Raw genomic sequence first — 72,089 nt, forward strand, 5'->3', positions numbered from 1 at the left:
TTTCTTGCCAACTTGAATGCCTTCTCCAATGAATCAGGTTCCCAAAGATGAACCTCACGTTGAATGTTATCCTTTAAAGTCCCTATGAAGACATCAATCCTTTGCTTCTTTGGAATATCAATTATCCTTATATTCAATTTTTGGAAGTCCTCAATGTGCTCTGCCATTGAACCCTTTTGTTTGAGATTTATCAATTGGCTAAAGAAGGTGTTACTCTTTGTATCCTCATAATGTGCTATCATTTCTTTCGTGAAAATTGACCAAGTGACAAGTGCTTTACGAGAACAAAGCCCTTTATACCATAAAAATTGATTTGGTTCTAAATATAAAGATGCAATATGTACCTTTTGTAACAGTGGTACACCATGTAGATCAAAATATTGCTCCATCTGTAGTATCCAATTTACCAAATCCTTGCCATCAAACTTCCTCATATCACTTTTTATTTTTATTTTAGGAGCTCGATCTTGAAAGATGATTTCAGATCTCTAAGGTTTGAAATTTCAACCTACAGTAGCCCTTTATGTCCTCTTTCCAATGCCACCAGTCTGATCGAAATTGGATTCTCCAAGAAAGAGTTATGCCCAATCTCCCAAGATGACCTTCTTATATACTTTTTGAGTAGAGCAAACTTGTACGAAGTTCCACGTGTTACTGTTTCGACCTTTGGACTTGAAAACAATACACTGAAAATCACATTCTGTCCTCTTTCTATAGCTTCTTAAAAAATTTCAATCTGATGCTCAGAGTGAAAGTTATGATGATTTTCCAGGGGTCACCTGTTTGGAATATAATTTGGGAGCTTGCAGAAACCCTAAATGTCTTCAACTGTATCTCCAAAAATATAGCGAAAAAGGATTTGAAATTTGGGCCCGAGCTTCACCAAGATTTCCTATCAAATGGGGTTTAATTTCCAAGTATGAAATTTTGTAGAAAAACAATTATAGCAAAAATTCCATGATGCCCTGTTTGAGATGGAATTTTGGAGCTTACAAAAACCCAAACTTCCTCAGATGATATATCCACAAATATAGCAAGACAAGATCTGAAATTCAAACTCGAGGTTCAGTCCGATTTCATCTCAAATGGGTTTTGTTTTTAGCTTCTGAAACGTCGCCGAAAAAACATTATAGCGAAACTTCCATGATGGCCTGTTTGGAGCAGCGAAACCCTAGAATCCAAAGCTCTAATACCAAATGTTATGAAACAATCTCACAAAAAGATAGAAAAGATACATCGACGCCTTATAAATAAGTATCTTTAAGGGGGAAACCTCCTTTACATTACACAAATGAACAATTCTTGGATGATACAAATGACAAGACCTCCTTTCTATATATAGGAGTTTAAGGGGCCATAATATAATCAGAGCCGACATAACAATAATAATGTAAGGGTACAACAATAAAAATAGTGGGCTTCTATGGGGTACAATAATAACAATGTGGGGACTACATGGGCACAACAATAGAATAAGGAGGTTGCACTAATAACAATAAGGGGTTACACTAGTAGTATAGGGACCTAACACTTTTGATATAACATTTGCTTCTGAAGATTTTGAAATGTTTTACATTAGCCGGTTTTCCTTTCCATAATTCATATGGGGTCTTATTACAATTATTTCTGAGAAGACTTCTGTTGATAATGAAGACTGCCGTAAAAAATGCTTGAACCCATAATTTTTCATCTAATTTTGAGTCATTCAGCATTGTTCTACCCATTTCCTGTATGATTATGTTCTTTCTTTCAACAACTCTATTTTGCTAAGGTGTTCATGTTGTTGAAAATTGTCTTTTTATTCCATTTTCGTCACAATATCGTTGAAATAATTTGGAAGTGAATTCTCTGCCATTATTTGATCTTAGACACTTTATTTTTAAATCAGTTTCATTTTTGACCAACTCCTTGTAGATCTTAAAGCACTCAAATGCTTCAGATTTTTCTTTAGGAAATTGACGGTTGTCATCTTGGTATAGTCATCTATCATTAACATGAAATATAATTCTCCATCTAAGCCTTTTGTTCCCATAGGACCACATAGATCATAATGTATCAATTCGAATAGATGTGATGCAAAGTGTTCTTTTGTTTTAAATCCACATTTTGTCTACTTGTCGTGCCGACAGGCCTCACATAGTGTATTGGAAGGTTTTGAGATTTTTGGCATTTCTCGTACTGCTTCCTTTTTGCTTATCCTAACAATATTTTCAAAGTTTATGTGACCCATTCGTTTGTGCCATAACCAACAATCATCTTCCTTAGCTAGTAGACATGCTTTAGTTGCTTCATCCAGAACATATATGTCGTTTGGAGCTCAACTTGCTGTAGCCACAATTTTACCATACCTGCTTTTCCTGATTTCACATTTTGTGGAGTTGAATAGCATTGTGTGTACTTGATCACACATTTGTCCAACACTGAGCAGATTGTGATTCATGTTTTCAACCAATATAACATTATTGGCTAGAGCATCTTTGCTTCCGAGACTGACGGTACCTGATCCTATAACATTTGAAGATCCATAATTTCCAAATGACATATTTCCATCCTTCTTCTCTTTCAGAGATACAAATTTCTTTCTATCTCCAGTCATATGCGTTGAGCAACCACTATCAACATACCACACATCTTTGTTGTTTTGAGCCCTGAGAGTGAGAGCACAATTATCAGTGTTCTTCTTCTTCCATGTTCATTCATTCTGTGGCTTCAAAGATTCTTCTGGAGGATTTTCAAGTCTCCAGTCTGTGGCTATGTGTCCAAAGTTTCTACATTTGTAACATTCAATATTACTTCTTAAATGTTCAAATCTATTGATGTTTCATTGAGCCCTGAGAGGTTCATATTTGACAGATCTCCTGGAATTGTATTGGTTCCTAGGGTATGTACGACATTCGACAGCTTTAGGACCAAATTTTCCACATAAATAACAATAGCCATGAAAAATATGTAGGTACCTAGATTTAAATCTTCATTGGGGAATTGTCTTCCAAGGCTGTTCTTGCGAATATTTTCCAATGAAGTCTACATGCCTGTCAGATCTCATAGGTTCATTGTATTTTGTTGTAGAAGGTCCTACTTCTTCTTCTTTGTAACCAAGGCCAGTTTTGTCATTGTAAGATCGTTGATTGTTGATGAGTTCTTCCAACACCCTTGAGTTGTTGGCATAGTTTTGGACATTTTTTCCCTTCTTCACTTCCTTACGCAGTGAGACTACTTCGGCTTCTAATGCTTCCCTTTCTCAATTGCTTTCTTCCAACTTCTTTTGAAGTGACTCTTCAATACATTTGTGTTCTTCAACTTCAATTTTGAGACCTTGAACTTGTTCTTCAAGAGTGTTGGAATGGATCTTCTCAACCTTGAGCTCTTTTATAAGCTTGATTGCCTCCTTAGAAATTTCTTCTATGGTCAACCCTTCTTCTTCATTGTTTGACACCTCTTGTTTATTTTGCTTGGCCATAAACAATACTCTCTCATTGGCTTCTTCTTCACTGTCACCATCTTCATCGGATGATGAGCTATCTTCTTTAGAGAGAAAGTTCCTTTTGAATCCTTTTCTTCACACCTGCAGGTGCAGGTGCAGGTCTTTGCCTTTGAAGGTTGTTTGTCCTTATTGGATTTCTTAGATGCAGCGAACACAATTTCTATATGCGAAGTACCCTCTTCTTCATCAAGTCTCATTTCATATGTTATGAGAACTCCATGTAATTCCTCTTTGCTGAGTTTGTCCAGATTTTCACTGTATTCTAAGACCGATACCTTTGGGTTGAATCTTCCTGGTAACGTTCTAAAAATATTTCGTATAATAGTCTTCTCGTCAACAGGCTCTCCCAATCCTTCCAGAGTGTTGGTTATTTCATCAACGTGTTGGAAGTATGCAACAATGTTGTCATCTTCTTTCATTCCGAGTTGCCGAAATTTTGCTCTGTAGATTTGAAGCTTTGCTTCTTTGACATTTGAGTCACTTGCATATATATTCTCAAGCTTGTCCCATACATTTTTGGAGGTTTTAAAACCCAACACCTTATGATAAGCAGATTCAATAAGTCCACTGATAATAATATTCTTTGCTTTTGCTTCATTTACCAAATTCTTCTTACCTTGTTCATCCGCGGTTGGTGTAAAGCCATTTTGAACAATGTCCCATACTTGTAACCTTGCGCCAAGAGATAGACCTCCATTCTTCCTTTCCACAATGCATAATTATTTTCATTGAATAGAGGTACACCATTCTTGGTATGCTCCATGATCTCCTTCTAGTTGTTAAACTGCTATTGAAGGAACCAAGCTCTGATACCAATTGTTGGAAAATACTTGGGGGGGGGGGTGAATTAATATTCCTTAGAAATTAGCACTTTTAAATATTTTAAAATCATTAGTTAATCTTCAATTATCATTAATGTTTATGCAGTAACAATAGTGAATAAAAGAACACAAGAGGCACAGAAATTTTAGGTGGAAAACCCCCTTCGGGTCAAAAACCACCGAAAACTTTTCTATTAATTCTTTAATCTTCAACTCTAGTTGAAAAGAAAGCTCCAACTTCCTCGAATCTAGAAAAGCATTCTTCTCCAGCTCCCACTGGATGGACGCTCCAACGCCCAAGATTCTTCAGTAGTCAACTAAACGGATGCTCCAACACCCAATGAGCTACAACTCACCCTAGCACCACCCTACCACCCTGAATTTTTCATAGGCTTGAACCTGTTGGTGACTTCATGCACTAGCCTAGCACCACCCTACCAACCTATAGAAGAATAAAAGAAGAATGGACTCCCGTACCAGGGAAAATGGTCCACTTTACAATGATATAGGATGATGTAGAAGAAGAAGACACACTAGACCATAACCCAAACTATGAAACAACCACCTAGTGATGATCCTAGACCTCCCGACACTGACTCTTCAGCTATTGGCAGATAGTCACTAGTACAAATTTTACAAATATGCTTTTACAATGACTCTGTACAATGATACTTTTACAATCTCTGTATGCAGTGCTACCCACTTGAAGACTTCATGTGGTGAACTTCTTGCTGTTGTTCTGCACCTTGATTGCTGCTCTTGTCATGCTACCCTTTCTTATTCTTCATAACATTAGATTATGCATCAAGTCTTCTCTTGATGAATATATAATACCTGCAAAAAGTCTTCAAGGAAATACCCATGACATGATAATAGCAAAACTTACCTCATCCTGCAGAGCATATGTCGGTGCTGAACAAAAACTACAAATTAGAATAAAAAGAACCTAATGCAAATAAGGGATGAACATGCATATATAGAAGATACTTACCTGTAGCTTACCTCTGTCGCATCATTTTGATGCACCTTGCTCTTTGCTGCCCTAGAAGGTCTGGTCCTTTGCACCCCTTGACAACACTTGATCTAGTTTTTCTTGCATTCTAGGAGCACGATATTTAATATGATGCATCTCTGCGATTACAGATCCCCAACATGTGATCTTTGGTCCTGTAGAATCCCTTTGAGTCTTCTTTCCAATGCCATAGGTCTGACCCGATTTGGACTCTTCAAGGCAAAGTTATGCCCAATCTCTTAGAATGACTTAATTATGGACTAGTTCAGTAGAGCGAATTTGTATGTCATGCCACATGTCATTGTTTCCTCCTTCAGCTCTAAAATTGATATACAAAAAACTACAGTCCATGCACTATTCGCTACTTTTTACAGAATTCCAATCCTCTTCTCAGAGAGAGAGTTATGATGATTTTCCCAAGGTCACTTCTTTGAGATGAAATTCACCAGCCTGCAAAAACCTTAACTTCCATAGATCATATCTTCGAAAATATAGTGAACCAAGTTCTGAAATTCGGTCACAACGTTCACTAGGATTGCAAATCAAATGGGTTTTTTTTTTTTCAAAATCTAAGACTTCGCAGAAATGAAGTTATAGCGAAAATGCCACGACCACTACATTTGGAGGATATATGAGATTTCTTTTTATAGAGCTGAGAGGGGCTTCTATAGAGAATGTTGGAAGGATTTTAGGAGATTAAAAAATTATTAATTAATGACTATTCAATGGCCAAAACCAATTATGGGTGCCATGCCACAACCCCATAGGGTTTTATCCCACTAACTGAGGTTACTAACTTCAAACATGAATATCTCTTAAACAGTGAAGAATTACTTGGCGTGCCATATATCAATAGAAACATCTCGACGAGTAGAATCTATCTAGAAGATCCTTGACTCAAAATAGAGTAAGTTGTCAAGTCAAAATTCCCTTGCAAGATCAGGGTAGCCCCTGGTGCTGCTTGGGTTGACATCAATGACAACCTCAGATCATCTTTAGATCAACAGAGCTAGCCTTGGCTTCTCAAGCTTAGCATATGAGAGAATATCATTCTCTGGAGAAGTAAGAAGTGACTTAATGTTCCACTGTTGGAGCTAGTGTCTTGTCGTTATAATTGTGTACTTGAATCTTTCACCTAATAATCAGAAGCTCGATGAGCCAACACATTTTCATGCTTGTATTGTGAATGTAGTAAGACTATTCTTTATACGTTTGCGGTATGTGTTTTGTTCACATATACTAAGGAAATTGAACTATTTTAGTGGCTTTCGCAATTATCTTGTTGAATGTGTATTTTATTTGGTTGAATGATCATTGTGTTTATGTGAACTACTTCACTAGATAACTAATGAATCTTTTCATGCTCTTGTGTGCCTCTCTTAAGATAGTACTATTACTTTCCTTCTAGAGACTCACTCTTACTTCCCTCTCGTGAAAGTGTCCTTTTACACATCACAATTGTTGTTTCATAGTGTCATCTTATTTGTTGATTTCAAAGGTTATGTGCATACTCTTTGTTATGGTTTTTATATGTCGTTGAAGTCCCTAATTTTAAATTGTCAACCAAAGTTCGTAAGCTTTGAGTCACAATGCATTACATTTCATATCTAGACTTACCCTATGCAGAATTAGTACAAATTTAAGTGCAGAATAACCAAACTCTGTTTCTAACAATCACATCAGAATTTGCCGAAGTGAAGAAATCTATTTCGCTACACAATTTAAATTACTAATTAAGAAACCTATCACACTTACACAATCCAAATTACTAAGTTATCCTCAATTATGGTGCAATTAACTTAAAATCTCTCCTAAAAATAAGATTAACAATCATCACAAACCATGTTATTAAATCAATCTAACAATTCATTCTATTCAAAAACCATTATACAAACTAATCCCCAGGGTGTTAAAAATCAAAAGTGAACTAAAAAATGTCTTGGAAAATAATTCATACTATTTCCTATTTAAATATCTATTCAAAACTAACTAAGCATCTGAACACATAACATATGGATTTCTAACTCGAAATTAATCTGAGTAATTATATAACACACAATTTTTTATTTATTTGAGCAAGTAAACAAAATAATTACAAATTCTAAATTGATAAATCTAACTCAAGGCTAACTACAAAATCAAATGAATGACATACCACTCCTCAAATGATCAATACACTACAAATCAAATAATCATCATACTGTAAATCGAATAACCAACATACTGTAAATCGAATAACCAACATATTGTAAATGGTCTGCTATTCTCGAAATGTTAACACACACTGTTTCAAAAATGAATGGCACACTGTTCCTAATCAATCCTCACAAGAATTCAGACTAAACAAAAGCTACAAGAATTTCTTGCCAATAGTATATAGATCCACATATGATCAAATCACTTTCATTCAGAATGAAGGATTCAACCTAAAATTACAAGAATTTGTGTTATCATCCTTTTATTTTTCCCCATCCTGCCACGACTTGCTATAGTTCTGTGAACACTTTCTTAGATTGAGTGGGATGAGTATAAGTTTTGTCTTGGGTGATAGGCCTATATCCATGTCACACTACTTTAAGTTCATAATGTATCAATACCTTCTTATGACATTTTGAAGGAGCTTGAGAAGCTAAAACTGTCTATATCCCTTCCGCAACTGATCAAAGATGTACCTGACTATGCGGAAAGGATTAAAGAGCTTTGCAAACAAAGTTCAAGCATGCTGCGACAAAGGTAGCCAATGCAGATTGTGGGAAGTGCCTCAAACTAAATCTAGGGAAACAATGAGGCATTGGTGGAAGTTGAAGAGGAAATGCCCAAATATGGCGATCCAGGAAGCCTAGTTATTGCTCCATTAACAATTACTAGATATAGTGGTCTGGTTTCCCTATAACTAAAACACTTTTTTCCTCTCATCCCGATTCTTCATCACGATCCAATTTATTCCTATATGATTTTTTCATTCTCTCATTTTTCAAGAGCATTTGTCATGTCATCTTTGGAGATAACTGGGGAAATATTCGTAAAGGATCGATCTAGTGATCAGGATTCAAAGGATCTTGGAAATGAATAAGACTTTTGTTAATTCAAGTTATTCTTCTAAAAATGAAGAAGATGAAAAAAATGAATAGATAATTGGTCCAGATAGAAATGATTTGGAATGATTAGATATCTCGGAATGATCTCCTTATGCTCTGTCTCGCCCATTTGGAACAAACCTTTTCCCGAGGATATTTTTTTATCAGTATCAAACAATTACACAACAGATCAATCTATGGATCCCATACCTCATTCTATCACTCCTACTTTGTCTAGATTTCAGACAGAACTAACAAGTGAATCAAGTTCGTTAGCGATTCACAAATTTGAAGTGGCCAAATATAAAGCATCAACTTCCCTATGATTTCTCGCATGTTTACTAGTACTACCTTGGGTAATTCCTATTTCATTACGGAAAGGTTTAGAGCCTTGGGTTACAAATTGGTGGAATATGGGTAAATCTCATATTTTTTTTTATTATCTCTAGGAACAAAATGCTCTAGGAAGATTTGAGAAAATTGAAGAACTATTCTTGTTAGAAAGAATGGTGGAAGATTCTTCAGGAACACATCCACAAGATCTCTTTATAGACATTCACAAAGAAATGATCCAATTTATTGAAATGTACAATGAAGATTATATCGAGATAATATCACATTTATTAGCAAATCTAATAGGTTTTGCTTTTATAAGTGCTTATCTCATTCTAGGTAAGAATAAACTTGTCATTATCAATTATTGGATCCAAGAATTCTTCTATAGTCTGAGCGGCAGGTAGGCGGGAACAAGTCGGGCTGGAATGATTATATCATAAGCCCTAAGGTTGGCATGGTTAGCTGAGGTAGGGTGGCTTATCGGGTTGAGGTAAGGGAGTTTCTCAGTTTTCTTTTATTTTCTTGGGCATTGGCTGGTTGGTTCTGTTTGTCCATTGAAGGCAATAGGACTAGCTACAATGTGTACTTCGCAGGCTCTCTCTTCAACTGTCCATTTTCAATTAAAAATTATGAAATATATAAAATATTTTTCAAATTTATAATTTTTTATAAATTTACAATGAAAATTTTAAGCTAATATATAGTTGGTTTTGTAGAATTTCTCACTGTAGATCACCTGATAATGCAATATACTAAAGCAAAATACTTGATCTACTTCTACAAACAAACTTGCAGAAGCTTAATCGATTTGAGAAAGATCAAATAGAACACATATAACAGAAAATGAGAAATCAATCACACATGAACACAGAAGAATACTCTGGGGAAAGCCTCAACTAAAAATCCCGATCTCTGCATTATCATACAAGTGGAAATATCTTTGGATTACACAAAGCTTTAGCTCACAAGCTATCCAACTCTCAGTACAATCCCTCAATATAGCTCACAGACTGAATAGACACAACATCTGCCTTCCCCCAGTCCTCCAATCCTCCTATTTCCTTGTGTAGTTTCTCCTAGGGTCCAATGCTGCCACCTGTGTGAATTCCCACCTCACACACTCATCAAAACTCAAAAATAACTATGCAATCCTCAAGGAATGAATTGCTTCTGCATGCAAGAGATATCCTCAATGGAATATTCCTGCAACTAATAGTACATTGTCCCATCATCTGATCTCAACTAGGTCTCCGTCTGAACTGACATGCATGAGTTATTTATGAGAGAATATTCAGTTATCTGAAGTGCAGCAGTTACATGCATGCATGCATTAACTAACTAAACTCACAATCAGTTCCACAAACTGTTGGAACTAATCTAATTGGACTTAAATTAGTTAACTGAGCTAACTAATTACAACTCAAAGTACAACTCATCCTGATCTCCTTAATCAAGGGATAACTTCCTCAATTAAAGGGGAAATTGTTACATGTCTTCACAGTGACTTCATGTTTGATTTTCTCCAACTAATTAACTCAAGATGAAGTAATTAAGTATTTTTCAAACAGCGGCTAAGATTGAATTCGAATTTTAATTCTCAATTTTGGTTCAGGGACTAACTAAAATTGGAATGTATCTCGAAAAACTGTTTATAGCAATGCTATTTTTAACACTTCTATATTTAGCATTTCTTGTTGCTATTTTCAACACTCCCTCTCAACAAGAAAGGGATTGTCAGTCACCCCAATCCTGTCTCTGTGGAACTTGAATTTGCATTTTGACAATGCCTTAGTCAAAATATCTGCATCCTACTCCTCGGTTGAAACATATAGCAACAACATGATCCTCTTCACCACACAGTCTCAAAGATGGTGATACCGGATATCAAAGTGCTTGGACCTGTCATGAAATATTGGATTCTGAGAGAGTTTGATGCAACTCTGATTATCGCAATAGATCACAGTTAGATCCATCCTCTGACCAAACAATCCAACTAGAATCTTCCGCATCCAAATGGCCTCACATGCTGCTTGACTGGCAGCCATGTATTCAGCCTCTGTTGAGCTAAGTGCAACTGACCTCTGTTTCCTGTTGTACCAAGAAACTGCAGCTGAACCAAGGTTGAAAATTCCTCCTGAAGTGCTCTTCCGGTCTAATGGACTCCCTACCCAATCTGCATCTGTGAAGCCTTGAAGCTTCACTCCCTCTGTCCGTCTGTACCACAATCCATACTGAGATGTGCCTCTGAGGTATCTCAGCACATGCTTCACTGCCTTCCAAAACAGCTTGGTAGGCTGAACCATAGCTTGACTCAGCTGGTTCACCGCAAAGCACAAATCTGGTCGTGTGTTTACTAGATACATCAATGAACCCACAAGCTTCCAATAAACATTAGAAGTTATTACCTCACCTAAAGTAGCATCCTCCTTCCTCCAGTTACCAACTAGAGGAGTTTGCATGGGTTTTCACTTCTCCATGTGGAATTGCCTGAGTATCTCATTGGCATACTTGCCTTGAGACACAAACACTTCCCCATCCTTCTGCCACACTTCCATGCCTAGAAAGTAGTGCAGAAGACCCATGTCTTTCATCTTGAACTCTCTTGCAAGGTCCTCCTTGCAAGACTTGATCAACTGATCATCACCTGTCAATATTAGATCATCAACATAAAGAACAATGATCAATGGCTTACCTTCTACCATGATGTGGTAAATGTTCGCATATGCTTCACTCTTCGTGAAGCCCAACCCGGTGAAATAGTTGTCGATCCTAGTGTACCAAGCACGAGGTGCTTGCTTCGGCCTGTACAAAGCCCTCTTGAGTCGGAACACATGCGACTCACGATCGAAGGTCTCAAAACCTTCCAGCTGCTCAATGTACACCTCTTCCTCAATCTTCCCATTGAGGAACACAGTCTTCACATCCATCTAATGGATCTTCCAACCCATCTGAGCTGATAGTGACAACATCAATCTGATAGATGAGTACCTTGCTACAGGAGAAAAGTTCTCATCGTAGTCGACCCCCTCGACCTGTGAGAAACCACGGGCAACAAACCTTGCCTTATGTTTCTCAACACTGCCATCAGCTGCTTTCTTTACCTTGTAAAGCCATCTAGAATTAACCACTGACTTGTCCTCAGGCCTTGGGACAACATCACAAACACAGTTCCGAATGATGGAGTCGTACTCCTCCACCATAGCATCAACCAAAACTGGTTGCTATACTGCTTCCTCGAATGAAGAAAGTTCGGTCTCTACACACTCCCCAACCAAGGCCATGTAACCAGTGTACCACTCAGGTGACCTCCTCTGTCTACGCTGAGAAGATGGTTGTCCCACATTCTCGCTCACATCCAGCATCAATCTGTTAGCTTCCCTTGAGCGTTTCCGCCCGTCTCTGGAAGACTCTGCATGAGTGGATGTCTCCACTCTTGGATCCTCTACATGCGGTTGCTTTGCATCAGTCTGAGGCTCCTCCTCCTTTGGAACCAAAAGTTCCTCCTCTACATGCAACTTGAGATCCCTCTCAAGGGACACTCGCATGGCTTTCTGCTTGTCAAATTTCAGATCTCTGTGTACCACTATCCTCTGACTGGTAGGCAAGAACACCCGATAGTTGTGGGGTGTATCAGTGTACCCCACAAGTATCCCCAACTCAGTTGTTGGATCTAGCTTCTTCCGGGCATCTTTGGTCACATGGCAATAAACCAATGATCTAAAGATCTTGAAGTGACTCACATCTGGTCGCTTCTCGGAAAAGGCCTCCATTGGTATCTTCATCCCCAGTATACGGTGTGGTCTTCTATACTGCAAGTATACTGCTCTATTGCATGCCTCAGCCCACAAATGAAGTGGTAGGCTTTGGTCATGCAACATTGCTCAAGCTGCTCCCACAATCGATCGGTTCTTCTTTTCGGCCACCCCATTCTAATGTGGGTTATGGGGTGCTGTCAACTCCCGTTTAATTCCTTCTGTTGTGCAGAAGTCCTTAAATTGCTAGGAGACATACTCTCTACTATTGTCACTTCACAAGGCTCTTATTTTCTTTCCAGATTCTTTCTCTGCCAAGGATTTAAACTCACAAAACCTCGAGAAGGTCTGATCCTTCTTCTGCATAAAGTAGATCCAACATCTATGAGAAAAATCATCAATAAAAATAACATAGTACCTTTTTTTAGTGGTGGAGGTTGTAGATAATGGTCCACACACATCTGTGTGAACTCACTCCAAGATTGCTCCAGCTCTACTGTCTCGATCCTGAAAGGAAGATTTTGCATACTTATCCAAGGTACAACCTTTGCACGTATCCACTTGCTCCAGTTTTCCCTTGGGTAGTTCGGTAGAAATCTGCTGCATGATCTTCAAGGCCCCATGGTGCAAGTGGCCCAATCTTCTATGCCATAGCTCGCCAACATCTTGGCTCTGCACCAACTTTGCTTTGGAACTCAATGCAACACAATCGTCTACCTCTAGCTTGTAGAGATTCTTTACTCGAATCCCAATTCTCTTGGTCTATCCAGTGCCGATATGCCTCAGGAATACCTTTCCTTTACTAAAGACTACATCATAGCCTTTATCTTCCAGCATAGCAATGGACACAAGATTCTTCTTCAGACCCGACACATACTTTACATCAGTTAGGGTGAGAGGAGCTCCATGCTCCCTCTAAAACACAACTGTACCTTCACCTGAAACACGGTACTTTCCATCATCGCCCATCTCGATGCGCATCTGGAGATCCTTCTCCTCCAAGGTACTGAATAGATTCTTGTCGCCAGACATGTGGAATGAGGCTCCACTGTCCAGGTACCAAACACATCCCACCATGGATGAAACCATGCATGCGATGAGAGAGAAATCCAATTCAAACTGTGAGGCCAGTGCCTCACCATCTGATCCCTTCGAGGATCCCTTCTTGGATTTCTTCTGTGGACAATTTGTAGCATAATGGCCCACCTCATGACAATGAAAGCATCACACTTTTGATTTTTCAAACTTCTTCCCACCATGGGAAGAACTTGATTTGGAATGGGGCACCTTCCCTTTCCCTTTCCTTGCCTAACTCGCTAAGGTTAGTTTTTCTTCATCATCTTGCTTTGATGAAGATCCATCTTTGGTGCTTCTCCTTATCTCCTCCTACATCAGATCTGACCAAAGTCGTTCCCAATCTGGCAGTTTCTCTCTTCCATTTACCGAGTCTTGGTAGCTATGCCAACTCTTAGGAAGACTGAGGAGAGCAAGACTCACCATGTCATCATCGGTTGTCGTGATCCATACACTTCCAAGCTCATCCCTGCAGGTGGTGAGCTTGTTCAGATATGTAGAGATTGTGTCGCCCTTTTCACACTTGATTTTTCGAAGCTTGTCTTTCAGCGCTAACTTCCTCTGATCGATATTGTTCTGATGTAGATCCTTCAATGTTTTCCATATTGAAAACGGTGTCTCCTTCCCATGGAGGCTCGAGACAATGTGGTCTCGAACTCCCTCCAGGAGGATTCTCCTCGCTCTAGCCACACATTTCTTCCATTCCACCAATTCTTGGGCATCAACAGCTACTGGCTTGGGGACTTCTTGATCAATGAATTCCTTCAAACTGTTGTCCTCTAATACCACTTCCATGCAATCCTTCCAGGCTATATAATTCAGGCTGCCATCAAGGGCATACTCGAGTCTCAAACCGTTGAACGCCATTGGTGAAATTTGAGATGTGATAAGAATTCAAATTCTATAATCAGGAACTCCAAACTTTGAACTTCTCCCTTCTTTGTGTATTGTTCTTCGCTTTGATCACCAATGCTCTGATACCATGTAGAATTTCTCACTATAGAGCACCTGATAATGCAATATACTAAAGCAAAATACTTGATCTACTTCTACAAAGAAACTTGCGGAAGCTTAATCGATTTGAGCAAGATCAAATAGAACAAACATAACAGAGAATGAGAAATCAATCACACATGAACACATAAGAATACTTTGGGGAAAGCCTGAGCCAAAAACCCCGATCTTTGTATTATCATACAAGTGGAAATATCTCCGGATTACACAAAGCTTTAGCTCACAAGCTATCTAGCTCTCAGTACAATCCCCCAATACAACTCACAGAGTGAATAGACACAATATATGCCTTCCCTCAGTCCTCCAAGCCTCCTATTTCCTTGCGCAATTTCCCATGGGGTCCAATGCTGCCACTTGTGTGAATTCCCACCTCACACACTCATCAAAACTCAGAAATAACTGCACAATCCTCAAGGAATGAATTCCTTCTACATGCAAGAGATATCCTCAATGGAATATTCTTGCAACTGATAGTACACTATCCCATCATCTGATCTCAACTGGCCCTCTGACTGAACTGACATGCATGAGTTATTTATGAGAGAATATTCAGTTATCTGAAGTGCAACAGTTACATGCATGCATGCATTAACTAACTGAACTCACAATCAGTTCCAAAAATTGTTGGAACTAATCTAACTGGACTTAACTCAGTTAACTGAGCTAACTAATTACAACTCAAAGTACAACTCATCCTGATCTCCTTAATCAAGGGATAACTTCCTCAATCAAAGGGGAAACTGTTGCATGTCTTCACATTGACTTCATGTTTGATTTTCTCCAACTAATTAACTCAAGATGAATTAATTAATTATTTTTCAAACAATTGCTAAGATCAAATTCGAATTTTAATTCTCAATTTTAGTTCTGGGACTAACTAAAATTGAAATGTATCCCGAAATGCTATTTATAGCAATGCTATTTTTAGCACTTCTATATTTAGCATTTCTTGTTGCTATTTTCAACAGGTTTTATATTTTTTTTTCCAATTTTATTAATTTATTAATGTGTGTAATAAAATGAAAATCATAATATAGTTACTCTTCCAAAAACATATCAGATTAATTATTCATTTGCTATAATTTATAAAAAAATGAAAATGATCTTTATGTTAGTAGAACTAATATTTTGCCACAATTTTGGGAATAATTAAAAAAAAGAATCATAATTTGACACACATTCTTAAATGTAGTATTTGGTTATGTATACCAATATTTTTTTTGAAAAGCTAGATGCAAGCAAAGTGTATGTCACAAGAGCATAAAATTTTATCAAATTCGTACATTAATAAAAAGGAGTAATTTAACTCTCATTCATAAGTATCAAGTGTGATCTATGAATGGTATTTTAGCTTTAAGATATTTACTTAAATCTTATTTAAGTGAATTCATCTATGGAGTTTTTCATCTCTTTCATATCTAGGCAAGGGGAAATGCAGTTGACAGAGTCTTGTGCCCAATTCGATCTTCTGCCTTAGAAGCTTAGCCCACTAAAAATGAAACTAGAGCAACTGCAATTGGCAGTTGAAATGTTGAGCTTTAAACTGGATAATTCAGTTCCTTGTGGTGGTTAAAAGAGGAACTGCGGTCAATATTGACGAATATGAAGAATTCAAGGAGCACAGGATGGTGACACCACGTTGGCAAGAAACGACTGTTGACGATGGGGACTCAGGTTTAGATGCTTCCCCTTTCCAGAATGATCAAGACCTCGGAGTTGATGTAATGGTTGCTACAGGGGAGAGCATCGAAGATTAGTCTCACATATTTTAATTTTCATTTTTTTTCAATATATAGCAATAATAAGTGTTTTTTGGAAGTTGTGTAAAAATAGTTTGTTCAAAATAATTGAATGTGAATAAGGTAGAAACCAAATTAATCCTTTTTAAATCTTTTTAAATATTATAGTAAAAGCTATAAATAATGATATGCAGAATTCTGAACTTCAAACCAAAAAATTCTAATACAAATCTATAACCATTTAATTAATAATAATAATAACAAAAATGAAACATAAAAAATTATTAAATTTAACATAATTTATAATTTTACAAACCATAAATAATATTTAGCATACTTTATAAGTATTACTATAGTAACCTTTCAAACTTTAGATACAAATACAACAACTATTCAACTCCATTCCACTCCAATTAAACCCAAATGTTCGATTCCATGCATAAAAACCAAACATGGGATTGATTGCATGCACTAACATGGTAAAATAGGCACCTAGCGAATAATTATATTAATGGAATGCTATTTGCAAGTTTGATTATTCTTATATTCAAAACCCATGTAGAGGCCATCTCTTTGCACATAAGTTTTAATTATTATAATTTTTAGAAGATTTATTGAGGGGAACATACACTAATAGAAGTCTTTATATTTTTATGCAATAAATTGAAATAAAAAAAGCATTGTATATATTACCCTATCTCTTTATTTACATTTCTCTCCGTTCCTTTTATGTATAGTCTTTGTAATTGATCTTTCGATATTTCAAATTCTTTTCATCAAGATATTTACAACTTTAAACAACACTAAGGATATCACTTTATCTAAATTAAAACATACTATCTATCTTTTCCAATTTCTTATTGGAACAGATGTAGGAGATGTCCACACTAGACTAGCTAATTCTCCTTAGCCAGATATATTTTCCATGAATTGTTTTTATTACTCCTTTGCAATGCGTTGGTATTATTATTTTTATTATTTATTTGAAATTGGTTTGCAAACAGTGCCAAAAATCCTTTCCCATGGAAATCAATGACTTTTGCCACTATATATCTCGTGTTTGGATATGGTTGGTTTACAATTTAGATAGTTACTCGTGTTTGGATAGGGTTGGTTTACAATTTAGATAGTTACTTCTAAGACTCTTGAACAAGCAATTAAGGGTCATGATTTATGTGTTCCAAAATTATGAAATATAATTCTAGTGATATTATATATAATATGTTTTACATTTAGCCTTTTCATCAGACTATACTTAATGAAATAATAATTTAGAAAGAACATTCTATTGTTGTTAAAATTCATTTATGTTTTAAGTTTGATGATAATATATGAACGAGCTTCATCATTAATTATGTTTCAATATGGATTGCAATGTTCATGCTTGATGGGTTCTTGGATGGTCGATTGCAATTCTAGTGGTTCATATATAATATAGATATTTTTAATTGATTTTAAAGATAAAAATGTCTTTAATAAAGAGTGATAAATTATTTATGTGATAATATATTATTATTCAAGTTATTTTTTATAATAATTTAATTATGTAATTTGTGATATATTAACATTTAAAAAATTATTAATAAGTGATTATAAATATGATAATATATTTTATGATAAATTTATTTTTTTGTCATTGTTTAAATAAATTTTAAATAATTGAAGAAAGCCACAAAATTATAAAAATAAATAAAAAATTCAAACAAAGTATTTTTTCAATGACATATATCTATATCTATATCTATATATATATATATATAATTGTTTAATCCTTTTTCATCACTGAATAAAGATTCAATTCAGAAAATAAGATTGCATCTTTTTTTTCACAAACAAAAAAAATCTATACATATGTGAATTGAAGGAAGAGGCATTGGTGTATATGAATTTTTAAATGTGGAAACTTGCTTTATGATTTCTTTAATTAACCTTCTTTACCAAGACTTCACCTTGTTTACCATATCTTATCACATTCATTCTTAAATCGAGTTTTGAAATTGTGAAAAATAATGTCATTATATTATAGGTAAGGAAGATGAAAAGTACAAGGGGTTTATTTCAAGTACTATCACAAACCTTTCATAGACTGGTTTAGACATGTTGATGGTCAATGACAACCGTCCGTAATTAATAATCTATATATAACCTTTTTCAGGACAATGGTCCATTCTCTTTTCTCAAACAATATTGAGAAGTGAAGTTGTTTCTTCTCAAATTTTGGAAATGAAATGTAAATTTGACTTATGCATTGCCTTTCGAGTGAACATGTTATTATTTTGTCCTATTTTTGGATCTCGTTGAAGTGAGCTTGAGTCTTTTGGATTCAATAGAATACATAAAGTGATGTGTATGTAGAAAAAGTAATTTTGTTTCATTTGCTAATGAAATAAAATTACGTTTTTTTCTTTTTTTTTTTCTAAGGATAAAAAGTTACAAAGGGGCTTTTAGGCATTGGAAGTTATAAAAGGTGCATGTAGTAAAATTTAGAGATATCTAACATACATAGAGCATTTATTTCATTGGAAAGATATATTTGGAGTAGGGGTCAACAAAGGATTTTGGAAGATATTTAATTTTTAAAATATTTAGTGAAATTGAGAGTGTTCCTTAATAATCCATGAATACACATACTTTGACACAAGTTTACTGTGAAGATCCTATGATATTACTGTAGTCATATTAGCCCCTATTCACAAGTGCAATGTGACATGGGGCCATATCCTATGGACTACAAATTATTTTGTCATGGTTTCTTCCAATTTCATTTCATATAGGTTTAAGGATCAGATCATTTTTCATTGTCCCTATTTTATTTACTATTTCTATGTTTCTATTCTTCCCATCCCATATATGGTTTAAACGATTTATATGGAAGGATTTCCCTTTTCTATAGACAAGAGAAGTATGGATATATATGAGAAGCATGCATGCACTATGGATTAGCCAAACCAAGAATTATTGAATATTTTTGGGCTTCATCTACTTTGAAGGAACCCTTGTATAAGGAACACTTATGATAAAAATTCTATTGGTTGTTTGGGTGAGAATCATTTAGTGCTAGGTAACAAAGTAGTTAAGATTTGGCTCCACTATCAAGAATAGACAACAAATGTTTATGTGAAAATCTAAATTGTTTGGCCTCATGATGATCATTTTAGATCATCAACAAATTTTTTGAATTGGAAATTAAGCTCATTTTACTACCCATCTTTCCTAAATTTGAAGTATTCATGACATTTGTATCAATACTTAGCACATTTCAATATTTAAAAGTATTGCAAATTCTTTGGGAAACTACTTAAAGATATATAAACATAGGATAAAGATATATCATTATACTTATTCTAGAATTTATGTGAGATCTTCCAAATAAGATGATTCCAGAGTATCCAAAATCCAAATTGAGAGTTTGGATTATGAAAATAAAACCTTTAGGTGTCAAATATGCCATTAAGCAAGTTACCTTCATGACTCACACCCCCAAGCTTAAGATCACACAAGAAAGAGAAATAAACATCCTCCAAAATGGTAAAAGATAACCATCATATGACATCACACATTTGAATCATGAATATAATTAAATAATAAAAGATTACTCTATCATGAAAACATGAGTAAGATATCAATGATGGTAAATAAGATCACATTGAAAAGCTACTCCACTAGTTACAATTAGTAATGGATGTTGAAGTTCCCCCATCGCTAGAGATAATTATCAACTAATTTTCTTCAAAATTCTACCTTTAGATATTTATATTTGAGGTTGTCGAAACATTTAAGTATAAAGAGTCTACTATGCTTGAATCCACTACAACAAAATTCAAAAATCATCAGCCACTTGTGGGAATTGAACCTAGGTGGGGAGGATAACAATCATTTCTTCAAAAAATCCAACATAAACAATATATATAAAACAACAAGGCTCAAATCTAGTACAATAAAGTTCATCATTTCATTTACATGGACCAAACCTAGGTCGAGAGAATAATAATCATCGCTCTGAACCACCCATCATAAACTCGTGTGTGTGTGTGTGTGTGTGGTTTTACATCACAACAAAAACCTTCAGCTTAGTCAACTTCCAAACCCTTAACACTACATAGAGTGGGTAGTTACTCCCTTGTTCCTAGGGGGCAGTGGTTAGTCTATGCTATCAATTCCTAGAGGTACAATGAATAATCCAACACCTCCCTCCAATGTAACTATGGGGATTGAAGCAAGGCCAAGGCTCTAATACCATGTGTGAGGTTTGCAAGTTTAATAAACTTCCGAACATGTATCATTACTTTGAGACCCTTATCCTAGAGTGACACTTAGTCCACACAATAAATTATGTGAGGAGTAATAATATTAATAATATATAATTCATATTATATTTAAATTTTAAAAAATAATTTTTTTTTATCTAAAATCAAAATATTCAAATTTCAAATTAACGTATTGGGGAATATTATTAAAATTTTAACCTTCTAATACTTTTTCCATAACCTCTTTCCATAACCTCTTTTGATATATTCATTTACTGACGATATTGTTAAGGTATCACTTTATATTCTATTTGTTACTTTGGTTGGTTGATAAAATACTTATATATAGGAGATTATTTTTTGTTTTAAAATATTTTATTTTTAATTTAATAATTTTGATTAAAAATTATGAAAGATATAAAATAATTTTCAAATTTACACTTTTTTTAATAATTTTAGAATGAAATTTTTAAGCTAATATACATTTGGTATTATAATTTTTTCCTATTTTTATTAACTTATTAATGTGTGTAATCAAATAAAAATCATAATATAAGTACTCTTCCAAAAATATATCAAATTTATTATTCTTTTGCTGCAATTTATAAAAAAAATGAAAATGATTATTATGGCAGTAGAATTAATATTTTTCACAATTTTAGAAATAATTAAAAAAAATAAGAGAATCATAATTTGACACACATTCTTAAATGTAGTATTTGGTTATGTATAATAGTATTTTCTTTAAAAGCTAGATGCAAGCAAAGTGTGTGCCACAAGAGCATAAAATTTTGTCAAATTCACACATTAATGAAAATGAGTAATTTAACTCTCATTCATAAGTATCAAGTGCGATCTATGAATGATATTTTAGCTTTAAGATATTTACTTAATCTTATTAAAGTGAATTTCTAGAAATATAATTAGATCATTATATATGTTTGATCACTAGTTTTCTACCATGAAAAATTAGAGCCAAGAGTTGCTTTAGGTTATTTTAAGAGTGATTTTAGATTTGCAGAGTTAAGGCTTGAAACTTATAAGGCCTCTTTCAAGGATTAACATATCTTCTATGTGGAATACAACTTTTCATGTGTACTTCCCAACACTTCAGTGTTGTTATTCTCATTGACATCTTTCCATTGGCTTAAATAAAACCTCAAGCTAATGTCCTATTAAGGATTTATGCCTTCAATAAGTTGATCTGTTATTTTTGACCAACATGTTGAGTAGTGGATAACATGTTAGCTCCTAGTACTCAGTTGAGATAGCAAAATGTGATCGTTCAAGAAGATTCTAGAAGGTCCCAAAACTAATATTTATTGAATGTTGTGAAAGGAAAAAAATAATAAACCTAACCCTAACAACTATTAAGATGTGTTAAACACTAAATTGTGAGGGAAGAAAGGGCTTTGATTCTTATTTTATTGATCCATAATTTCATAGCTAGGATAGAAAACTGTAAAGATATGACAAAATATTATACAAATGAGGCAGTAATGTAGCATCCGATTTTTGTTATGGTGTGCATGAAATCTACAATGTTTCATTATCTTTGTTTCTAATATGCATTGTCGATATAAGAATAAAGAAGCAAGTGATAATATTATTCCTATCTAGAGCTTTCAAGTGAGAAAACAAAAATTGATAACACTTTTTAATGTGATTATTTATGGTTGCTAAATGTTAGAGGGAATGCCTCTTATACAAAAATTTAAGAGATATATGGTACAATCTATGTAGAAAAGTTTGGCAAAGTTGAATAGACCACATAAGAAAATTCAATGCATTCCATTCTATATCCTCCAAATTATTTACCCCCAAACCATTTGGCCATATAACATTTAAGTAGTATAAACACTTCTACAATGATTATCATACTAATAAAAACTTTACAATTTTCTTCTCCTTAGATAAACATATTACATAACACTTCAACCTCCATATAGCTTCCTTCTCATCTAAATTTTTTCTGCTTCCCTAGTCTAGAACTAAGACCTCTAATTTGGGTTACTCTAAGAATTATGTAGCCTCCTCTAACAAATATCCACACTCACTGACTCACATGGTCTATTTTCTTCAATGTTCAATGATTCCTTATCATCATTATTGTTCTTGGCTTGTGCCCATCCAATGGTATGTTATGCTTTTTTAGTCTAGTTGCAAATTGAAGAAATGCATGTTCCCTAAGAATCTACCTCCTCTAACTAGTTAGGATTAAATTTGAACATACTAGGAGGTCTCTTTTTGGGTACAATCATCTCTAAAACAATTGGGAAATGACTATATTCTCCCCTTGATCTAACCCTTTGCTTTAACATATGGTCTTATTTCACTAAATAATCAAACATAAGGAACCTATCTAATCATTTAGTTATTCTATCAGAACACATCCTTTTATTCATCCATGCAAGTTTTAGTTTCATAGGTTCTATGTTAGAAAATCCCACTTCCTCTAGATTCATAAAATAAACAATCCACCTATTGTTTAGTACTCCATATCTCTAATTTTCAAAATGAGAAATTCAAATCCCACTACACCCCACACTATAATATTACCACTTCTCATGGGACTTTTATATAACTAAGATTTGACGATAACTAATCTTATCAAAATATGGGTGATAGATATTTAGAGCCAACAATTTTTTTCCAATTTATGAGATAAGAGATCTAGCCCTAGTCATAAATCATGATACTATCATTATAAACTAGAAATCACTTATTTTTACAACTATATCAAACCAATGCAAGAGCTTTGTGCACTCAATGAAATTTTCTTGTGCTTAATGGCCATGAGCAAGGCCTCCAACTGGGAATATGGGCACTATTAATGTACTTTAAACAATAAAAATGACTTTGAAGACATCTACCATAGCAAGGGGAGGAAAGAAAAAGCCTCAGGCATTGAGAAAAGATTCATAATGTCAATAGCCATAAGCAAGATCTTAAATCACCAAATAAACCCTCTAAAGAATCTATGGTCTTGAAAATTGCCACCCATGACAAGTTACTCACATCATGTATATTACTTGGTATTTGACCCATGGGAAAAGAGAAAACATAATGTTCTTTACTCACATCATGTCATGTATATTACTTGGGCTTTTACCCATGGGAAAGGAAAAAACATATTTTTCCTATTATTTAAATCTGGTAAGGATTGAGTTTTGTGACGTATTCCTGATGCCACTGTGAGGTTTTTTCCAACACTCATGGCAGTAAAGTCTTTGAAAATGGCTATAGGATTATATGAGGCTTAAGCTGGGCGAGGGAAGGAAATAATGTAGAAAATGTTTGCTTCGACCCAACAAAAATTAAGGAAATAATGTGGAAAATGTTCTACGGAAGCAGGTGCATTGCCGTCATCGACAAAGCACCGCAGCGATAAACGCAAAGCCGACCGAAAATACGCATTCGATTTTTCACCGACCATGGAGTCTCTAACACTTAATGTTGTTTAATTTGCAGTGTTTGATTGGGGAAATGAAGGAAAGTTCCACTTGGAAAGTGGCTATCGTTAACTCCGGCCTACGTAGGTACAGCACCATGTAGGGCCCTGCAGAGCAATCACATATGGATATGGGAACCCCATTGTTAGCAAGAATCACAGATTCGGGTTGGGATGTAAATCCGTTGTGTGTTGTAATGGGATTGAATCCCACCTTTCCTACTGCAATGGAGATTTGGACAGCAAACAGAAATAGGACGGTTACAGAGGGCGCAATGCTTAAGCTGGGGAGTCACGGGAGCCTGGTACTAGAAGACTCGGACGGAACCGTGGTCTGGAGTATCGGTACTGGTAAGTCTATAGGCATTTTAATGGCGAAGCACGGCAATTTTCAGATCTATAATTCCGCGAATTCTTCGCTTGTGTCCGAGGGTCCGAATCTCGTGTGGCAGAGCCGGGATTATCCCACGCACGCACTCGTACCTGGGCAATCAGTGAAAAAACGGCTGACACTTGTTTCGAATTCATATGCGATAAATACAAGCTCAATCGAGGAGCCTTATTGGTCTATGGGGCAGCAAGGGCCTACTTTCCGGAGACTGCGAGCCTTATGGCATCTCACAAAGGCCAATGCATCTGCCTGGGCTACAGGATGCATGATCAATTTGAGAAATCCAGAGCCTAGATGCGATGCAGGGATGTTATAACAGCCGACGACTTGCGGCCAGCGGACGGCCACCCACCATTTCGTTTCCCTAAACGGAGTGGCATGAAATGGTAACACTTTAGGTTTTGTTTGTTAACACATACTTCAAAGTCCATGAACACTCTAGTTTCCCTTAATGGAGTGGCATGAAATGGTAACACTTCCAAGTCCAGGTAACACTTTAGTTAGCTATAGGTTAACAATTCGAAGTCCAGGTAACACTTTAGGTTTTGTTTGTTAACACATACAAGTCCAGGGAACACTCTAGTTTCCCTTAACGGAGTGGCATGAAATGGTAACACTTCCAAGTCCAGGTAACACTTTAGTTGGGTATAGGTTAACGATTCAAAGTCCAGGTAACACTTTAGGTTTTGTTTGTTAACACATACTTCAAAGTCCAGGGAACACTCTAGTTTCCCTTAACGGAATGGCATGAAATGGTAACACTTCCAAGTCCAGGTAACACTTTAGTTAGCTATAGGTTAACAATTCAAAGTCCAGGTAACACTTCAGGTTTTGTTTGTTAACACATACTTCAAATTCTAGAGAACGCTCTAGGTTTCTGTATGTTTTCGGTTGTTATTTAATGAGAACCTTCCAAGTCCAGGTAACACTCTAGATTGTTGAATGTTTTCAGAAGTTGTTAGGTTGTTATTTAAAGATAAATTATGATAATTATATTCTCATAGTGATTATGTAATAACTGTAAATATAATTTAAAGAACTATTAAAACTTAAATAACAGTCATGCAACCTTAGTTAACTTAAGATGCCAAAGAAACAAAAAGAGTAAGAATGAACTTGAGCACCGAAACATGCAAGTAATTCCTGTTAACTCATCATCCATTCACCTTAACTCAACTTAACATCAACAACGAACTTCAAGTAACAAATGAAATGGCTCCTCATCCACACAAGTCTATTCTACTCGCCTCGTTCAACCCAATTGTTCAATTGCATGCAGAGAAACCATTCCAGTAGTGTGTTATACATTAAAACAGGTGCTTCACCAAAAGTTACACTAAAGAAATATGGTTTATAAGTCTTTTTATTGTTAAATTAGGAAACTAACCTGAGAGTATTTTTTGCATTGAAGTGCTAGTTAAGTATAATTTCTGATAGATTTATCTAGTGTAACAAATGTTAAGTCTCTACCATTTCTCACCATTTCTCTTTATTTATAGTCTCTACCATTGTGTTTCAAATACTTAGGTTTACGGTGTGGGGAAACATTTTTTTAGATATTTGCGTTTAAGGTGCGTGCAGACATTTCAATGGCAATGGAAAGAAGCCATGTTATTCTCATAATTTCCATTTTGGTCCTGATTATGGTTGGACCAACAAATTCAGTGCAGACTACCTCTACCTCTAGTCTTGCAAAGGATTGTGTAAACCAGTTATTGGGCTTATATCCCTGCCTTGGATTTGTCACCAATGGAAAAATCAACACCGTCAGCCCCCAGTGTTGCTCTGCCCTTGAGGCAACAGTGAATGCCAATGTCATGTGCCTATGCCTCCTCTTTACCAATAACAGTGAGATTCTTGGACTTTCAATTAATCAAACACAAGCTCTCCTCCTCCCTACTCTCTGCAAAATTGTTGTGCCACCTGTTAGCACATGCAAGAGTAAGTTCAAACTCCTTCCTTTCACCGCATATTTATAGCATAAAACAACTCTATGGCTGTCATTTTATCCAAATTAAAACATGTTGTTATATGAGACTCATTCTTTTCCAATGGCTTATTGTTATAGATGTGGCAAATGATGTCATCGGTGCACCAGTTAATGATTCTCCTCCAGGTACATTTTTTATCCTTGACAAGGGAATTTTATTCCTTTTCAATGCTTTGGTAGAATGTATTACTACTATTATTATTGATTGTATTAACATGAGAGATTTATTTGTAAACAGTTCCAAAAAACCTCGCCAGTGGAAATCGAAGACTTTCACCAGAGGATATTCATATGTCTGCAACTCAATCAATTACATCTGGAACTACATCAAAGACTTTTGAAGAACCTATCAAAGGGAAGAGTTGATATGTTTTAGAATCATGGAATGCAATTTTTGTGATTTGCATGTAATAAGTTACAATCTTAGCCCTTTTCATTTGGCTAAGTTTGATAACAAAATATTTGTTGAATTTTAAGCCTAGGTATTAATTTTGGAGGCACGCTTCTGTTTGTGTTAAGATCATATCTGTTTCATAATGATATGTAAATCAATTTTTCCATCTACTGCGTCCATGCTTGAGTGAAATGTTGTTTGATGTGTTGGAAAATTATAGATTGTAATTCAGGTGGATTATATATAATATAATTAACAAAAACGGTGCAAGTAATTTATTATTTATGTTTCTTAATCATCTTTATTTGGTTTGTCGATTTTGAAAATATGGGAAGCAATAAAAGTGAGGTAAACAGATTACATCAGAAGTCGACATGCATAAGTCTCAGTAGTTCATAGGAAATGAACTTCTCTGAGGGGAGAGCCAATGTGGCTGCTCGTCTTAAAATAAAAATGAATAGAAGTAATATAGATATTTTCCACACAGTATGAATGAAGTTTGCACAAAGCATAGATATGCAATCCCCTAGTATGAAGAAAAAAATTGTCCGCTGCACTATTTGCATTTATATTTTGCGCCCAATTTTGGGATATCAGGAAAATTTTAGATAGCTCGCCAGCTATATCAGTAGATATATCAGATCTGCTGATAGGGTTTGCATCCAAACACATCGCTGCAAGTTGTGAAACTTTTTCATCACCATCAACAGGGTAAGAATCCTTGAACCAAGGATCGATCCACGATCTCAGTCTGTCCAAACAAAGACTCGATGAGCGACACCCTCGTGTACTCCTCCTTCGCCCCATCATAATGTAATTTCACAGGATCCTGCCAACACCACCCCAACAGCAAACACATCGGTCTTCTGAGAAATAACACCATTTGAAGCATACTCTGGAGCCATGTAAACCTGTGTACCAACAATTTTCTTACTGGACGAACGCCAGTAATCCCCAGCAGTGCCCCCAGAACCCTACCCGGTAATCTCTGTACACGAAGATGCTCTAACAGCGGATTCACTGCTTAACTTATAGGTACCACAATGGGCAATCATTGCCCTGAAACCATAGGCTTACACTGTTGGATTTCATGTATTTGTGAACATAACGCAAACCTTTATAATGATGAAGATATTCAAGCCCTTGAGCGATGTGCATCATGGAAATCCATGAAGATAGCACAGTATACCCAGGGATTCTGTTACCGCTCAGAGCTTCCCTCAGGATTGTACCGTCCGCATACTCGTACACAAGACAGAGATTTTCCCCCTGCCCACACACACTCAGAAGATCAAATTAAAACTGAAAGAATTAGAGCAATAGTTTGTTAAGCGAGAGCAATTTGAAGGTAAAGAAAAGCTATGGCCCACTGCCAGCATACCTGTCCAAACATATTTGTTATATCTGCAGGTGGAAGTTGAAAACCGTTCTCTACATTGGCTTCAATACCATCATCACTGCTTCCATGGAATAGAAGCTGAGTAGGAGATGTGGGACTGATAAGATCCCTCTGAGTTTCTATAAACTTGATTTGTAATTTCATACTCCGAACCTTTTCTATAAACTTGATTTGTAATTTCATCCTCCGAACCTTTTCTGTCTTGGTCACAATAGGAAGAATTCCATGTACTGGTTGGATAAACTTTTCAGTCCGATCCCTAACCTGCATTTGTGGAATGTTCATGTTCAGTACCATTTTAACAATCATCACAATGTTTTATTTCAAAACACGAGACCCGCAAGAAAGACACTTTCTTTAAATAATAACGAGTACGACACCAGATCATGCCTACAGAAAATCAAAACAGCCAACAAACCAGTAAATATTCTGAAGCAGTTTCTCCTTCTGAATCAAGCTCTATGACTGATGTTTCTCCCGTGTCACTCTGCGAATTCAATTGCGCAATTTCTTCTAATTCTTTCAGTTTTAATTTAATTTCCTTTGTCTACCGCGACTTTTTGCCATAGCAGCCTTCGCAGTTGGCCCTGCCACTTGATTCCTACAGTTATGCTGGGAGATCTAGATCTGTAGAGAAGATCCAGGACCAATCTAGGGTAGATCTTCTAGATAGATCCAGTTTATTATTATATATTTTATCAGTTGAACCATTATTCCATGACGAAGGTAGATTCTGAATCATTACTAATAATGAACTGATTTGATTAGGCAGTATCTATTTGTGTCTTTTTATGAAATTGGTTATATTTTTTCTTTCGCCCAACGTTAAGAACTTAAGCATGGCTTTATTCTCTAAATCTGTAATCTACTAGGTCAATAAAGTGGCGACTGTAGGTTTATTGGAAAATTAACATAGTCCAGGACCATGAAGAATTTGTGTATTTTCTTCGTCGCCATTTAATGTGAAAATAGATTGTGCAATAGGTATGTAATCCTGATGAAAGTCGACCTGTCAAACTTAAAGCCCAATAGTTACTTCTAAGCCCTCCACTAGATTTGGAAGCAATTTCTCTGATGTTTTTAACTATTCTGATGTAATTCCTCCCCTATATATGTATATTTACTAACCCTTTTCAAAAGCTTGCTCTGGTGTATGCATGTCATCCACAAGACAATTCACTTGGTAGTCAGCAGTATTATTTTCCCGAAGCGTTGATCCATCAAGCTGAAGTTGAGGACTACTGCTTGTATGATCCTCCTCCTCGTGAGTTGCAATAAATGGTTCATGTCCAATGACAACTCTAAGGAGCTTAGGCTTTCTACTAACAAGGGGGAAGCAAATGATGTCTCAAGTAGTTCATTTTTTCATTCCTGAAGCATCTGGTGAACTTGTTCCTCCAAGAGAGTAACATCAGTTATGCAATTCTCTTTCCTTGCCTGCTGAAGGTCAGTAAACATTCCTTACAGATCATCAACCATAAATTTGTCCTTGTTCTTAATTTGTTTCCGAAAAGACCATGCCAAGCATCTTTTCTCCGGGTCCACGCTCCATCTTGACATGCCACTTTTGTCTAGATACTAAAAAATATCAAATGCTAAAGCATCTTAAGAATTTCGACAATATTGTGAAACCACATTACCACATATGACTGGGAATGAGCATCATACTGAGTGTAGAATTCTCAATTACTCTCAGTCCACTAGCACTCAAATCCATTGGATAGCTAGTAGGTATAAAATATGAGTGTTGGTGTTCTTGATGGCCAAGATACTCTAGTTTGCAGTAACAAGTCTTCAATGGCAAAATCAGTTCTGTAAATCCAAATATGGTTTCAAAACAGGAATACAGTGAGTATTAAATGTCGGTTCTAAGATGTTTTCACAAATGCTAGTTAATCTCTCAATTTCATTCCATTGAGATTACTCTCAAAGATATCCAATGCAATGGGGAGATATATTAGATCATTTCTGCAAACTGCATTATGTCCACTTATACTATATAATGGGTTAAGATATGAGACTACAGTTCAATTCCACAAATTATCATGGAAAACCTCAACACCATTTGTTACATTTTCTCTATAAGGACATTTATGTGGGGCCACCGTTAAAAAATATTCCAGCAACCATCCAATTATGGCATGGCTGACAGCTTTCCAAGTCAAACCAGTTCCACTTGCCACTTGCTGCTCGCTTTGAAACAACTTGGTTCTGCTACAGCTTTCCAAATCAAAGCGGTTCCACTTGCTGCTTGCTTTGAAACAACTTGGTTCACAATATTTATGTCCTGCATCAAATAATTGGAGATTATTTTTTTATGTTTGGTAGAACTTTTTATTTTTGATATAACATTTCAATTAAAAATTATGAAATATATAAAATATTTGTTTAATTAATTATTATTATTATTTTAAATTAGGTTAAAGTGAAACTTATACCGTCGATTTTTTGAAAAATTTTCAGGGTTACTTTCGGACCCAATTTGTCTAGAATCCGACAAAAATTCATTGAAATCACAAGTTTGATGGGCGAACTTATGTGGCAGGGGTTTTTTAGGGCGTTGAATCTATATATACAGTCAAAAAATCAGTTTAAACAACACAAATCAAGATTTCACCACAAATATTTCCACTGGATTCGGGCTAAAAATCCACCAGAAACTCCAAAAAATCACACTTAAAAAGCAATTTCAAAACTTTAAATTAATATAAACTTGGTTTTATAAAAACAAATTATAATATTTATTAATTTATTAATGTGTGTATACAAATAAAAGTTAAAATATAATCACTCTTCCACAAATATATTAAATTAATTATTTATTTGCTACAATTTATAAAAATATGAAATTGGTAATTTTGTGAGTAGAACTAATCTTTTGTCACAACTTTCAGAATAATTAAAAAAAAGAATCATAATTTGACATGCATTCTTAAATGTAGTCATTTGGTTAGATATAATAGTATTTTCTTTGAAAATCTAAGTGCAAATAAAGTGCATGTCACAAGAGCATAAAATGTTATCAACTTCGCATATTAAAATGGACTAGAGTAATTTGCTTATCATTCATAAGTACCTAGTATCATCTATGAATGGTATTTTAACTTAAGAGGTTTATTTAATGTTGTTAAAGTGAATTTTTAACAATATAGTTAGATCATTTTTATGATTATGGGTGTTTATTGCTGTGAAAAATTAGAGCTCAAAACTTCTTTAAGTTATTTTAAAAGTGATCTTCCATTTGGAGATTTAAGGTCTTGAAACCTCTGAAGCTTGTTTCAAGGATTGACATATCTTTTATATGGAATACAATTTTTCATGTGTACCTCCCAACAATTTAGTGTTGTTATTCTCAGTGACATCTTTCCATTGGTGTAAATAACTCCTCAGGCTAGTTTCATATGAAGGATTTATGCCTTTAGCAATTTGATTTGTTATTTTTTACCAACATAGTGAGTAGTGGATGGCTTGTTAGCTCCTATTACTAAGTTGAGATAGCCAAGTGTGAACTTTCAAGAAGATTTTAGAAGGTCCAAAAACTATATGTGAGGACCACATTGAGACTATATACATATATTTTTTTTTTTTTTTTTTTTTAAACAGCAATGACAATCAGAAAAGAAACGCATTGAAATTCAAATTTATTTAGCACACACATTCCTGCCACTCATTTCAGGAACATACCATAACATTTTCATAACTTTAACTAAGATCAATAGTAATGAAATACATATGTACCGTTCACCAGAAGGCGAGACTCCGCTTGCTCTGCTGTTGCTGGTATTCCCTTGTAGCTGGTCACCTCCGCGAGTGAATAATGACGCACTTGATCCGAATGCGAAGACTCACCGGTTAACCTCCCAGCCTACTCCTTGGGTACTCTTCTTCCCCGCGGACCCCCGAGCTGCAATGGGGTTGTACAATGGAGACAAGCACTAGCTAGTAGAGGAGAGCACACCTTGGCTCAAGAGTCCCCTCTCTAAATCCTCTACCTCACCAAACTCACTATAACTTCGTAATCACTGCTCTCACAACATCTCATCCATCCAACAATAGGTTTCCCCAAAAAGTCCTTTCTTCCATGGCTTGCCCCTTCTTTTATAGGAGTCCTCATAGGTGACACTTGTCATGTCATGCATAATTAATTATTTTTTTTATAATTCAATAGCTTGATTATTCACCCACCCATGTGTCATTCTCACATCAAGGGTCTCCCAAAATTATTTACTTAAATTTTTATTTAAAACTAATATTTTCCTCACCTCAACAAGATTCCTATTTCTTCTCCTAGTTGTCTCTTTATTCCCCCATTTTATTCCTTAATTTGTGTTCATTACTTGAAGTCAATTAATGAGTCAAGATTTTATCCCTAATCTACTCCCTAATTTAACTCAGGTTATCTCCTAGATGGATATTCTTATGTTGGTTGTTGACACATGGAACTTCTCTACATTTCTCTAAATTTAATTTATTATTCTCATTTTAACTCACCTTACCCTTTTCTTAATTAGGTTTAAATTAGTTTAGGATTAATCTTTATCCTTACCATTATGTTTGTCTTTCCCCTTTTTCCTAATTAAACCACATAATCTTCCTTGTATTTTCCAAAATGGGAAGGGTAGAGTTTTTAAGGTACTCTATTTTGATTCTTCCTATGATCCTCCTTATTTCGAGTTTTATTTTTGATTTAATTACATTGGTTTCTAATCATCATTTACCCTTGATATAAATTTACCTAGTTTTCATTCCTTGCTTATATTTATTTATTATTATTATTTATTTTTAATGATTCCAAGGATGCCAAGCTTTGGTTGTGCCCTTCAAGAACTTCCCTAGAAGTTCCAAGGGTGCCACACCTAATAGCTTATTTGTGATGTCAAGGGTGCCAGTTTGGTTATGCCCTTCAAGAACTTCCCTAGAAGTTCCAAGGGTGCCACACCTAATAGTTTATTTGAGATGTCAAGGGTGCCAGTTTGGTTGTGCCCTTCAAGAACTTCCCTAGAAGTTCCAAGGGTGCCACACCTAATAGTTTATTTGTGATGCCAAGGGTGCCAAGTTGGTCGTGCCCTTCAAGAAATTCCCCTGAAGTTCCAAGGGTGCCACACATCTTGCCCTTCAAGCATCCAGTGATTACGAGGGGAAAATATAGTGCAACGTCATAGACCACTATCATCTCTTATGTTGCCTGCTATAGTGAGACTAATGGTGTCGGGGATCAAGGAATCCGCCTTGATGTGCGCCCCCCGGTAAAGTCCTCATGAGCGGCCCAACTTTGGAACCTGCCCTCATGGCATCGTGATCTTCAAGGCGAAGGTGCTTCAACCCTTCCAGCCCAAGTCACGGTGGGAGTGCTAGTGGGTGGGATCAGGGACTCTGTCCCACCCCTCCCATGTAGTTCCATCCACTTGTACAACCCCATCACCCATATGTGAGTCATTCGGTCAAGCAACTAATCTGTGCCTGCAACCATTAATATATCATCAGAATATAGTTAAACATATATGGCAGATTCTAAGATCGACTTAGACTTTCAAAGATAAAATAATATGAATTTTTGTCAAACCAGGTGTCATCAACTCGTCATATGCGAGTGCCTCTGATGGTTCCCTGCCATACTCAATAATCATCAGTAACACGGTTTCTCAATGTTAGTCAATTATCATAATAGCATCATTAACAATTCCTGGTCATTCACATCATTTTCCATTGTAAGTCTGAACTAAAGGAAGTAGGTAACATAGGGGACACATCCCTCATGGCTATCATCAATAATCATCAATGGAGACATACATATTCATTAAACTATCAACATCGTAACATCGTAGAAATATACCTATCCATAAAATTTATCCTCATTATGCTTTTAGTAGAGCGCATACATATTCTTTACTACCCTCGTCATAATTTCAAATAGAGACCAACTTAACTATTTAATATTGCAATCATCAGAATACTGATAGATAAGATACATAACCATTCATGCTACCATAATATCAATGGAAAGCATTCATAACATCACAACCATGAATATCTCAATCGCTAATAATAGTGTCATGGGTCCAGATCCTCAATCTGAGGTCCTCGAAGAATAGAGTGTCTAAGATAATGTCATATTAGGGTCAGGAGACTAGAGTGGGCACTACACTATAACTATTGAAAGTTGTGAAAGAAAAAATAATAAACCTAACCTTAACAACTATTAAGATGTGTTAAACACTAAATTGTGAAAGAAGAAAGGGCTTTGATTCCTATCAATAGATTCATAGCTAAAGAAAGAAAATTTTATAGATATGAGAGAAGAGTGTAGAAAGGAGGCAATAACGTAGCATCAAATTTTGGTTATAGTGTGCACAAACTCTCGAGTGATTCATTATCTTTGTTTATGTTTAAATTTGGGTAGCTTGGAAGGTATTTCCGAGTGGAGAAAACCCACAAAAAGAGAACTTGTGGGCAAAGTACATAAAGTTTGGAGTTTCGACCCAAAGGAGTGGACTTGGAACTCAAGGATATGAATTTAATATTCTAATTTAATGTTAAAAGGTTGAGTGGGAAACACCTTAAAGGACCAAGGGGTTTCCTAAGTGTCATATGGAAAACTATAAATATAAGCCAATGGGGAGGCTTAGTATCACATAAGTGAGAAGGACTTCGATTGTGAGAGAGGAGGCCTAGAGGAGCCACAACCAAGGAGGAAATTGGTATGAGCAATAGAAGAGGATGAGGGACAGTGTCAACACTGGTACGAGAGGTCGTAGAAAAGGACAACTAGTGGCCAAGTTTTGTGACTGGTTAGGGCCTGGTTTGAAGGTTGGTTTGAGGTGAAAAGATGCCAAGTATGTTGAAAATAGCAATAAGAAATGCCAAAAATAGAAATTATAAAAATAGCATTGCTATAGATAGCATTTCAGGATGTTGCAATTTTAATTTGTCCTTGAATTAAAATTGAGAATTAAAATTCGAATTTAGTCTCACCAGCTATTTGAAAAATAATTAATTAATTCATCTAGGATTAATTAGTTGGAGAAATTCAAACATGAAGTCTTTGTGGGTCATGCAACAATTATCCCTTTGATTGAGGAAGTTATCCCTTAATTAAGGAGATAAGGATGAGTTGTATTTGAGTTGTAATTAGTTAGCTTAGTTAATTGAGTTAAGTCCAGTTAAATTAGTTCCAAACATTTTGTGGAATTGATTGTGAGTTCAGTTAGTTAAGGTATGCATACATGCAACTAGTGTACTCCAGATAACTGAGTATTCTCTCATAAATAACTCATGCATGTTAGTTTAGACAAAGGCCCGATTGAGATTAAAGGCAAGGACAATGTACTATCAGTTGGAAGAATTTTCCTATAAGGAAAACTCATCCATGCAGAAGGAATTCATTCCTTGAGATTTGTGCAGTTTTACAGTGAGTGTGAGCAGTGAGTGAGACCAATGTCATTCAAGGTTACAGCTGGAACACCCAGGGAAAACTGCGCAAGGAAATAGGAGGCTTGGAGGACAGAGGGAAAGGCATAGGTGTTGTCTATTCTGTCTATGAGCAATGAGGGATTGTACTAAGCGCTGGATAACTGTGTGAGAGCTAAAGCTGTGTGTAATTTCTGAGATATTTCGGTTGTATGATAATACAGATAGCAGGGTTTTTAGCTGAGGCTTTCCCCAGAGTATTTTTCTGTGTTTCATGTGTATGATTTCTTCTTCTCTGTTATATGTGTTCCACTTGATCTTGCTCAAATTGATTAAGCTTCCACAAAGTTTGATTGTAGAAGTAGATCTAGTATTTTGCTTTAGTACATTGCATTATCAGGTGATCTACAGTGAAAATTTCTACATGGTATCAGAGCAAAGGTGATCAAAGCAGGAGAACAGTATACATAGAAAGGAAATTCAAAGTTTTGAAGTTCTTGATTGTAGGTACAAAATCGAATTCTTATCACACCTCAAAGTTCACCATTGGCGTTCAATGGCTTGAGACTCGAGTATGCCCTGGATGGCAGCGTGAATTACATAGCATGGACGGATTGCATGGAAGCGGCATTAGAAAACAATGGTTTGAAGGATTTCATTGATCAAGAAATCCCCAAGTTAGCGGCAGCTAATGCCCAAGAATTGGATGAATGGAAGAAGTGTGTGGCGAAGGCGAGAAGGATTCTTCTGGAGGGAGTTCGAGACCATATTGTCTTGAGTCTCCATGGGAAGGAGACTCCATTTTCAATGTGGAAGACATTGAAGGACCTATATCAGAACAACAACGACCAGAGGAAGCTAGTGCTCAAGGACAAGCTTCAGAAAATCAAGATGGAAAAGGGCAACAATATTTCTACATATCTGAACAAGCTCACCACCTGCAGGGATGAGCATGGAAGTGTAGGAATAACGACACCTGATGACATGGTGAGCCTCGATATCCTCGGTCTTCCTAAGAGCTGGAATAGCTACCAGGACTCAGTGAATGGAAGAGAGAAACTGCCGGATTGGGAACAACTATGGTCGGATCTGATGCGGGAGGAGATTAGGAGGAACACAAGAGATGGTTCTTCATCAAAGCATGATAATGAAGAAAATCTAGCCTTAGCTAGTAAGGCAAGGAAAGGGAAAGGAAAGGCTTCCCATTCCAAATCGAGTTATTCTCATGGTGGGAAGAAGATTGACAAATCTAAAGTGAGATGCTTTAATTGTCATGAGGTGGGTCATTATGCAACTAATTGCCCATTGAATAAATCCAAGAAGGGATTCTCGAAGGGATCAGAAGGTGAGGCACTGGCCTCTCAGTTCGAATTGGATTTTACCCTCATCGCATGTATGGTTTCATCGATGGTGGGTTGTGTTTGGTACCTTGATAGTGGAGCCTCATTCCACATGACCGACGATAAGAGTTTGTTCAGCACCCTTGAGGAGAAAGACCTCAAGATGCGCATAGATATGGGTGATGACGGGAAGTACAATGTTTCAGGAGTGGGCACCGTAGCATTTCAGAGGGAGCATGGATTTCCTCTCACCTTGACTGATGTGAAGTATGTGCTTGCGCTGAAGAAGAGCTTGGTATCCGTCGCAATGTTGGAGGACAAAGGCTATGATGTGGTCTTCAGCAAAGGAAAGGCGTTCTTGAGACACATAGCCACGGGTCAGACCAAGAGGATTGGGATTCGAGTGAAGAATCTCTACAAGTCGGAGGTAGATGACTACACTGCATTGAGTTCGAAAGTAGAATTGGTGCAAAGCCAAGATATTGGTGAGTTATGGCACAGGCGGCTGGGCCACTTGTATCATGGGGCCTTGAAGATAATGCAGCAGATTTCTACCGGACTTCCCAAAGGTAAACTTGAGCAAGTGGACACATGCAAAGGTTGTACTTTGGGAAAGTATGCCAAGTCTTCCTTTCACGATCGAGACAGTCGAGCAGAAGCAATCCTGGAGCGAGTTCATACAAATGTGTGTGGCCCATTCTTGACAGCATGCACCGTTAAACAAAGGTACTATGTGATTTTCATTGATGATTTTTCTCGTAAATGCTAGATCTATTTCATGCAGAAGAAGGATCAAACCTTCTCAAAGTTTTGTGATTTCAAAGCTTTGGTTAATAAAGAGTTTGGGAAGAAAATCAAAGCTTTGAGGAGCGACAATGGTGGAGAGTATGTCTCTCAAGAGTTTAAGGACTTCTGTGCAGCAAAACGAGTTAAATGGGAATTGACGACACCCCATAACCCACAACAGAATGGGGTGGCCGAAAGGAATAACAAAACAATTGTGGGGGAAGCTCAGGCTATGCTGCATGACTAAGGCCTACCACTTCATTTGTGGGATGAGGCATGCAACACAACAGTCTATTTGCAGAATAGAAGCCCACATCGCATACTTGGGATGAAGACACCAGAGGAAGCTTTCTCCGGGAAGAGACCAGATGTGAGTCACTTTAGGATCTTTGGATCATCGGTTTATTTCCATGTGAACAAGGATGCCCGGAAGAAACTTGAGTCGACAGCTGAGTTGGGGATACTTGTGGGGTACATTGATGCACCTCACAACTATTGAGTGTACATGCCTACCAGTCAGAGGACCGTGGTTCACAGAGATCTTAAGTTCGATGAGTAGAAGGCCATGCGAGTTTCCCTTGAGAGGGAGCTCCAACTACAGACTGTGGAGGAACTTTTGGTTCCTAAAGAGGAGGAGCCTCAGATTGGTGCAGAGTAGCCACATGCAGAGGTTCCAGGAGTGAGACATCCACTCAAGCAGAGTCTTCCAAAGAGGGACGGAAGCGCACTAGAGAAGTTGACAGATTGTTTTCGGATGCGAGAGAGAATGTGGGAGAACCATCTTCTCAGCGCAGACATAGGAGGTCACCTGATAGGTACACTGGATACATGGCCCTTGTTGGGGAATGTGTTGAAACTGAGCCATATTCCTTTAAGGAGGCAGTGCAGTAGCCGATTTGGATTGATGCTATGATGGAGGAGTATGACTCCATAGTGAGGAACAGTGTTTGGGATGTAGTTCCAAGACCGGAGAACAAGTCAGTTGTGAGTTCATGTTGGTTTTACAAGGTAAAGCAAGCCGTTGATGGTAGTGTGGAGAAACATAAGGAAATATTTATTGCCCGTGGTTTCTCACAGGTCGAGGGGATTGAATATGATGAGAATTTTTCTCCTATAGCAAGATACTCATCTATCAGATCGATGTTGGCACTGTCAACACAGATGGGTTGGAAGATCCATCAAATGGATGTGAACACAAAATTCCTCAATGGAAAGATTGAGGAAGAGGTGTACATAGAGAAACCATAAGGTTTTGAGACCTTCGATCGTGAGTCGCATGTGTGCCAACTCAAGAGAGCTTTGTACGGGCTGAAGCAAGCACCCGTGCTTGGTACGCTAGGATCGACAACTACTTCACCGGGTTGGGCTTTACAAAGAGTGAAGCGAACGCAAACCTGTACCACATCATTGTGGAAGGTAAGCAGTTGACCATTGTTCTTTATGTTGATGATCTGCTATTGACACGTGATGATCAATTGATCATGTCTTGCAAGGAGGACCTTGCAAGAGAATTCGAGATGAAAGACATGGGTCTCATGCACTACTTTCTAGGCATGGAAGTGTGGCAGAGGGATGGGGAGTTGTGTGTGTCACAAGGCAAGTATGCCAATGAAATACTCAAGAGATTCCACATGGAGAAGTGCAAGCCCACTCAGACTCCTCTAGCAGGTAACTAGAAGAAGGAGGATGCTACTTCAGGAAAAATAGTAGAAGCTACTGTATATCGGCAACTTGTGGGTTCACTGATGTATTTACTGAACACACAACCAGATTTGTGCTATGCAGTGAACCAGCTGAGTCAAGCTATGGTTCAACCTACCAAGACGTTTTGAAAGGCGGCTAAGCATGTTTTGAGATACCTCAGAGGCACATCTCAGTATGGATTATGGTACAGACGGTTAGAGGGAGTGAAGCTACAGGGCTCCATAGATGCAGATTGGGCAGGGAGTCCATCTGATCAAAAGAGCACATCAGGAGGAATTTTCAACCTTGGTTCAGTTGCAGTTTCTTGGTACAGCAGGAAACAAAGGTCATTTGCACTCAGTTCAACAGAGGCTGAATACATGGCTGCAAGTCAGGTAGCATGTGAGGCCATTTGGATGTGGAAAATTCTAGTTGGTTTGTTTGATCAGAGGATGGATTCAACTGTGGTCTATTGTGATAATCAGATTTGTATCAAACTCCCTGATAATCTAGTATTTCATGACAAGTCCAAGCACATCGACATTCAATACCATCATCTCAGAGACTGTGTGGCGAGGAGGATCATGTTGTTGCAGTATATTTTGACCAAGAAGCAAGATGCTGACATTTTGACTAAGGCATTGTCAAAGTGTAAATTCAAGTTCCGTAGAGACAGGATTGGGGTGGCAGATAATCCCTTTCTTGTTGAGAGGGAGTGTTGAAAATAACAACAAGAAATGCTAAAAGTAGCATTGCTATAGATAGCATTTCAGGATATTTCAATTTTAATTTGTCCTTGAATTAAAATTCGAATTTAGTCTCACCAGCTGTTGGAAAAATAAATAATTAATTCATCTTGGATTAATTAGTTGGAGAAATTCAAACATGAAGTCTTTGCGAAGTCACGCAACAGTAATCCCTTTGATTGATGAAGTTATCCCTTAATTAAGGATATAAGGATGAGTTGTAATTAGTTAGCACAATTAACTGAGTTAAGTCCAGTTAAATTAGTTCCAAACAGTTTGTGGAACTGATTGTGAATTCAGTTAGTTAATGCATGCATGCATGCAACTAGTGTACTCCAGATAATTTAATATTATCTCATAAATAACTCATGCATGTCAGTTCAGAAAAAGGCCCAGTTGAGATTAAAGGCAAGGACAATGTACTATCAGTTGGAAGAATTTTCCTATAAGGAAAACTCATCCATGCAGAAGGAATTCATTCCTTGAGATTTGTGTAGTTTTACAGTGAGTGTGAGTAGTGAGTGAGACCAGTGTCACTCAAGGTTACAGCTGGAGGACCCAGGGAAAATTGCGCAAGGAAATAGGAGGCTTGGAGGACAGAGGGAAAGGCATATGTGTTGTCTATTATGTCTATGAGCAATGAGGATTTGTACTGAGAGCTGAATAGCTATGTGAGAGCTAAAGCTATGTGTAATCTCTGAGATATTTCCATTGTATGATAATACAGATAGCGGGGTTTTTAGTTGAGGCTTTCCCCAAATTATTCTTCTGTGTTTCATGTGTATGATTTTTTCTCCTTTGTTATATGTGTTCCAATTGATCTTGCTCAAATTGATTAAGCTTCCACAAAGTTTGATTGTAGAAGTAGATCTAGTATTTTGCTTTAGTACATTGCATTATCAGGTGATCTACAGTGAGAATTTCTACAAACTAAGAGTTTGTGGAAGTCCAAGAAACTTGGATGAAGTGGGAGTAGAATAGTTCCAAGCCTAGTTAGGCTTGGCCGAGGTATAATCCAAAGTTTTAGGTGGCCACAGATGCACCTAGGAGGAGGCCATGACCTGGAAACAAGATCATAGGTTGAAGGTATCAACCAAGAGAAAGAGTTAAGCCCTAACAGAGGGTTGGTTCACTGTTTTAAGTCATATGCAACCCTAGTTAGGGCTAGTTGTAGGATTGAGAGGCCTTGTCAAGGCCTAGAACAACTGAACACAAGTCTGAAGAGGTAGTTCATTATGCATAAGGAGTTGGCTATACGTTTAGGGCTGCTGAAGCAACACACAAGGAAACAAGATCATCCATTGGTGAGATCAAGGAGGCTAAGGCCTACACTTGGTAGAGTAGGCCGAGGACATATCTAGGTTGGTGGAAGCTACAACAGTTGGTTGAGGTCCAAAGAGAAGGCTAAGCAGGCTAAATGAGAAATTTTCTAGTTAAAGCAAGGGAGACTGAAGTGTTGTTGTGGTATTGGGAACCTGACAAAGCTACAACAAGAGGATCGTGGGCTAAAGGAATATGCCTAGGGTTTGTTGATTGATTGAGGACAGTTTGAAGAGACTAAACAACTGTAAGTATTTTGTATTTGTTGGGCAGATCAATACCTAAAGGAATTGGCCTCAACCTGCCCGACTTGTATTGGTCAAAGGATTGACTTTGTATTATAGCTTTGTTCTAGGGTTTGTAAAGGGCAACGATTCCTAGTTAGGGAGCCCTATGGTTTTCTTATTAATGGACTAATAAGAAACATGTTTGCTACTATATTCCATTATGCAATTATTGATTTGTTTGCTACTATATTCCATTGTGCAAAGTTTTTTAAAGTTGGGCATCTGTAGTGTGTTTATGTTACTTAGCTAAGGCATAGACCAAACTTAGGGTGTGTGGAAATTTCAACAGTTTTTAATATGCATTGTCGATATAAGAAGCAAGTGATAATATTTATTCTTGTCTAGAGTTTTCAAGTGAGAAAACAAAATTTGATAACACTTTTTAATGAGAGGTTATTTATGGTTGCTAAATGCTAGAGGGAATGCCTCCTACACAAAAATTTAGGAGATATATGGTAAAATCTATGTAGAATAGATTGTCAAAGTTGAATAGATCACATAAGAAAATCCAACGCATTCCATTCCATTCTATTCTATATTTGTCAATTTGTTTACCTCCAAACCATTAGGCCCTATAACATTATAAGTAGTATAAACCTTTATGTAGTGATTACCATACTAATAAAAAGCTTTACAATTTTCATCTTCTTAGTTAAACATATTACCCTACACTTCAAACTCCATGTAACTTCCTTCTCATCTAGAATTTTTCTCCTTTTGTACTGTAGAACGAAGACCTCGAGTTTGGATTGCTCTAACTATTACCTAGCCTCTTCTAACAAATATCTAGAACCACTTGACTCACATACTCTATTTTCTTCAATTTTCAATGACTCTTTATCATCCCTAATATTCTTGGCTTGTGCCCATCCAATGGTATGTTGTTATTATTATTTCCAAATTGAAGAAATTCATTTTCCCTAAGAATCTACCTCCTCTAACTAGCTAGGATTAAATTTGAACATACTACGAGGTCCCTTTCTATGTACAATCATCTCCAAATTGAATTGGGAAATAACTATATTCTCCCCTTGATCTAACCCTTTGCTTTAACATATAGTCTCGTTTCACTAAAAAATAAAACATAAGGAACCTGTAATCTTTTGGCTGTTCCATCGTAACACATCCTTTTATTCCTCCACGCGAGTTTTAGTTTCATAGGTTCTATGTCAAGAAGCCCCACTTCCTCCAGTTTCATCAAATAAACAATCCACCTATGGATTAGTATCCCATATCTCTAACCTTCAAAATGAAAAATTCAAATCCCATCACAACCCACAATATAATTTTACCCCTTCTCATAAGACTTTTATATAACAAAAACTGACAATAACTAATCCTATCAAAATATGGGTTATAGATATTTAGAACCAACAATTCTTTTTCCAACTTATGAGAGGAGAGATCTAACCTTGGTCATAAATCAAAATACATGGAACTAGAAATCACTTACTTGTACAACTAGATCAAACCAATGTAAGGGCTTTGTGTAGTAAATGAAGTTTTCTTGTGCTTAATGGCCATGAGAAAGGCCTCCAATTGGGAATATGGGCACTGTTAGTGTGCTTTCAACAATAAGAATGGATTTGAATACGTCTACCATGGCAACGAGAGGAAAGCAGGGGACTTAGGCACTAAGAAAATATTTACAATCTCAATGGCCATAAGCAAGGCCTCAAACCACCACATAAATCCTCTCTAAGGAATTTATGGCCTTAAAGTGGAATATGGTCACCAATTGCATGTTTCTCACATCGTGTATGTTACTTGGGGTCTTATCCATGGTGAGGGAAAAAATATAATGTTCTTATTCCTTATTGAATCTTCTTAAGATTGATTTCTGTGATATATTCCTCAAACAATTGTAAAAGACCTATGTAGTCGATGTTTGACCTCTGCATGGGACCTTTGCCACCATTGTTATGTTTTACACAATAGAAATGGGTCTTGAAGCAAATACTATAAAATGGCTACTACAAAATGGTTTCTTGATGTATTTGTTGAACTGGGTGCTAGACCTTTGATGACCTACCCACATACTCAAGTCTCTTCCCTATATTTAAGAATCTCATCCATAGATTATAGAAATTTTGAATAATATGACACATATTCAACAGAGATTATCCTGATCATACAATTATAAGCGGAACATGTATAATACATAATCTCCTCTACGTTGATCATCAATTTACAGAAGCAGAAACATTCACAGGCACACATAGAAGCATCAATCAAACTCATTAACACAGTATGTATCCCGGGGAAAGCATCTCGCTAAAAACCCCACACTATTTGTATATTATATTGATTGAATCATGTAACATTAAAAAGTACAATGCTTATCACAAGAAATCCAGTACCAGCTCCACCTGTTACACACAATACAGCTAAGATCTGATCTCCAAATCTATTCCACTGCTTGCCTGCCTCCACTGCTCAATACCTGCTCAAGAACTGATGAGAATGGCTTCCCAAACTCGTATTTCACCTCAAAATAATCACTCACACTTTGTTGGACGTGAGCAAAGGCTACAATACTGGGCAAATACGTGAGCAAACTCATTGGCATACTCAATCCCTTGATTGTGCAAGATCTGGTGCACAACTATAGTCACAACTGATAGCAATCTGATTCTCTACCACCTGTCCCCGTTGAACTGAACATGCACTGACATGCAATTGAGTTAACTGATGTATTCATTAGTTGCATCATGAGTTAATAATTAGTTTAACAACTCATCATTAGTCTATCTGCAGTTAGACTAACTACAACTAGTTTAACTAAGTCAAACTGAACACAACTCCATCAACTCCACAATCAACTCCACCAAACTCAACTGATTGAGTTCTAACTGAAGTCATGCATGCAACAACTCAACTGACTCATAAGAAAAGCATATTTCCTTCTGACAGTTGCATGTGCCACCTCTGTAGCTCAAACTGAAGTTCTCCAAGAGAATAAGATCAAGTTTATAGTCCAAATATTATTATGAGACAATAATATCTGACTTTTCTATTTTTGACAACCAGTCTAAAAATAGACATTGATCACTCACACTGTGATCACTCACACTTTCATCAAAAATAGAAGTCCATCTATTTTTCCCAACTTGACCAATCATCCATAAACAACAACCTGCAATCCATAGACATGATCCATATGTCTAAAAATAGACATAGTCTAAAAATAGACTTGCGCCAAAAATAGCCTGCGGGCCCACTTAGTGAAGGCGACTCTTTTCACTAAGCTCCATCATCTTGTTGCACTCTCAACAAGCATTTCTTGTTGCACACTTTTCAACACTCCCTCTCAACAAGAAAGGCTTCCTCTCAAACCCGATCCTGTAACTCTGGAATGTTCTCCATGCAACACATCTGGCCGGTCCACTTGCTCTGTCATCAAAGTCTCTGAATGTTATTGCCTCTGTCGACTGAAACTCTGCATCTCTGTGCTCTTCAGTATCTGACTGCTCTAGCCTCTGTCACTTTCATCTCTGACTACATCCGTGCTGCTGCTGGTTCTATCTCCCAGCATTGCATCCGCACTGCACCTCCCAACTGACCTCCCTGTTGGGATAGAAACACCCTCTGATGCTGAAGCTCTACCTGCTGCTGACAAGTGCTCCCTCTCTGACATCTGCGCTACTGCAACATCTCCATGCATCTCGCACCATTGCACACCTCTCTGTGCCACCTAGCACTGTGCAAAACACTTGTGCCTCTCGCATTGCTGCAGCCTGCTAGCTATGCGCTGTCCTGGGATTCCCTGCACTGTCACTCTCTCTGCCGCTCCATCCGCATCTGTCTCTACCCAATCAGTCAGTTCTTGCTACTACACATCTGGGGCTCCCGTAGCAAGGTCTCATCCAAGAGGTTGGGTACCTCAAGGATCCTGCCCCTCCTCCTTGGGACAATCAATCCACATCACCCCACCTCCTACCTGGAGGTATGGCTGCATGCGATCTCTCAGCCCACCTGGCTTGAAGTTTCCCCCTACTGGAGGTCTCTGGATGAGTAGATGTCTCTACTCGATCTCCTCTCAGCTTCCCCTGTTGTGGCTCCTCCACAATCTCCTGAAGCTGCTGCACCAATCGTAGCTCCTCCACAATCGTCTGAGACTTCTTCTGGCTCTGCATGTTGAGAGGTAATATACGCTCCCTCTCAACCACCAAGTCTCCATCAGTTGCCTCGCTGCTCAAGGCTTTGCATGCATCTTGAACCTCAAGAGCATACAGGTTCTTGACCCATGAACCAATCTGCTTCACCTGTCTAGTGATGATGTGTCTAAGGAAAACCTTTCCCTTACTAAAGACCACATCATAGCCTCTGTCTTCCAACATCGCGATCGACACCAAGTTTCTCTTCAGTCCTGGTACATACTTGACATCGGTCAAGGTAAGGCGAGCTCCATGCTCCCTCTGAAAAATAACCGTGCCTACACCTGAGACACTATACTTCTCATTATTACCCATCCCTATGAGTATCTGGAGATCTTTCTCCTCCAAAGTACTGAACAAACTTTTGTCACCGGTCATGTGGAAAGAAGCTCCACTGTCAAGAAACCAACCACTTCCCACCATGGATGAAACCATGCATGCGAAGAGTGTGAAGTCCAACTCAAACTGTGAAGCAAGTGAGGCTGCCTCACCTTCAGATCCTTCCCCGGATCCCTTCTTGGACTTCTTCTTTGGGCAATTAGTAGCATAATGACCCAACTCATGACAACGAAAGCATCTCACCTTTGCCTTGTCAACCTTCTTCCCATCATTGGAAGAACTGGATTCAGAAAGAGAAACCTTCCCCTTCCCCTTCTTCGCCTTACTCGCTAAGGCACAGTTCTCCTCATCCTGCATGGATGAAGAACTGTCTCTGGTGCTCCGTCTAATCTCCTCCTGCACAAGATCCGACCAAAGTCTCTCCCATCCTGGTAGTTTCTCCCTTCCATTCACCGAGTCCTGGTAGCTATGCCAACTCTTAGGAAGGTCAAGGAGTCCTAGACTCACCATCCTCATCCGACAGTCACCCCCACACTTCCCAGTTCATCCCGGCATTGGGTGAACTTTGTGAGATACTGGGGCATACTGTCTCCATTCTCACACTGAATGTTTCTGAGTTTTATCTCTTGCTTTGGAATTAAATTCGAATTCCACCAGCTCAAAACTCAATCGCTTCCAATCTAGAATTCGTGAGAACAAAATATTTCTTGTACAGAGATCGACTATATGGGCATTCACCAGATATCTCACCTTCCAAAAGAAGGATGAATCTAGAGGCTACCTGGCCCGATTACAGACTCTGCCTGAAGAAATAGAATGTAAACACTTCCTGAATAGTAGATCTGATGATCAATCCTCGCTTGATATCCTGTAAAAATCTCTTCTACAAATCAAGCAGCTTTGATACCATGTAGAACTTTTTCTACAAATTATCTAGCTTCGATACCATGTAGAACTTCTTCTACAAATAAGCTCGCTCTGATACCATGTAGAAACTTTTTCTACAAATCATCTAGCTTTGATACCATGTAGAAATTTTGAATAATATGACACATATTCAACAGAGATTATCCTGATCATACAATTATAAGCGGAACATGTATAATACATAATCTCCTCTACGTTGATCATCAATTTACAGAAGCAGAAACATTCACAGGCACACATAGAAGCATCAATCAAACTCATTAACACAGTATGTATCTCGGGGAAAGCATCTCGCTAAAAACCCCACACTATCTGTATATTATATTGATTGAATCATGTAACATTAAAAAGTACAATGCTTATCACAAGCAATCCAGTACCAACTCCACCTGTTACACACAATACAACTAAGATCTGATCTCCAAATCTATTCCACTGCTTGCCTGCCTCCACTACTCAATACCTGCTCAAGAACTGATGAGAATGGCTTCCCAAACTCGTATTTCACCTCAAAATAATCACTCACACTTTGTTGGACGTGAGCAAAGGCTACAATACTGGGCAAATACGTGAGCAAACTCATTGGCATACTCAATCCCTTGATTGTGCAAGATCTGGTGCACAACTATAGTCACAACTGATAGCAATCTGATTCTCTGCCACCTGTCCCTGTTGAACTGAACATGCACTAACATGCAACTGAGTTAACTGATGTATTCATTAGTTTCATCATGAGTTAATAATTAGTTTAACAACTCATCATTAGTCTATCTGCAGTTAGACTAACTACAACTAGTTTAACCAAGTCAAACTGAACACAACTCCATCAACTCCACAATCAACTCCACCAAACTCAACTGATTGAGTTCTAACTGAAGTCATGCATGCAACAACTCAACTGACTCATAAGAAAAGCGTATTTTCTTCTGACAGCTGCATGTGCCACCTCTGTAGCTCAAACTGAAGTGCTCCAAGAGAATAAGATCAAGTTTATAGTCCAAATATTATTATGAGACAATAATATTTGACTTTTCTATTTTTGACAGCCAGTCTAAAAATAGACTTTGATCACTCACACTTTCATCAAAAATAGAAGTCCATCTATTTTTCCCAACTTGACCAATCATCCATAAACAACAACCTGCAATCCATAGACATGATCCATATGTCTAAAAATAGACATAGTCTAAAAATAGACTTGCGCCAAAAATAGCCTGCGGGCCCACTTAGTGAAGGCGACTCTTTTCACTAAGCTCCATCATCTTGTTGCACTCTCAACAAGCATTTCTTGTTGCACACTTTTCAACATAGATCAATCAATTAAGTCAAGAAATATAAATTCATTTAACACCTACTTAAACTAAGAAAATATATATGAAAGCAATCCTTATTAGTGATTCTTACCTCTACTATAAAATAACATAGTTTAGCTAATGTAGAGTGATTTTACAGTGTCAAATAGGGTAAAGTAGGATAGGTTATGGTAAAAATAGTAGGTTATGGTGTGAAAATGGGTAACAATAGTAGGGCCCAACATCACCCCCATGCTAGAGGGAATGCATGTCCTCAAGCAACTGTCCCCTTTCAAAATTGACCAGTCATCAAAATTTGGGCTATCCCATCCTTTAGATTCTAGCCGCACTAAATAGAACTTTTAATCCATGGTTCTTCTGCATTGGTTTCCGTCTAAACCTTAGGGCTCATTCGTGGGCCCTAAGTCTCTTAATGGGATTCAGTTGCTTCACCTTCCAACTAATGAGCCGCTTATTCCTCAAGAGTAGCACATCGTTCTTTGATACCAGACCCATACTTTGGTTCCGATACATCTCATTAACCGACCGAACATAATGAAACAATGTTTTATACTTATGAGACTTGTCCCTAAGTTTCTCATTTTTCTTCTACAACTTGGCTATTTGCAGTTGCAAATCTTCTTCACGTGAGCTGAGGTATCCTCAGTAGGCATGGTTTGCTGCCGCGAACTGCTCCCTTTTTTATTCGACCTTTTGTGTGTTTGGATTTTCTTAGTTTTAGCTATCTGTTTCCTTGTGATTGGTCCCATTTCAGATTGCCCCTGCTTTGGTGAACTACTTAAAAGGTCTTGAAAGTTATCAACAGGTCCATCTTCCTCAAGCGGGATATCCTCCACTTTCTCTGTTTCTTCGAGTGCCTGAAAGGGGATTTTTGCTTCCTGTTCTGGAGAAGACAAAACAGTGACAGGTTCGAGGTTTTGAGTACTAAAAGTTGAAAGTTGTTGTCTAGACATGCTTTTGGTGTGCCACTGACCCTATGACGAGGTCAAAACTCAGATGCTTTTGTTTTCTATAATGGTGAAGTTAGCACTAACGTCACTTTTTTCTCTTCTTAGAAGAGCTTCCTCTTTCTTTTCTTAGGAGTTGCTTTAGATTTTTCAGACTATTCTTCTGTTGGTGAGGAAACTGGCTTCATAACCTCCACTCGAGGCATCTTTTGTTTGCTTTGTTGGGGCTCATCGACTACTGCATCCTTGTTTATAGGTTCCTTCCTCTGCTCACTACTTACTTTGCATTTCTTTCTCCTTGAGACTAGGATTCATTTCTTTATAGAATAACTGGGATTTACAAGTCAGGGCTTCTTCAGGGGTTTCGTCAAACTGCCCTCCTTTTTTGTTGATACATGGATTCCATCAGGGTCTTGGTCTTCTTTAGAAACATAGTCAGGAGGGGCCTCGATCCCTTGTTTTAGTTTATTTGAACGAGGGCTAATAATCCTCTGGTAGCGCTTGATTTGATTTTCCTCAATGGGAAAAACTTCAGTCAAAATCTCTTCCCAAGACTTTTTACGCTGACCCAACTCATAAATGACTAGCATTTTGATAAGACTATGGTGGCATAGCCTAGTTTCAACATTTTTAGTAGTGGACAAAATGCCCTGAGCAACTTTATACAAACTTCTATGGATGAAAAATGGAAAATTGACCTCACGCCCATCCGAAAAGTGTAGGAGAAGCCTTATGTGGTAAATAAAACAACCCATACCTCCCCTCATAGGTAACGAACCTTTGTAATGCGGTGACAAGTGGCCACCATTCCTCCTCTATGCAGCTGCGTAGAACTCCCTTCGATCGGTTGATAGTCTTGTACGCAGGCTTAAGAAACTTGGCATAATTGTCCGATTCGAGCGACCCTCCTTTAAAGTATCTTTCACCGGTTAATGGAAATCCTGTTGCCCTCCTTATCAACTTTTCTGTAACCTTTATTCTCAACTTCTCGACCTCTGAAATTTTTCCATCGACGCTTTGCGCAAATGCCATAGCTACCCTATCATTATAACCCTGAAACTTTTGAAGGAAACCCATCCATCCTTTCTCCTCAAATTTCCCCTTACAGACTGCATATTTCGGGCTAGTGTGAAATTGGGCGAATGTAGGTTCATGGCAGTAGGCCCCCATGCCGAAGGTTAAACAATGTTGAAGGCGAGGAGGAAAATGTAGGGATTCACTGGTCGATTAACTACTGGACTTATGAAATGATACAAACAACCCTTGTTTTTCGGGGTTCAAATAGACTTAAGTTTATTCGAAACGACAACTATGTATTTCCTAATTATGTCATGGATTGGTTGCTTGTAATGATGGAGTAGGTACTTGACACATGTATCACATGAATACAAATGAGTGGAATGAGTAATTGGATGGGATGGTCTAGTATTAGTTGGATTTCGTTATTATATGGAAAATACATGTATATCATTGAAACAAAAGGAGGTAGATCACCATTAAGTTATATTATTGTTGGAAGCGGGATCCCCCAAGGGTAGTTTTGGGGCTAAAAGCCCATGTTTGAGTTAAATTTTGTAATAAAATAGTAAAGTCTCCACATTTTGTGGTCGCGGAGCGCGAAGGTGTTATGTGTCAAAAAGGGTAGTCCGCCCTTAGTTTTGTAAAGTAAAGTCGGCTGTAAGAGACCTTCCCATGGTCCGCGAAAGGTTTGGAGCCTTGGGTTACAAATTGGTGGAATATGGGTAAATCTCATAATTTATTTGATTATCTCCAGGAACAAAATGCTCTGGGAAGATTTGAGAAAATAGAAGAACTATTCTTGTTAGAAAGAATGGTGGAAGATTCTTTGGGAACACATTCACAAGATCTCTTTATAGAGATTCACAAAGAAATGATCCAATTTATCGAAATGTACAATGAAGATTGTATCTAGATAATATCACATTTATTAGCAAATCTAATAGGTTTTGCTTTAATAAGCGCTTATCTCATTTTGGGTAAGGATAAACTTGCCATTATCAATTCTTGGATCCAAGAATTCTTCTATAGTTTGAGCGGCGGGTAGGCAGGGACAAGCTGGGTTGGAATGATTATATCATAAGCCCTAAGGTTGGCATGGTTAGCTGAGGTAGGGTGGCTTATTAGGTTGAGGTAAGGGGGTTTCTCAGTTTTCTTTTCTTTTCTTAGGCATTGGCTAGTTGCTTCTGTTTGTCCATTGAAGGCAGTAGGACCAGCTACAATGTGTACTTTGCAGGCTCTCTCTTCAGCGGTCCATTTTCGATTAAAAATTATGAAATATATAAAATATTTTTCAAATTTATAATTTTTTTATAAATTTACAATGAAAATTTTAAGCTAATATACACTTGGTTTTATACTTTTTTTCCCAATTTTATTAATTTATTAATGTGTGTAATCAAATGAAAATCATAATATAGTTACTCTTCCAAAAATATATCAGATTAATTATCCATTTGCTATAATTTATAAAAAATGAAAATGATATTTATTTTAGTAGAACTAATATTTTGCCCAAATTTTGGGAATAATTAAAAAAAAGAATCATAATTTGACACACATTCCTAAATGTAGTATTTGGTTATGTATATCAATATTTTTTTTGAAAAGCTAGATGCAAGCAAAGTTTCTGCCACAAGAGCATAAAATTTTATCAAATTCATACATTAATAAAAAGGAGTAATTTAACTCTCATTCATAAGTATCGAGTGTGATCTATGAATGGTATTTTAGCTTTAAGAGATTTACTTAAATCTTATTAAAGTGAATTCATCTATGGGGTTTATCATCTCTTTGATCTCCGAGCAAGGGGAAATGCAGTTGACAGAGTCTCATGCCCAATTCGATCTTCTGTCTTGAAAGCTTAGCCCACTATAAATGAAACTAGAGCAACTGCAATTGGCCGTTGAAATGTTGAGCTTTACACTGGATAATTCCTTGCGGTGGTAGAAAGAGGAATTGCAGTCAGTATTGATGAATATGAAGAATTCAAGGAGCACAGGGAGGTGACACCAGCTGGCAAGAAACGACTGTTGATGATGGGGACTCAGGTTTAGATGCATCCTCTTTCTAGAACGATCAAGACCTCGGAATTGATATAATGGTTGCTACATGGGAGAACACCAAAGATTAGTCTCACATATTTTAGTTTTCAATTTTTTTTCAATATATAGCAATAATAAGTGTTTTTTGGAAGTTTCGTAAAGATAATTTGTTCAGAATAATTGAATATGAATAAGATAGAAACTAAATTAATCCTTTTTAGATTTTTTGAATATTGTAATAAAAACTATAAATAATAATATACAAAATTCTAAACTTCAAACCAAAAAATTCTAATACAAATCCATAACCATTTAATTAATAATAATAATAATAATAATAATAATAATAAAATAAAACATAAAAAATTATTAAATTTAACATAATTTATAATTTTACTAACAATAAATTAACATACTTTATAATTATTACTACTATAACAATTCAAACTTCAAATACAAATACAACAGCTATTCAACTCCATTCTACTCACTTCGATTAAAACCCAAATGTTCGGTTCCATGCATAAAAACCAAACATGAGATTGATTGCATGCACTAATATGGTAAAATAGGCACCTAGCCAATAATTATATTAATGGAATGCTATTTGCAAGTTTGATTATTCGTATATTCAAAACCCATTTAGAGGCCATGTCTTAGCACATAAGTTTTAATTATTATATATTTTTAAAAGATTTATTGAGGGAACATATACTAATAGAAGTCTTGAAAATTTTATGCAATAAATTGAAATAAAAAAGCATTGTATATATTACCTCTTCTCTTTATTTACATTTCTCTCCTTTCCTTTTTATTTATAGTCTTTGTAATTGATCTTTTTGATATTTCAAATTCTTTTCATCTAGATATTTACAACTTTAAACAACACTAAGGATATCACTTTATCGAAATTATTAAAACATGCTTTCCATCTTTCCAATTTCTTATTGCTATAGATGTAGGAGATGTCCACACTAGACTAGCTAATTCTCCTCAGCCAGATATATTTTCCATGATTGTTTTTATTACTCCTTTGCACTGTGTTGGTATTATTATTATTATTATTTATTTGAAATTTGTTTGCCAACGGTTCCAAAAATCCTTTCCCATGGAAATCAATGACTTTTGCCACTATATATAGCGTGTTTGGATATGGTTGGTTTACAATTTAGATACTTACTTCTTGGACTCTTGAACAAGCAATTAAGGGTCATGATTTATGTGTTCTAAAATTATGAAATATAATTCTAGTGATATTATATATAAAATGTTTTACATTTAGCCTTTTCATCGGACCATACTTAATGAAATATTAATTTCGAAAGAACATTCTATTTTTTTAAAATTCATTTATCTCGTTCATCATTAATTATGTTTCCACATGGATTCCAATGTTCATGCTTTGATGGGTTCTTGAATGGTGGATTGCAATTCTACTAGTTCATACATAATATATAATCTATATATATAATTGATTTTAAAGATAAAAATGTGTTTAGTGAAGAGTGATAAATTATTTTATGTGACAATATATTATTATTCAAGTTATGTTGGATAAAGAACAATAATTTAATTATGTAATTTGTGATATATTAGCGTTTAAAGAATTTTTAATAAGTGATTATAAATATGATAATATATTTTTATGATAAATTTAATTTTTTTGTTATTGTTTAAAATAAATTTTAAATAATTGAAGAAAGCCTCAAAATTATAAAAATTCGGGGTGCATGCCAACTCTTACCATCATCTTGTTCAAAAATTCGGGGTGCTCAACACTCTAGCTACCAGGGCAGTACGTATTTTAGATCATGATCATTTTGATCAAGAAAAGAACCACCTCTTAGATGTTTTTGAAGAGAATGGCTATAGTAGACACCAAGGAATCAAAGCTTTCAAAAAAGCAGAGGATCCTGAAAAGAAAAAACCAATGGATGATTGTGCAGGCAAGGTTCACCTTCCCTACATTCTAGGCACCACTGATAAGATTTCACACATCTTTAAAAAGAATAATATAAAAACCACTTTCAAACCTTTGAATACAATTAGCAAATGTTTGAAATCGGTAAAAGATCCTGTTAATCCTAAACACCATAAAGGGGTTTATTTAGTTCCATGTTCATGTGGAAAATCCTACATTGGTGAGACTAGTTGTTCTATATTAACTAGGATTCAAGAACATGCCGCGAACATCAAACATAACTGATCCAAAACCTCAGCTTTCGCTGAGCACTCAAGCAAAACCAATCATCACATTTGCATCGAAAACTCCAGTGTTTTGGCCAAAATCGATCATTATCACCATAGAAAATTTAGAGAAGCTATCGAAATAGGAAAACACCCCAATAACCTCAACCATGATGACGGTTGGAAAATAAGTGGTAATTAGATTCCTACATTAACTGGGTATTCCACTGTCTCCTAGGTACTCTAGACCCCTTCATCTCTAAAATCATTAAATTAATATGTCAATAAGTTCATTTTAACCCAAATTGACCTAATCAAGAACTAAATAAAAACCAGAAACCTTTTAATCAGTAACAAATAGAAAACCTAATTGGTTAGATTATAAAATTAGAAGATTTAATTATCTTGTAACAATGAAAACATTAATGTTAATACAAAATAAATTTAACATTAATAATTCAACGAACTAATCAATACTAAAACTTTTGGTTAATAGATTTATAACATTATAGTATGTAAAACATCATAACATCATAAATCATCATAATAATATTAATTAATAAAAAAATATAATAAACAGTCAATTAAGTAATATATAAAATTTGTAACAATGAAAACATTAATGTTAAAACAAAATAAATTTAACATTAATAATTCAACAATTTTTGAAAATATATATATATATATATAATTATTTATTTATTTATTTATTTTTTCTTAATTTTTTAATTTTTAATTTTTAATTTTATTTTTTATGTAAGTTGCTGAATCTAGTATTAAATAATAAACTAATAATCAACATAAAAATATAAACATACAAATATGAAATAAATCAACAATCATCAATAAAAATATAGACATTTAATAATAACATTTAATCAATTAAACTAAATTTATTTTTGGAGATTATCAAACATGTCGGCTCCATTCATCATCATCCCATCCCTCTCCTATATTTATTACCCCATTATAATCTGAATTTTTCACACATCTGGTCCTTCTGATGAACCAAAGAGGTTGGTGTGAAACATCGATATAATAAAATCATGAATGCAATGAATTCGGAAGACAAAACCACACAAAATGAAGATCTCAGAAGCCTCAAATCTATAATTTTCAACCTATACGGAAGGGAGAAATCACAAGATGTTCGTGCATTTGAACAATTAAGGGTACAAATTGCAATGAAGAAGTCAAACCTCACCTTTCTCAAATGCCATTGTTCCTCCATTTGCCTGCATCAAACACAACCTCAAAAACCACATAAACAATCACATCTTCAGCAAGGCCAGCCAATCACTCCTCTGCTCAGAGATCAGGAAATTACGCTTTGATATGAACCTATTAAACAAGAAAGCTCTTGAATTACACCTTAATCTATCTAACCATATTGAGCCAGTGCTGTGGTCCAGGATAGATTCATGCGCAGTGTTGAAATCTCTTAAAATTGAAGAACATAAGAACATCAAACTAGCCCTAAAATTAGAAAAATTGGAAAAGAAATCTAGCGTCTCCTGGACAACATCTAACAAACCTCAAACTCTATCCAAAATTAAAACCACACAGATATATTTTTCTCAATTCACTTATTAATTCTAATGCTGGTCCTAAAAAGAACAGTTCAGTTGCTTCATTTGGGACATCCGCGAATTACACAGGTCATAAAATTTCCGAGTTAACTAACATAGGTCCTCATATTGGGTTGGAGCAATCCGAGACATAGATAAATCCAATTGTAATAGATAGTCGGGAACCCACAAATCATAACACAGGACATAAACTTCCTGAATTGACTAACGCAGGTCCTCGTAGGATGGAGCAATCTGAGACATAGATGTCAATGCCAGATATAAGGAACAACGGGATTATAAAAAACAGAGCAGATACACACCACATTTTACCAATAGTGCTAAGCAACAATGTGATGAATAATAGAACTGCATATGATGAGCTCACCATGGTAGAAGAAATCGTAATAAAAATAGCTGAAAATGAGCTTACAACATCAGGTTCTGGAACCAAATTAGTTAGCGCAGATGGGTTGGAGCAATCCGCAATCATAAAACGACTACCAATGTTGCTAAACAATGCAAGGAATGAAACTGCTGAAAAATGGGATGAGACCACTGACAAGCAGGTTGAGCTTACGGTGACAACAGAAATTGAAAGAAAAACAACAAACGATGAACTTGAAAAAACGAAGTCGGAACCTATGAATGATAATGAAGGTCAAATGACTAACGATAGCCACATAACATTTGCTGGGGGAAAAAAATCTGCGTCATCACATTTGGCTGTTATAAAATGCAATGAGACCGATGGTGCCAGGCTCCTATCCACTGAAATAGAAATAGAAATAGATGAAACAACGATCTGTTCAATGTTTGGTAGTAGGAACAATAATGATCACACAATGAGGACAGAAATCGAAACAAGTAGTGAGAGAGTGACATCTGACACTAGGAAGGTAAGCATCATAAATTTCTCCAATACCCAGATTGACCAAGTCACTTTAAATCTACTTGAAAGAGGCCTGAATTTTGTTATTTCCCCTCACACCATCCCCAAAGAAGACATTTTATGCAACATTGAATATGGGATTAAGGATTTACCTAATAATATCAAAGAAATCATTAGACATGATTGCTCCATCATCCTCATAAAAGCTAAACCACCCAGAAGCAATATCTCCAAGCGTGAATACCTTGCTCTCAAAACTCTAAACCAAAACCCCAACATCGTTGTCTTAAAAGCAGACAAAGGTGGTGCCACTATTATAATGAACACAGAAGATTACAATGAAAAAATGATAGACCACCTAACCAATAGTGGTTGTTACATTACATTAAATAAGAATCCCATAAGGAAGATCTCCAAAAACGTTAATAACTTAATAAAAATGAGCAATGAACACAATATCAAGAATCTGATTGAAACCAATCCCTACACCCCTAGGATTTATGGAGCCCCTAAAATTCACAAGGAAGGTATCCCCATTATACCCATAGTCAATACCATTGGAGGTCCCACTTACCATCTCGCCAAACATCTTGCTAAGAAGCTTAAACCAATGGTAGGAAACACTAGCTGCTTCGTCAAGGACTCCAATCACTTCATTAATGAGATCAAACACATAAAACTAGACCAAAATGACATCTTGGTGAGCTTTGATGTAAAAGCGCTCTATACCAACATTCCCATAGATGAAGCCATGTAAGTAGTCCACCAAATCATTGATCATGACACAGCTAAATTAATAGAATTTTGTCTGAAATCCACCTTTTCAGCTTTAGGGATGATATATACGAACATACTTGTGGTGTGGCCATGGGATCACCTCTATCCTCCATCATTGCCAATTTGTTCATGGAACATTTTGAAGCTAAAGTCATTGAGTCTTCCCCTTTAAACCTAGGCTCTGGAAAAGATTTGTTGATGACACTTATGTCATTTGGCCTCATGGAAAAGAAAACATGGACAAATTCCTAAAACACCTTAATAGTCAATCAAATTATATCAAGTTCACAATGGAAGTGGAAGAGAATGGTTGTCTTCCCTTTCTTGACATCCTAATCAAAAGAAACCAAGATGGCTCAATATCTCACCAATTCTATCGCAATACAACCCACACAAAACACTATGTGCATGCCAACTCTCACCATCATCCTGCTCAAAAACTTGGGGTGCTCAACACTCTAGCTACCACGGTAGTATGTATTTCGGATCATGATCATTTTGATCAAGAAAAGAACCACCTCTTAGATGTTTTTGAAAAGAATGGATATCGTAGGCACCAAGGAATCAAAGCTTTCAAAAAAGCAGAGAATCCTAAAAAGAAACAACCAATGGATGATTGTGCAGGAAAGGTTCACCTTCCCTACATTCTAGGCACCATTGATAAGATTTCACACATCTTAAAAAAGAATAATATCAAAACCACTTTCAAACCCTTGAATACAATTAGAAAATGTCTGAAATTGGTAAAAGATCCTATTAATCCTAAACACCATAAAGGGGTTTATTTAGTTCCATGTTCATGTGGAAAATCCTACAGCGATGAGATTGGTCGTTTTATATTAACTAGGATTCAAGAACATGTCGCCGACATCAAACATAACCGATCCAAAACCTTAGCTTTGGCTGAGCACTCAAGCAAAACCAATCATCACATTTGCATCGAAAACTCCAGTGTTTTGGCCAAAGTTGATCATTATCACCATAGAAAATTTAGAGAAGCTATCGAAATAGGAAAACACCCCAATAACCTCAACCGTGAGGACGGTTGGAAAATAAGTGATAATTGGATTCCTACACTAACTAGGGATTCCACTGTCTCCTAGGTACTCTAGACCCCTTTATCTCTTGATGGTAGACCTATCCCTAAAATCATTAAATTAATATGTCAATAAGTTCATTTTAACCCAAATTGACCTAATCAAAAACTAAATAAAAATAGGAAACCTTTCAATCAGTAATAAATAGAAAACCTAAATGGTTAGATTATAAAAATTAGAAGTTTAATTATCTTGTAACAATGAAAACATTAATGTTAAAACAAATAAATTTAACATTAACAATTCAACAATTTTTGAAAAAAAAAATATATATATATATATATAAATAAAATTTTAGGTAAGTTATCGAATCTAGTATTAAATAATAAACTAATAATCAGCATAAAAATATAAACATTTAATAATAACATTTAATCAATTAAACTAAATTTATTTCTGGACATTATCAAACATGTCGGCTCCATTCATCATCATCCCATCCCTCTCCTATATTTATTACCCCATTATAACCTGACTTTTTCACAGATTTGATCCTTCTGATCGTGATGATGAACCACAGAGGTTGGTTCGAAACATCGATACAATAAAATCATGAATGCGATGAATTCGGAAGACAAAACCACACAAAATGAAAATCGCAGAAGCCTCAAATCTATAAATAAAAAATATTCAAACAAAATATTTTGTCAACAAAATATATATATATATATATAATTGTTTAACAGTTCTTTATTACTGAATAAAGATTCAATTCAGAAAATATGATTGCATCTTTTTCTTTCACACAAAAAAAAATCCATACATATGTGAATTAGAGATTGAAATGCATTGAATTGAAGGAAGAGGCATTATTGTATGTGAAGTTTTAAATGTAGAAACTTCTTTTATGATTTCTTTAATTAACCTTCTTTACCAAGGCTTCACCTTGTTTACCATATCTTATCACATTCATTCCTCAATCGAGTTTTGAAATTGTGAAAAATAATGTCAATATACTATAGTTATGAAAGATGCAAGGTACAAGGGGCTTATTTCAAGTACTATCACAAACCTTTCATAGATTGGTTCATACATGTTGATGGTTAATGACAACCGTCCTTAATTAATACTCTATATATAATCTTTTTCAGGACAGTGGTCCATTCTCTTTTCTCAAACAATATTCAGAAGTGAAGTTGTTTTTTCTCAAATTTTGGAAATGCAATGTAACCTTTGCTGATTTTGGGTAGCATCAGATGTTCTCTAGCTCTGAAATTTGGTGGAGGGGCTAGAACACATGAGATCTCTAGAACCCTGAAATCATTTGGAGAAATTCCACCCAGATGAGGAGTTATTAAAATAATTAATATTTTTAATGGGTTCCTAAGTCTAAACTTAGGAAAATAAAAATATTAATGTGTATTAATACAAATATGGGTGAGAAGGTTCTAAGTGATGAGGATCAATCATGTTTTAATCTTAGCCATTTATTAGAGATTGGATCACGAGCGTTGATTCATCAACAATAAAAGTATAAGAGGAGGCTTGAGGGTCAGTTGGAGACAAACCAAATTGATCAAAGAGTTCGATTTTTCTAGGGCGAGGTTTGTTGAGAAAATCGAGCTAGTGATCTGAGTTGCAGTTAGGGGCAGTTCGACAGAGGGACCTCAGTCCAAGCCGAAGAATACATAGCATAGAGGTCGAGTAGCACTGAGAGAGACAACACAGCTCTGAAGAGGGTGATGCAGAGGCCAGAGGGGCTGACACAAGTGACGCAAAAGCCGGAGGAGTTGACTCAAGCCCTTAGAGGCATCGATGGGGTTTTTATGTGGGGTAGAGAGAGAGCAGTTCAACATATTAACTTTTTGAGTGAGGGAGGCTCATTGAGAGGGTGACACAACTCCTAGAGGAGGTGACATAGTTCCAACGCAGATCTTGGAGAATCCATCACTGCCCAACACTGGGGACAACAGTTGTCATTTGTGGAGTTTGATCATCCAGTTGCTAGATTTGTCGAAATATATGTCTCCAGATAGAGGTACTTCTGCCAAGGTTATTCTCTATTGGGTGAGCTACATTTGGCACCCTAGTTTTATTCAAGAATCTGCTTAATAATACAAACCCTCTATATGTTGCACCAGTTTTCTCGAATTGGGTTTTTCAGGGGACGATTGTCCAAAAATAACGACGTCCCTTGTGTGATTGTCTCTGTTTATTTCAGTTCATGATCTATATGTATGTGTAGGCTGCAATAGTGTTTTTCATTGATATTTATGTAATTAAATAACTTGTTAAATACAAAGAACAAGCAGGAGATGATAAACCAGTGATTGCAATAGGATTTATGATGTGTGGATTCAGAAATTTTCACAACCTTGACTTATGCATTGCCTTCTGAGTGAACATGTTATTATTTTGTCCTTTTTTGGATCTTGTTGAAGTGAGCTTAAGTCCTTTGGATTCAATAGAATACATAAAGTAATGTGTATGTACATAAAGTAATTTTGTTTCATTTGCTAATGAAATAAAATTACATTTTTTTTCTAAGGAGAAAAAGGTACAAAGGGGCTTATAGGCATTGAAAGTTATAAAAGGTGCATGTAGTAAAATTTAGAGATAGCTAACATACATAGAGTGTTTATTTCATTGGAAATATATATTTGGAGTTGGAGTCAACAAAGGATTTTGGGAGATATTTATTTTTTAAAATATTTAATGAAATTGAGGTTGTTCTTTAATATTCCATGAATACACATACTTTGACACAAGTTTACTGTGAAGACCCCATGATATTACCGTAGTCATATTAGCCCCTATTAATAAGTGCAATGTGACATGGGGCCATATTCTATGGGCTACACATTATTTTGTCATGATTTCTTCCAATTTCATTTTATATAAGTTTAAGGATTAGATCATTTTTCATCACCCCTATTTTATTTACTATTTTTATGTTTCTATTCTTCCCATCCCATATATGGGTTAAACGGATTATATGGAAAGATTCCCTTTTCTTTAGACAAGAGAATTATGGATATATATATATGAGAAGCATGCATGCACTGTGGATTAGCCAAACCAAGAATTATTGAATATTTTTTGGGCTTCATCTACTTTGAAGGAACCCTTGTGTAAGGAACACTTATGATAAAAATTCTATTGGTTGTTTAGGTGAGAAGCATTTAGTGCTAGGTGACAAAGTAGTTAAGATTTGGCTCCACTATCAAGAATACAACAAATGTTTATGTGACGATCTAAATTGTTTGGCCTCAAGATGTGCATTTTAGATCATCAACAATTTTTTTGAATTGGAAATTAGCTCATTTCACTGCCCACCTTTCCTAAATTTGAACGCATTTTAGATCATCAACAATTTTTTTGAATTGGAAATTAAGCTCATTTTACTACACACCATTCCTAAATTTGAACTATTCATGATCTTTTATCAATCCTTAGCACATTTCAATATTTAAAAGTATTGCAAATTCTTTGGGAAACTATTTAAAGATAGATAAACAAAGGATAAAGTTATATCATTATACTTATTTTAAAATTTATGTGGAGATCTTCCAAATAGGATGATTCAAGAGTATCCAAAATCCCAATTGAGAGTTTGGATTATGAAAATAAAACCTTTAGGTGTCAAATATGCCATTAAGCAAGTTGCCTTCATGTCTCACACCCCCAAGCTTAAGATCACACAAAAAAGAGAAATAAACATCCTCCAAAATGGTAAAGATAACAATCATATGACATCACAGTTTTGAACCATGAATATGATTAAATAGGAGAAGATTACCCTATCATGAAAACATGAGTAAGATATCAATGATGGTAAAGAAGATCACATTGAAAAGCTACTCCACTAGTTACAATTAGTAATGAATGTTGAAGTTCCCCCATCACTAGATATAATTGTCAACTATTTTTCTTCAAAATTCTACCTTTAGATATTTATATTTGATGTTGTTGAAACATTTAAATATAAAGAGTTTACTATGCTTGAATCCATTACAACAAAATTCAAAAATCATCATGCACTTGTGGGAATTGAACCTAGGTGGGGAGGATAACAATCATTTCTTCCAAGAATCCAACATAAACAATATATATAAAACATGTTGGGTCCCGATAATACTAGTGATTACCCCATTACTATTGTAGTTATACCCCCTATTTATATTGTTGTGCCCCTATTACCCCCATATTGTTATTTCTGTGCCCCATAGAATCCCTCTATTGTTATTTTTGTGGCTTTATATTATTATTGTTAGGTCGGCTGGATTATATTGTGACTCCTTAGACTCCTATATATAGAAAGAAGGTTTTGTCATTTGTATCATACAAGAATTGTTCATTTATGTAATGTAAAGGAGGTTTCCCCCTCGAAGAGGCTGAATTCTAAGGCGTGGATCTCTCTTTTCTATCTTTTTGTGAGCTGGTTTCATAACATTTGGTATCAGAGCTTTGGATTCTAGGGTTTCGCTGCTCCAAACAGGTCATCGTGGCATTTTCGCTATAACTTTTTTTCTGTGACGTTTCAGAAGTCGAAAAAAAAACCCATTTGAGAAGAAATCACGCTGAACCTTGGGTCCGAATTTCAGATCTTTTTGCACGATATTTGCGGATATATGATCTGAGGAATTTGGTCTTTTTGCAGACTCCTGAATTACATTCAAAACAGGTGACCTGGGGAAAATCGTCATAACATTCTCTCTGGGGATCGGATTGAAATTTCGTAAGAAGGTACAGAAAGAGGACGGACTGTAGTTTCTTGTATGTGTGTTTCAGATTCAAAGGTTGAAACAGGGACTCGTGGCACGTCGTACAAGTTCGCTCTACTGAACCAGTCTAAAAGCAAGTCACTGTGGGAGATTTCACATAACTCTTCCTTGGAGAATCCAATTTGGCTCAGACTTGTGGCATTGGAAAGAGGACGCAGAAGGCTACTACAAGTAGCAATTTCAGAATTGGATGATTTGAAATTACAGAGATACATCAGATTCAATATCAGGCTTCTATAAAGTGAAAAAAGGTGTGTAGTTTTTTTTTAAATTTTTGTGTAAGCTTGGTTTAACGGAATTCAAAGGGCATAGTAAAGCATTATTATCGGTAACTGATGCCCCGAGGAAAGAAAATGCAAACACCTAGTAAGGAACCTGAAAGCTCTAGCATGACTCATGAAGAAGAGGAAGAAATGCTACATGATATATCAAAATTACAAGAACAAGTGCAACAAATGTCACGCTCACAAAAGCTAACAGAAGCTAAGGTAAATGGCGTTGAATCTAAGATAAAGGGCATGGAAGCTAAGATGGAGGATTCAATGGCAAATTTGAAGATAGATTTGAAGACAGACATGGAAGAATTGAAAAAGTTGCTACAAGAAAGGGTCACTAATGGTGAAAAGGTAGTAAAGGAAACTCATGATGAGAACAAAAGAAATGTTAATCATGATTCCATAGACTCTAATGTTGGATCGAAGACTCACCATGTTCCAAAAATCGATATGAGGAAGTTTGATGGCAAGGATCCCGCCACATGGATATTACAGATGGAGCAATTCTTCGATCTCAATAATGTGCAAAACACACAAAAGGTACGTATGGCAACTTTATATTTGGAACCAAATCAGTTTGTATGGTATCAATGGCTTTGTTCTCGTAAACAATTTATCACTTGGGCAATTTTTACGGAAGAATTGATAGCACATTATGAGGATACAAAAAGCAACACTTTTTTTAGCCAATTGATAAGTCTCAAACAAAAGGGTTCAATAATGGAGCACATTGAGGAGTTCCAAAAATTGAACATAAGGGTAAAAGATATTCCAGAGGAGCATAGGATTGATGTGTTCATAGGGTCTTTAAAGGATAATATCCAACATGATGTGCGCCTTTGGGAACCTGATTCATTAGAGAAGGCATTCAGGTTAGCAAGAAAAATGGAAAGCAAAATTATGGCAACTAGGAAGCATACCATTCACAACTATAAAGACGGAAGTGTTGTTGCCCATAGTCTTCCACAACCTATAAGGTTGACACCACAACAATTGGAAGAAAAAAGAGCAAAAGGGCTTTGTTACAATTGTGATAGCAAATACACAAAAGGTCATAAGTGTGCTGAGAAGAAATTATTCTACATAGATTGTGAAGAGGAAGAAGAAAAGGAGCAAGAAAGGTCAAAAGAAGAGGATATATTCCAGGAACAAAGCCTAGATGAAGAACAAATAAATCCGACCATATCTTGTAATGCATTGGCGGGAATTACCACTCCTCAAACCATCAAGATAGAAGGACAAATCAAGAAGAAAAAGGTAATAGTGTTGATTGATTCAGGAAGCACCCACAATTTTATTCATTGTAGGGTAGCAAAAGAATTGAATTGCTTCCTATATCCAGCACCAGAGTGTCAAGTGATGATTGCAAATGGAGGAACAATAAATTGTTCTGGAAAGTGCCATAATATCAAGCTATCCATGGGAGAATATGTATTGACTAGCCCAATGCTTTCCATTCCAATGGGAGGTGCTGATGTTGTACTAGGAGTCCAATGGCTACAATCCTTGGGTACAATAGCTTTTAATTTTCAAGAACTTTTCATGAAATTTTCTGTGGAAGGAAAGGAAGTTGAATTAAGGGGTATTGCAGGGAAACCAGGAAAGATAATCAGCTCTAATGGCATGACAAAGCTTCTAAAAAAGGAGCAAAGAGGTGTAATTGCACAATTATGTTCGCTAGATGTTTCCACATTGGAATCATCTATTTCTCCAGATCTCCAAAAAGTCTTGGACAATCATTCCAAGGTATTTGAGACTCCCAAAGGTCTCCCACCTATGCGTGATCATGATCATGCTATTCATCTGATTCCAGGAAGTGTTCCTCCAAACATCAGGCCGTACAGATATCCATATGTCCAAAAAAGTGAAATTGAACGTATGGTTGCAGAAATGCTAGAGGCTGGTATAATTCAACCGAGTCAAAGTTCTTTCTCAGCTCCAGTAGTATTGGTGCACAAGAAGGATGGATCATGGCGCATGTGTCCAGATTATAGGGAGCTCAACAAGCTCACTATTAAAGATAAGTTCCCCATTCCTGTTATTGATGAATTACTGGATGAATTGCATGGATCAATTTACTTCACCAAGTTGGATCTTCGTTCGGGATATCATCAAATCAGAATGAAGATTGAAGACATTCCAAAAACGACATTTAGAACTCATGAGGGTCATTATGAATTTTTGGTCATGCCTTTTGGCCTTACCAATGCACCTTCAACATTTCAAGGTTTGATGAATTCAATTTTCAAACCATTCCTTAGAAAATTTGTGTTAGTATTTTTTGATGATATACTAATCTACAGCAAGTCTTGGAAGGATCATGTTGAACATGTTGACAGGGTGCTACAACTATTGGAGGAGAAACAATTATATGCAAAAAGATCCAAATGTTTCTTTGGAGTCCAGGAGGTGGAATATTTGGGTCATATTGTATCTCATGAAGGAGTTAAGGTAGACCCTAGCAAAATTAAAGCCATTAAGGAATGGAAAATCCCCACATCCATAAAGCATCTGCGAGGATTTCTTGGGTTGACAGGGTATTATCGCAAGTTTGTTAAGAATTATGGGAGAATAGCAGCACCTCTAACAACATTATTGAAGAAAGATTCATTTTCATGGACTTCGGAAGCAACAAAGGCCTTTGAACATCTTAAAGAGGCAATGTGCCAAGCACCGGTCTTAGCTACACCGGACTTCACAAAAACCTTTATTGTGGAATGTGATGCTTCAGGAAATGGAATTGGTGCTGTTCTAATGCAAGATGAAAGACCCATTGCTTTTGAAAGTCGTCCAATCAAGGGAAAGTTTTTAAGCAAAGCTATTTATGAGAAGGAAATGTTGGCAATACTCCATGCACTTAAGAAATGGCGACCCTACCTAATGGGAAGACACTTCAAGGTAAAAACGGATCATGATAGCCTTAAATACTTTTTAGAACAAAGATTATCCTCTGAAGAGCAACAAAAGTGGGTCACAAAGATGTTGGGTTATGACTTTGAAATCATCTACAAAAAAGGGAAGCAAAATGTGGTGGCAGATGCACTCTCAAGAAAGGATGAGGATGTGGAAGCATTGTTGTGTGCCATTTCTATTATCCAACCAGATTGGATAAACGAAGCAAGGGAGGAATGGAAGAATGACGAAGAAGTGTGGGCACTTATTCGAAAGCTACAACAAGATTCCAGTACTTCTGATACATTTAGCTGGCAAAATGATTCGTTATGGTACAAAGATCGCTTATACCTCTGTAAGAATTCCCAGCTAAAACAAAAGATTCTTATGGAATTGCACACTTCTCCCTTAGGAGGGCACTCAGGATTTTTAAAAACTTACCACAGGGTTAAGAAGGAATTTTTTTGGGATGGCCTTAAATCAGATATTCAAAAGTTTGTGGCGGAATGTTTGGTTTGCCAGCAAAATAAAGTTGAAACAATTAAGACACCAGGTCTATTACAACCTTTATCCATTCCAAGCCAACGTTGGGAGGAGGTTTCAATGGATTTTATCACAGGTTTACCCAAGTCTGAGGGAAAGAGTGTCATCATGGTGGTAGTTGACAGACTTACCAAGTATGCACACTTTTGTGCATTATCACATCCATTTAAAGCCAGTACAGTTTCTACTGCATTTATGGAAACAGTTCAAAAGCTACATGGAAACCCAAAGATTATTGTAAGTGACAGAGATCCCATTTTCACTGGAAATTTTTGGACAGAATTATTTTCTTGTCTTGGTACTCAGTTAGCTCATAGCTCATCTTATCATCCTCAATCTGATGGGCAAACTGAGATAGTAAACAAATGTTTGGAAGGATATCTTCGTTGCTTTGTATCTGATAAACAGACACAATGGGTCAAATGGTTGCCTCTGGCTGAATGGTGGTATAACACTTCCTTCCATACAGCAACAAAAATGACCCCATTTATGGCACTTTATGGGTATCAACCACCATCCATCACATCATATTTAAGAGAAAATTCTAAGGTTCAGGCAGTGGAACATCACATCGAACATCAACAACAAGTCCTCCAACTCTTAAAGGATAACCTCGTGTTGGCACAAAATAGAATGAAACAACAGGCAGATCAACATCGCAGTGAAAGAAGTTTTGATGTAGGTGATTGGGTATTCCTACGGCTACAACCATATAAGCAAATGTCCCTAAAGCAAGCTAAGAAGGATAATAAATTATCACCAAAGTATTATGGTCCGTACAAGGTGTTGGAAAAGATTGGTACTATGGCATACAAATTGGAGCTTCCTGCAGCTTCTCGATTGCACCCAGTTTTCCATGTTTCATGTTTAAAGAAGGTTATAGGTGACAAGCTCCCAATTCAAACAATATTGCCAGAACTTGACGAGGAAGGAAAAATTATATTGGAACCGGAAGCAATCACAGAAACAAGAACTCGACAGCTACGAAATCGATCAATTTCAGAGTATCTTATCAAGTGGAAGAACTTATCCGCTGAAGATTCCACATGGGAGGATGAGAATTTTATGCAGAAGTATCCAGAACTGCTCAAGCGTTGAGGACAACACTTTTTTGAAGGAGAGGGGCATGTTGGGTCCCTATAATACTAGTGATTACCCCATTACTATTGTAGTTATACCCCCTATTTATATTGTTGTGCCCCTATTACCCCCATATTGTTATTTCTGTGCCCCATAGAATCCCTCTATTGTTATTTTTGTGGCTTTATATTATTATTGTTAGGTCGGCTGGATTATATTGTGACTCCTTAGACTCCTATATATAGAAAGGAGGTTTTGCCATTTGTATCATCCAAGAATTGTTCATTTATGTAATGTAAAGGAGGTTGCCCCCTCGAAGAGGCTGAATTCTAAGGCGTGGATCTCTCTTTTCTATCTTTTTGTGAGCTGGTTTCATAACAAAACAACAAGGCTCAAATCTAGTATAATAAAGTTCATCATTTGATTTACATGGACTGAACCTAGATCAAGAGAATAATAATCATTGTTCTGAACCACCCAACATAAACTATGTGTGTATGTGTGTGTGTGAGGTTTTAAATCACAATAAAAACCTTCGGCTTAGTAAACTTCCAAACCCTTAACGCTACATAGAGTGGGTAGTTACTCCCTTGTTCCTAGGGGATGGTGGTTAGTCTATGCTATCAATTAGGTACAATGAATAATCCAACACCCCCCTCCAATATAACTATGGGGATTGAAGCAAGGCCAAGGCTCTAATACCATGTGTGAGGTTCACGGATTTAGTAAACTTCCAAACATGTATCATTACTTTAGGACCCTTATCCTAGAGTGACACTTAGTCCACACAATAAATTATGAAAGGAGTAATAATATTAATTGTTGGGTGTGGAGCTTGATTATCTTCTTTATTCAGAGGTATCGTCATATTGGACCCCAGTTCGTATTGTGGTGACAACGTCGCCCGTTTATGTGTGTCACCAGGGGGGTGACGATGATTATTTGGAGCCCCCCCTTGGCGGGGGATCGGGGGCAACGCCCCCGAAGCTAAAAATAGATGTAAAATGCCTTGTAAAATGTTGTAATTTCGTAGTTAATGTGGGTCGTCATTAGGCGGAAATATGACAGTAGAAGTTATGTTTAATTTAGGGTTTTTTCCCCTAGAAGGCAACCCCTTGCTATATATGAGCAAATTGTATTGCGTCTATGTAGATGTGTATTTTGAGCGAGAAAGAGAGAGGAGATTGTGTGAGAGCGAAGAGGGAATTACAACGGATCTCCTGTAGGTTGTATCTCTTCATTTTGCTGGATAATATAAAATGAAGGACTGGCTGTTTTCTTAAATGTAGTATTTGGTTATGTATAATAGTATTTTCTTTGAAAAGCTAGATGCAAGCAAAGTATGTGTCACAAGAACATACAATTTTATCAAATTCATACATTAACAAAAATGAGTAATTTAACTCTCATTCATAAGTATCGAGTGTGATCTATGAATGGTATTTTAGTTTTAAGAGATTTACTTAATCTTATTAAAGTGAATTTCTAGAAATATAATTAGATCATTATATATGTTTTATCACTGTGGGTGTTTTCTACCATGAAAAATTAGAGCCAAGAGTCGCTGTAGGTTATTTTAAGAGTGATTTTAGACTTGGAGAGTTAAGGTCTTGAAACTTATAAGGCCTCTTTCGAGGATTAACATATCTTTTATGTGGAATACAACTTTTCATGTGTACTTCCCAACACTTTAGTGTTGTTATTCTCATTGACATCTTTCCATTGGCTTAAATAACACCTCAAGCTAATGTCCTATCAAGGATTTATGCCTTCAACAAGTTGATCTATTATTTTTGACCAACATGTTGAGTAGTGGATAACATGCTAGCTCTTATTACTCAGTTAAGATAGCAAAATGTGAACGTTCAAGAAGATTCTAGAAGGTCCCAAAACTAATATTTATTGAATGTTGTGAAAGGAAAAAAATAATAAACCTAACCCTAACAACTATTAAGATGTGTTAAACACTAAATTGTGAGGGAAGAAAGGGCTTTGATTCTTATTCTATTGATCCATAATTTCATAGCTAAGGAAAGAAAAATGTAAAGATATGACAAAAGATTATAGAAATGAGGGAGTGATGTAGCATCCAATCTTTGTTATAGTGTGCATGAAATCTATGATGATTCATTATCTTTGTTTCTAATATGTATTGTCGATATAAGAATAAAGAAGCAAGTGATAATATTTATTCCTATCTAGAGTTTTCAAGTGAGAAAACAAAATTTGATAACACTTTTTAATGAGATTATTTATGGTTGCTAAATGTCAGAAGGAATGCCTCTTATACAAAAATTTAAGAGATATATGATACAATCTATGTAGAAAAGTTTTGCAAAGTTGAATAGACCAAATAAGAAAATCCAATGCATTCCATTCCATTATATATCCTCCAATTTATTTACCTCCAAACCATTTCGCCATATAACATTATAAGTAGCATAAACACTTCTACAATGATTATCATAATAATGAAAAACTTTACAATTTTCTTCTCCTTAGATAGACATATTACATAACACTTCAACCTCCATATAGCTTCCTTCTCATCTAAAATTTTTCTGCTTCCATACTCTAGAACTAAGACCTCTAATTTGGGTTACTCTAATAATTATGTAGCCTCCTCTAACAAATATCCACACTCACTTGACTCACATAGTCCATTTTCTTCAATGTTCAATGATTCCTTATCATCACTATTGTTCTTGGCTTGTGCCCATCCAATGGTATGCTATTTTTTTTAGTCTAGTTGCAAATTGAAGAAATGCATGTTCCCTAAGAATCTACCTCCTCTAACTAGGTAGGATTAAATTTGAACATTATAGGAGGTCTCTTTTTGGGTACAATCATCTCCAAAACAATTGGGAAATGATTATATTCTCGCCTTGATCTAACCCTTTGCTTTAACATATGGTCTTATTTCACTAAATAATCAAACATAAGGAACCTATCTAATCGTTTGGTTATTCTATCAGAACACATCCTTTTATTCATCCATGCAAGTTTTAGTTTCATAGGTTCTATGTTAGAAAGTCCCACTTCCTCTAGATTCATCAAATAAACAATCCACCTATGGTTTAGTACCCCATATCTCTAACCTTCAAAATGAGAAATTAAAATCCCACTACACCGGACACTATAATATTACCACTTCTCATGGGACTTTTATATAACTAAGATTTAACGATAACTAATCTTATCAAAATATGGGTCATAGATATTTAGAACCAATAATTATTTTTCCAGTTATGAGATAAGAGATCTAGACCTGATCATAAATCATAATACTATCATTATAAACTAGAAATCACTTACTTGTACAACTAGATCAAACCAATGCAAGGGTTTTATGCACTCAATGACATTTTCTTGTGCTTAATGGCCATGCGCAAAGCCTCCAATTGGGAATATGGGCACTATTAATATACTTTAAACCATAAAAATAGTTTTGCTGACATCTATCATAACAAGGGGAGGAAAAAAAAACCTAAGACACTAAAAAAATATTCATAATCTTAATAGGCATAAGCAAAATCTCAAATCACCAAATAAACCTCTC

The 72,089-nt window shown here is 36.2% G+C and overlaps 1 protein-coding gene across 7 annotated transcripts; it reads left to right on the top strand.

Annotated features, from left to right (window-relative positions):
- Positions 1–23,790: 23,790 nt before the first annotated feature.
- LOC149166353 (non-specific lipid transfer protein GPI-anchored 5-like) lies at positions 23,791–26,932 on the top strand. Of its 7 annotated transcripts, XM_089432541.1 has the most exons (4): positions 23,798–24,784; positions 25,955–26,339; positions 26,467–26,514; positions 26,627–26,932. In XM_089432541.1, the coding sequence occupies exons 1-4, from the start codon at positions 24,782–24,784 to the stop codon at positions 26,752–26,754; spliced, it is 564 nt and encodes a 187-aa protein (XP_089288667.1). In that variant the 5' UTR covers positions 23,798–24,781; the 3' UTR covers positions 26,755–26,932. The 7 variants fall into 7 exon arrangements, 2 of the variants coding, with proteins under 2 accessions (XP_089288668.1, XP_089288667.1); XM_089432542.1 differs by having other exon boundaries at positions 23,791–26,339; positions 26,627–26,931; XR_016260842.1 differs by having other exon boundaries at positions 23,821–26,339; positions 26,627–26,674.
- Positions 26,933–72,089: the final 45,157 nt, after the last annotated feature.

The sequence above is a fragment of the Pinus tabuliformis genome, chromosome 5_1 (genome assembly GCF_031772625.1).
Source record: "Pinus tabuliformis cultivar Carrire ecotype Pingquan chromosome 5_1, CPIR1, whole genome shotgun sequence".
Taxonomy (NCBI): Eukaryota; Viridiplantae; Streptophyta; class Pinopsida; order Pinales; family Pinaceae; genus Pinus; species Pinus tabuliformis.

Bases quoted from the DNA above. Each gene is read 5' to 3' on its own strand.
- LOC149166353 (XM_089432541.1), top strand. The intron at 26,340-26,466 runs GTAAGTTCAAAC...TTATTGTTATAG, and splicing joins ACCTGTTAGCACATGCAAGA to ATGTGGCAAATGATGTCATC. The intron at 26,515-26,626 runs GTACATTTTTTA...ATTTGTAAACAG, and splicing joins AGTTAATGATTCTCCTCCAG to TTCCAAAAAACCTCGCCAGT.